At 40.9% G+C, this 68462-nt stretch overlaps 1 long non-coding RNA gene across 1 annotated transcript; it reads right to left on the bottom strand.

The window, feature by feature from the left end:
* Window positions 1–9138: 9138 nt before the first annotated feature.
* LOC116663883 lies at window positions 9139–32603 on the bottom strand. The gene is made up of 3 exons (XR_004320244.1): window positions 32131–32603; window positions 15628–15634; window positions 9139–9148 (listed from the first exon to the last, which is right to left on the bottom strand). It is a non-coding gene; the product is annotated as an uncharacterized LOC116663883 (long non-coding RNA).
* Window positions 32604–68462: the final 35859 nt, after the last annotated feature.

The following is a 68462-nucleotide window of genomic DNA, read 5'->3' as shown; positions in this document are numbered from 1 at the left end:
ACTCCTTAAGGTCAGGTTTTACTGAGAAAGAAGGTCCCTGCCCCATAGAGTGCAGGGTATTGGTAATATACAAGGAGTTACAAAGGCCATTTTATTTTTAGGCCCTCGGACCTTTAGTGGGTGAGAGCTTATTTTAGGTGCCATCAGTCCGTCAACTCCTTGATAGTAACATCAGATTTGTGTTTTTGCCAATCAGAAGGCCAATGAAAACTAGAAATAATAGTTTTGTCCACTCCTGTGTCTAATAACCCTATAAATTGCTTTTCTTGTATTGAAACTGTTAAAAACAGGTCTGTTATCAGTTAATGAATGTGTCCAAAAAGCTTGCTGTCCTGTATGTCCAAAGCCCTTATCTCCTCAATATTTTCAGCAAAATTTTTGAACAGGTAAATAAGGAATCAAAATAATTTGAGCAATTTGAGACTGCTTAGGAATAACATAATAAAAAGAGGCATGAACCATAATTTTAATTTCTCCAGTATAATCATTATCAGTAACACCAGGTAAAACTGTTAACCTTTTTAAGCCCATAGATGATCTCCCTATTAGCAATCCAAAATACCCAGACGGTAAAGGTCCCCAAACTCCAGTAGAGATTAAGTAGGTTTTATTACTGTCATTTATCAATTCATTATCCATAGTCATTAGATCTAAACTTGCGCTCCCGGGGGAAGCGGTGATGAGGTCAGAAATGGTGATATGGAACTTTGGCTGACATTGATTTCCTATATTTGTTTTTGAGGGGCACCTGGGAGGGTGCCCTGCTTTGAAATAGCCTTTAACAATTGCTGCAGAATATGGAAAAAAAATCTTTTGCTGTACTGTCAGCTGCTGTCCCATGGTTACACTGGGGCGCGCCTGATAGGCTGAAAATCCCCGATATAAATTTGTTCTCTTACTTACATGTAGTCATCCCGCTGACGTCATGCTGCTGCTTAGTAAGCTGTTGCCCCATGAATATTATCGGCACGACTGTTAGGCTGAAAAATCCCTGAAAATTTCCCTAGTTCCACTTATGTGTTGCCGAGCCTGATATCATGTCGAGGTCACCATCTGTCGGTGGCGCAATATCATGTACACACAAACACTGTGTGGAGAGAAGCGAAGCAGTTCTCTGTCTACTGAGTCTTAGAAAAGGGTTTATATAGGACATGCACGATGCCTCACATATCATCTAAGTTATAACAATGTTAATAATCTTAAGCTATTTAGATTCCCAGGCTCCAGGTTCCCAGGCTCCTGCTGTAAACACACGATCAAGGACAGATTGCTTGAAAGTTCATCACGAAACTTCATTAAGTAGGCCATCTCTCATCCAGCCGGCTGAGCCTGTCTTAGGTTGTCCCCCTCTGAGGATCTTATCCATCACTGGCTATCCAGCCGTCCATACTGGATACATTAAGTAGGCCATTTCTTCTCCAGCCTGGATTCGTGACATTTCTCATAGCTTGTTTATCAGTTCAGCCCATGGCTTATTCTCTAGAGCCTTCAGATGGGGGCCTACAGATGCTGAATCCCTAACGATCTTATGAACATTTCTAGGATCCAGATGCAAATATAAAAATATTTTATATGTTTTGTATGTTATCTGTTTCATATAACTTCTGTGTAATTTCTAAACCACACCACCCTAGTATTCATTATGTCATCACACTTTGCTTAAGAGCATCCTATTTCTCAAACTAGTATAAATTGTGGAAGTGTCAAGGCATTAACTAAAAGTCTAGTGGGTACCTAATTGACCTGGGTACAAAACAGCTTTAACGAGAACTGGGGAAAACCTAACTGTGACTTTAATACCTTGTTACTTAAAATGCATTTCCATGAACAAGCAGCATCTGCTTCACCTGGAAGTTTGTTAGAAATGCAGAGTCTCAGGCCCCTCCTGCTATTTACTGAATCAGAAGCTACCTTTTAACAAGATCCCCAGGAGATTCCTGTTCACATGAAAGTTGGAGAAGTACTGATTTAACCTTCTTGTCAGTTCATCTACCACTAAACGGAGATATACTTGCCACTTAAATGAGAGCCAGGTAAAGAAAGAAGAAATCTACTGCCCCAGAGAATGGAGCAACTCTGGTTTCTGGTGCCTTGGCTTGCTGAACAGGAACGTAATAGAACTTTCCATTGACAGAGAAAAAACTGAGGTAAAGGGGATGGAACAACAGACCTGAAGTTCATTGTGCTTCTTTGCTACTCATCCGAAAAGCAGGAGCTCCTGCCACCCCTTGAGCTATGCTAAGTAAAAACACAACAAAACAGAACAAAAAATGCAGCTAAATATTTTAAAGAACCAATTTTCTCCAAAAGTGACCCCTAGCCATCTCAAAGACAACCTTTCCCACTCCCACCCTCTACAAGTCTGAGTGACACCAGCTGAATACCCACAATGTCAGAACACACTTCTCAAACTCATTTTATACCAGTGGTATGAATTCAAGAAAATCAAAGTAATCTACCACACATTGGTTTTAACTACAAAATCATAAATTCTCACCTATGCACTTTTCAGTCAGCTACTTTTAGCAGGGACAGAAAGAAGTAAACCACAAAATGGATAATTAGTAAATAATTGTTGCTTTTTGGTGAGATAGCTCAGTAAAGCCCTTCCTATTACTACTGTTAAAACAGCTCTGAAAATATAATAGTTTCCCTAAATAGTGGAGGGTATGTTTTCCAGAAGTAACGATGTGACACCCTCTCAAAGAGGATAAAGATATATAAAATTTCAAAGCTCTATTTTAATCTACACAACTGTAGTAAAATTCTAGCTAGAAGATCATTTATAAAAAATTAGCATGTGCACCTGTCGTATTGTCTTCCCATCAACTCTTCCCTCACTTTTTCTATTAAAAGCCATCCCTTCCCTTTGAGAATGGTCCCTCCTCATTCTGTGTGTTTCTGGCAGAACTTCTGGACACCAAACCTTGACCATACTAGCCACAGAAGTACAAGACCCAACCTGCCAATCAGAACATCCAGTCCCCGCACCCAGACACAAGTATTGGGTGAAGGACAGTTGCATGGTCCAGGAGGACCCAATCAGAGTCCATTCCCAGCATTTTACATCTGTATCCTAAGAAAGAAGCAACGAGTTAGGATGATCCAAGCCTAAAGTTTGCTGAGTCCAGATCAACTCTGTCTCAGAAGCTGGCAAGAAGACCAACACAACTCAGGAAAGAGGCAATGGTGAGAAACCCCAAATCTCGTGGTGCTCTGGCCCATCCCTACTCTTTCTTATAAGTCAGTGTGTGTGTGTGTGTGTGTGTGTGTGTGTGTGTGTGTTTGCTTGAGCTAGTTTTGTTTTATTCACAACACATACTTTCTGATACATAAACAGGAAAATGTGAAAAAGGATTTCAAAATGAAATTCCCTGAAGCTCAGCAAGGTAGCTTGTTACTGTTATGAAACTGTGGTTATGTTATGTGGTTAGTAAACAGAGTCATTTATCATATGTTCTATCATCCTGTGTCTACAAAGCAGGAATCATATTTCCAGAGCATCCTTTTCTCCCTACACTAGGTCAGGCAAGCTCAGGTTTCTGAGTGAATAGATCAAAAGAGAAACATAGAGCAATGTTTCCTTTTAGACAGATCTTCTGCCTGTATCACCTTCTCCTCCTCTACCCTGGTTAACTGGATGGATGATGTGAAATTTCCACTGGACTATTCCCTAAGTAAAAATGTTAGGATGGAGAAATAGCACTTAGGTATTGAATCCGTATTTTGCATATATGTATTATTTTATTTAATAAAACAAATGCCCCCTATGAAGCATTTTCCCTTTTTTACAGAAGAAAACACTGAGACTTTATTAGGTATCTCCTGGAGACCCTTAGACCGTGTGTGGCAGAGCCTGGACACACCCTGACCTGTCTGACCCCCACCTCGTGATTTTCTCCACAGCTCTATATTGCTTCCCAGGGGAAAGGGCAGTAATGTCAGTCATCCTGGTGGTATGTTTATATCAAACCAAATGTCCATATGCTCAAATATTTTAAAAGTGTGATCGGCATCCTCTAAGCTTCAGTGTAAAATAGTTGGCATGTTAGGTAAGTAATCAAAAGGTTGAGCCTGAATTGAGTGAGTCCAAAATGGACAGAAAATAAAGAAAATGCATCCCCTACCCCATTTCAAAAAAAAAAAAGAAAAAAAAAACTGTTGAATACTGAAAGAGAAGGAAGACTAGTGAAGAAAGAGGAAACCGAACAAAAAGAGGATGAGAAAGAGGAAATAACTACCAGTCAAAAAAGAGAACTCAAAACAAGAATCACTCATCAAAGTCCATCCATCTCAAGTTAGCCACACTTGAAACTAGTACATAGAGAGAGAGGAAAAAAAAAAAAAAGATATCTAGCTTAATTTATCTGAAAAGTGAGAGAAGAGATAATAAGGTCTAAAAAATATTGTTGACTCTTAAAAAAAAAAAAAAGACAAGCGAACTTATCTACAGATAAGTAACAGACTCACAAACGTAAAAAACAAACTTAACGGTTACCTGTGGGGAAAGGGGTGGGAAGGGATAAATTGGGAGTTCGTGATTTGTAGATACTAACTATTATATATAAAGTAAATGAGCAAGTTTCTACTGTACAGTACAGGGAACTATATTCAATATCTTGTAGTAACCTATAATGAAAAAGAATATGGAAAAGAATATACGTATGTATATGTATGACTGAAACATTATGTTGTACGCCAGAAACTGACATAACATTGTAAACTGACTATACTTCAAGTAAAAAAAAAAAGTTTCTAAAGAACAAAAATACTGAGCTTTAAGGAGCAGTTAGGAATAGAAAAAATTAGAGCCCCATTATTACCAGAAATAACAACGAACTTCCCATCCTCAAGATTTAAGAAGTAGCAGGGGAATGGAAAAATTGGAAAGTTGATCAAACTTGCTTTTGAAATGGCCCCACAAGTGCTTCACCCCCGTACAAACTCTCAACACCCCAGCAGCCCACCGCTCTCTGCACAGGCTTGTCGTGCAAAGATTTCCTGCCACCCCTCCCTGACCTTCGAAACTTGCCCATCCTGTATCTCTTACCTAAAGGCATATTCTCTGTTTTTCATAACTTCATCTTTTAATCTTATTACAACGACATGGAAAAGTTTCTACAAGACATTGCCTCTCTACAGATACGCAATGAAAATGCAGAGAAAAGAGGCCAGAAAAACACACAATATAATGAGGAAGGAGGGAAATGGTGAGGTGAGATCATGAGATGAGGACAGATTTTCACCTTTTATTCCCTGTATTTCTGTTGATTGTTTATCATTTACTTTAAGCATGTGTTCATAGGTCATTGTTACAAAATGAGTGTGGAAAAAACATGAGAAAAATATAGTTTAACTCATTCTCCCCTTTCTGGGAGACTTTTCAACAGCAGATTTATAAGAATCTTTTAGAGAAGATTCCTAAACACATACAAAGGATTTACAGGAAGGGTCAGTCTCAGATACTCCTGGGGTTGGGTGATAGAATTAGAAGGAGGTGTTTTCTGTAGCTGGGACTTTTTAATGCAACTTTACTCTTAGTGCCTTTATGAGAGAACTGGCAGAATCACAGTCACCATCCCTGCAAGGCCACCGTGCAAAAGAAACATCCCTATGTGTGCCTATTCTGAGTCATAGGGATACAAGCTGAATACAGGGTAGTCACTGGAGGGGAATGGTCAAGTAAAAATCAGAAGACATCCTGCATTTTCTGTAATATTTTAATTTCTATAAAAATATATTTGTATTTGCTTAGTAATTAAAAATAAATATAAAACAAAATAAATTTTGAAACATTTTTTTTTTGGCCAGTATGAATGGGATGGGAAACAGGTGTGCCCTTGCTAGTTGGCTATATCTGAGACCCACCACTCCCTCTAGGGTACTCTTTCCCCTACTACATGCCCAGAAGGTCAATGACCGAATGCCCAGAGGGTCACTGGGCAAAAAGACTTGGGTGGAAGAAAACACATCCTTATCCCATAACCACAGAGCCAGGGTCCTCTGTATTCACATTTTCTCTCTAGATTTGCTGACAACTCTGATTTCAGTGTTAAAGCCTCTTTCGGTTGCAAGTAACAGAGACTAAATAGAATTATCGTATTCAAAAAGAAAAATTTATTTTACCAGGTAACAAGAAGAACAAAACAAAGAAGGCTTGGATTCATGCAAAGTTGGATTTGGCGGCAGTAGCGATTTGTTCTTCTGCCTCTACTCCCCCTTCTTTGGCATGGGCATCATTCCCAAGTCTTTCCCATAGGGAGCCCAAGCTGGCAGCTAGTCACCGCAGGCTTATACCTCTCCCTTACATTACCACCAAGCCACCTCAGTGGAAACAGAACCTGTTCAGCTCCAGAGTAAGTCCTGGTGTTTAGTGTCATAGGTCTGGCTTGAGTCAATCACCCAATTGCAGAGGAAAGGGGAATGGGATGTTCTGATTGGACGGGCCCAGGCCACGTACCTACCAATGGCTGGAGCCTGGGATCAACCCCACCTGAAACACAGGGATTCAGTGGGTGGGGGATGTAGTACAGAGGTACTTATTCAAAGAAAGGGAAAGCATTGTCAGAAGGCAAAAACAAGGGATATCCACCAGTTCCCCTGACAAGTAGCCGCACCAAGTAATCCACATTCATTATCATTACTGCTCTTTTTATGTCTCTAATGTCCGTCTAACATGCTATGACTTTCAGGTCTCAAACATAAGGCTTTTCTCTCCAACTTTGGCGTCTCAGGGAGCCCTCAAAGCATTACTGCCAATGCTGGGAGGAGTTATCTACCAACCCCCTATGATTTGGGCGGAGAAGGAATAATTTTCCAGACAGGGAACATCCATTCAACGTATCTTTTATTTCCTCTATGTATCATACATGCATTTGGCCCAGATCCTGCTGACAATAATTAGCCTAGTTGGGAGACTCTTTGAGAAAAATGATGTTAAGACAGGCTGATAAGGGAAGACTATGAAAGGAAAGAGTCCAAGTCAGCTCAAGGCAGTCAGGACGTGCTTCTAAGAGAAGATGATGGTCTAGTTAAGTCCCTGAGACTATGTAAGAGCTATGCAGAGAGGTAGAAGATGAAGGGGTGGATGGATGCTCTAGGTAGAGGGAAGAGTATGTCCCCAACCACAAAGGTACAGTGAGTCATGGTGTATTTTTGGAATTACAAGTAGGCCAGGTTAACTACAGCTCGGGTTGTGTGTGTGTGGAGGAGGGGAGTGGCCTGAGATGAGGCTGTAAGGAACACGAATGAACTTGTCAGCCATATCAATCTAGATGTTTGCAATTTATTTTGTAAGCAAGCACCGGCTCTTAGAAGCTTTTGGGCAAAAGAAAAACATGACCAAATATGGTTTTGTTTGTTTGTTTAGTCACTCCCTGGAGGACAGATTGCAAAGGATTAAGACTGGAGGTAGTGAGACAAATACAGTCTACTTCAGTGGTCGTGGCAGGTTTGGATAAAGGAGGAATTAAAACAGTGCAGGGTGGAGGAGAGGGAATGGACATACAGGAGATAGAATTGACAGGACAGAAAAAATAAAAGGCGTGAAGGAAAAGAAGAGAGAGGAGAAAAGAGGAGAATTTAGGTGGGTTTCCAGGTTTCTGGCTTGGGTGACTGGTTAATTGGTGCTGTCATTCCAACAGAAACCAACTTTTCAGAGGAAGAGGATAAATATGGTTGGGGACATTCAGCTGGAGATATGTAATGGATACAAGGGTCCCAAGTTCAGGAGAGCCATCAGGCCTGGAAATGGAGATCTCATCAGGGACCAGAGGTAGCTGAAGCCGTGTCTGTGATTGGGTCAGTCAAGAGGAAGGTAGAATATGAAAAGAGAAGTGGGAAGGACAGAACCCTGGACATCACCAACATTTAAAAGTACAATAGATAAAGAAGAGTCAACAAGGAGACAAAAATGAAAGGACCTGACATGGAAGGGAGCTGTGAGGATGTTCACTTCACCAGGAAAGGGAGATTCTTGTTTTCACAGTTACTGGTAATTCTCTTTTGAAAATCTGCCTCCTTCCCCTCCTGACTGACTCCAGCCCTTCTCTGCTAAAGCCACAGATTGGAAATCTCGGATAAGAAAAGGCTTTGCAAAGATATGCAAGAAGGCTGCAGCCTCAACACAACAGCCAGCTTTGGTACTTGAGTATAATTTCCCTCATTTCTGCTCTCCTGTGGGTTGTTAGCAGGTGATTTTTGCTGACTTCTGGATCCTTGGCTGTCTTCCAGACAGCTAAGGTCACAGAGGCATAAAGCACTTTCAAAGTGGCACTTTCAAAGCAAACCTTATCCTTACAAATAATCAGCTGGACTTGAGAAAACTGCTCAATTGCCCGTCAGAAGCAGGAAGGGCTCCTTTACAGGACCCAGAGGGACCATCTTCCCTACTAACCTGAATCTGTTGCCACAAGACGGAATGGATGTTTGTTTTTGGGCTATCTTGATAGATCATAGGTTCAGAAATGCATGTATCATCCACTTGGCACTGGGGAAGGATTTGGACTTGAGCCCAATCCCAGCTCTGTCAGTAGCTATTTGGCCATGAACCCCTCTCTGAGCCTCAGTTTTCTTAGTTGCCAGATGGAGACAGTGATCCTGACCTCAAAACACTGTGTGAAGGTGAAATGAGATCATCAATGTGCACAGAGCCACTGGTTTCATGAGGAAAAGATGGAATGATTATGTAATTGACCTTTCTTTCTTTTTAGTTTATTGTAGTAAAATATATACAACATAGGATTTGTCATGTTTAAGCATACAATTCGGTGGCATTAATTACACGTATTATGTTGTGCAACCATTACCACTATCTATTAAAACTTTTCCGTCACCCCAAATAGAAGCTCCGTACCCGTTAAGCAATTAGCTCCCATTCTCCTCCACCCACTGCCCCTGGTAACCTCTAATCTGCTTTTTGAGCCTACGAATTTGCCTATTCTAGATATTTCATATAAATGGAATCACACACATTTGTCCTTTTGTGTCTGGCTTATTTCACTTAGTATAATGTTTTCAAGGTTTATCTGTCTTGTGACATGCATCAAAACTTCATTTGTTTTTATGGCCAAATAATATTCCATTGTATGCATATACTGTGTTTTGTTTATCCATTTTTCTGTTGATGGACACATGGATTCTTCCATCTCTTTGGCTATTGTGAATGATACTACTATGACGATTGGCGCATATGTATCTGTTTGAGTCCCTGCTTTCAGTTCTTTGGGGAAAATACCTAGGAATGGAATTGTTGAGTCATATGGCAATTCTACGTTAGACTCTTTTGAGGAACCACCATACTGTTTTCCACAACACTGCACTTTTACATTTCCACCAGCAATGCACAAGGGTTCCAATTTCTCCATCCTCACCAACACATGTTATTTTCCATACTTTTGATTATAACCATCCTAATAGGTGTGAAGTAATATCTTCCTGTGATTTAATTATCTCTTAATGTAAGAAAACAATTCAGATAATCAAATCTAAACAATAGTTCAAAGATCATCTGTAAGTACTTTGGTAATATTTGGTTATTATTGGCCATACAAACCAAGGGTGAGTATTTGGTTTTAAAAATGCATTTAAAATAAAGTGGTGTCCCCAGACTGATTCACAAAGGCTTGTCAAGAGAAGATGGTGCTTGCTCTAAGGTTGTTGTCTTTCTGGTTTATGACTTTCTCAGCACATACAGATAATTCACTGCTTTGTTTCAGGAGACTTAATGGCTTTGATCATTGAGAATTGATAAGATGAAGTAATAGCAGTATTAATTGTGGGCACTAATGGACAGAGGATGTGAGGCTGATCTTAAATCTCTAAGGGGCATAAAAATTACCCACCACTAGACTCATAAACATTTGTTGGAAGATGGTCAATTGGTTGTATGTCATACTCTTAAATTTATATGCACTTAGAAAAGAAGAATCTTATCTATTTTAGCTTGTTTAATATTTAAAAAAAAAAACTCTGTAATCGGTATTATTAATGTTCTTATTTTATAAATGAGAAAAAAAGGCTCAGATAAATTAAGTAACTTGCCCAAGTGATTGAAGGGAAATCGTCCCCCTGACATCTGAGCTGCCTTCCTGGAAGACAATGTGAGCTGAAGTGGAGAAGGTGCTGTCCGTGACTTCCTGGGGCTGCAGCAATAAAGTACCCCTGCCGAGAGGCTTAAACACAGAAATTCATTGTCAGTTCTGGCGGCTCCAGGTCTGAGATCGAGGTGTCCGCTGGGTTCAGTCCTTCTGAGGGCTGTGAGGGAGAATGTGTTCTGCGTCCTCTCTCCTAGCTTCTGGTGCCTTGGGCATCCCTTGGCTTATAAATGGCACTCTTTTTTTTTTTTTTTTTTTTTTTTTTGCAGGGGTAAGTAATTAGTTTTACTTATTCATTTAGTTTTTTGATGGAGGTACAGGGGATTGAACCCAGGACCTCATGCATGCTAAGCATGCGCTCTACCACTTGAGCTACACCCTCCCCCTATAAATGGCACTCTTCTTGTGTCTCCACATCGTCTTCTCTCTACGTGTGTCTGTCTGTCTCTGTGTCCAAAGATCCCCTTTTTATGAGGACAAAAATCCTATTGGATTAAAGCCCACCCTAATGACCGCATTTTCACTTCATTACCTCTGTAAAGATCCTAACTCCAAATAAAGTCGCATTCTCAGATACTGGGGGTTAGTGCTTCAACAGATCTTGTTTTGGGGTGTTTGGGGGAAGTTTACAACTCAGATCTTAACATTGAGTTGTCTGAACCTCCAAATGGGCTTGTACACCTGTCTTCACATAACTTTATAATGCCTCAAGGGCCTTAGAATGTATTTTATTTTATTTTATTTTTATTTTGGGGGAGGAGGTAATTAGGTTTATTTATTTATTTTTTAATTTATTTTTAATGGAGGTACTGGGTGTATCAGGACCTCGTGAATGCTAAACACGTGCTCTATCACTGAACTATACCCTCATTTTTTTTTGGTGTGGGGGGAGGAGGTAATTAGGTTTTTTTATTATTATTATTTTTTAATGGAGGCACCGGGGATTGATAGAATATATTATACGTTCAGTAAAAAAAAGTATAAGCTACCTACTTAAGAGTTCTGATGCATACTCTAGGACATCTGTTATTATGATCTTTTCCAATTTTGAACTCTTCAGAAGTTCACAGTGCCTGCGGGCCTGCTTAACTTTGAGCATCGGTTCAAAAGGAAGGTCTTCTTTATTTTTAATTTGCTTCAAGGTTTATTTTTAAAATAAAGTCTCCATTTCCTATGAAATTCACAAAGTTTAGGGTATCTGGAAAAAAATGCCTTGGGTTTTTGGAATATATTTTAGAACCTAAACCTTCATTTACCCTCCCCCAAAAAAAAGAGAGAGAGAGAAAGAGATGTTTCAATTTTTGTTTTGAAAGAAATTAGACTACCTTGTACCACAATTTTTATAGGTCTTTCTTTTTGCTTTTGAAGACGTTGCTAGGTCTTTGATTTTTGCCCAGGTCTCTAGACAAAGCCTAGGGCAGGGGACAGAGAGGATGATGGATGACTGCTGGAAGAGTGAGTGAAGGTCTGAGGACGATGCACTGTGCTTCCCAGTCCCTCCCGTCTTCCTTCAAGGCTGAAGGATCTATTTCCTCAGCCACTGGGAATGTTGGCAGCCAACAGTCCTCAGCTGTCAGGCCTCTTTAGGAATTGCCTGGACTGAGTCACCTTTCCACGCCCAAAGTCACAATCTCTTCCCAGAGCAGCCAGCATCCAGGGACTGGTCCCCAAGGAGGTAGTCACGGCCAGTTATTTTTTTTTTTAATTAAGATATTGTTGATTTACAATATTATATTAGTTTCAGGTGTACAGCATAGTGATTCACAATTTTAAAGGTTATTACTCCATTTAAGTTTATTATAAAATAATGACTATAATCCTTGTGCTGTACAATATATCCTTGTAGCTTACTTGTTTTATATGTAGCAGTTTGTGCTTTTTAATCCCCTATCCCTGTCTTGCCCTTCCTCCTCCCCTCTCCCCACTGGTAACCACCAGTGTGTTCTCTATATCTGTGAGTCTGTTTCTTTTTTGTAACATTCACTAGTTTGTTTTCTTTTTTAGATTCCACATTAAATGATAACATACAGTATTTGTCTTTCTCTGACTTATTTCTCTAAGCACAATACCCTCCAAATCTATCCACGTTGTTGGAAATGGCAAAATTTCATTCTTTTTTTATGGTTGAGTAGTCTTCCTGTGTGTGTGTGTGTGTGTGTGTGTGTGTATGTGTGTGTGTGTGTATACATATAAAACATCTTCTTTATTCATTCATCTCTTAATGAACTTAGGTTGCTTCCACATCTTGAAGGCCAACTTTTTGCTCCAACTCAAGAGGCCCCTGAAGAGCCTCCCCAGTTTTCAGGTTTTTCGTGGGATAAGGCTTTGCTGCATCCGTGTTGTAGCCCATCTCCTCCCTCTGCCCAATTTTGCTTCCGTTCCCTCACCATCACCCCGGCTGTTGATCTTGAGAACATCCCCTAACAAATGTATCATGTGATAATTTCAGTGTATGCTTCTGGATACAGGATCCCAAATATGGAGACTCCAAGAGAGCAACTCTGGGGATACTAATGCAGCAGGATTCTGGGCTGTGGCTACGGTCAGACAGCAGCAAAGATTGTGTGGGAAACTGCTTCCAGAGTAATTTTTTCATCCAGCATCTCAAGGAATAGTCCTGGAACCCAAGTGGGAAAAAAAAAAAAAAGCCCAAGGGGAACTCAATAGCAACCACCCAAACAAAAGAATGAAAGGGGTCTGGGAAAAACTTTAAGTCAGGAAATAAAAGGCCTATTGGCTAAAATGGGGAAAGGATAGCAGTAAGTGTCAGAAAATATTATTTAATATCCAAGTTTAATTGTTTAACATTGTTCATTGTTTAATGTTATTTAATTGTTAAATATTGCCTAATATCCAAGTTGGGATAAGCCACCAGAGGAACGTAAAACTGTATTGAAATTCAGTTCAGCTAAGACCTTGACATTTTCTCAGTGTTGTAAAAGGTTGTCTTGCACTTGATTGTAGTGAACAGGACAAATTAAGATATCTGGGTGAGCCCAGGCTGTGAGAAAAGGCCAGCATTCAGAGGCATGGTTTTGATGGAGAGATGGGTCTTTCTTTATACCTGTAGGCAGTGACAGCTCAACCTGACCTGGGTCAGTGACCAGAATCTGCTCTGCGTGTGTCTGTGTGTCTGTGTGTGTGTATGTGTGCACACCTGTGCGTATGCGTGTTCAGGGTGGGGAGGGGTAATACGTTGTGTGCATTAGGGTAGACTGAGATGGGACTGTCTATTGAAAGGGAAGAGGAGACTATTCCTCCTTGACAAATCATACCCTCTTTAGTCATTGCTTTACTTTGGTTCTCCCCAAAGGCAGAGCCAGAATTTGACTGCAGATAGTTTAATAGAGAAAAGATCCCTGGAAACAGGAATGAGGGAGCAGAGCCAGGAAAGAGGAAATGTCAACGAAAGAGTGCATTACCACCACCTCTGTGGGAAAAGGGGGATTGGTCCTAATGGGGCCTCCTGAGAAGTGTTCCAAGTGCCTCTCAGAATTGTCCACACAAAGAGCAGGTACCTGGAGCATGTATTCACTCACGGGCTCCTCTTCTGCACTGCCTGCGGGCTGCCCCGGCAGGCATGGATTGCCCACAATCCAGGCTGTGCTTGCAGGTGGGGTGAGCAGCAGGTCGGCTTGGGAGAGGCTAAAATGGAGCAGCACAGGGCATCTGCCTGAGCTGGGATCCCTGAGCTCACAGGGAACTCTCTACCTCAGCCGAGGCTGAGATCAGAGTGGGTGGGGGGTTGGGATTTAGGCTGCTAAGGCCCTACTACAGCCAAATAAATGGCCACAGGCCCTAGGAAAAACAGGCACATGTTTTTAAAAGGTATATCTATGCAAATCACTGCTGAGTATTTATAATGCAAATTAAAATCATATTAATAAAGACGTTTTCTGCTTAGTCCCTTTGACTCGGTAATAAGCCATGGTGGTTGCTGGGTTTTAAATAAAGAAGAAGGTGGATGCTTTATATTTGGGGAGTTTGAAGAGGTCAGTAAATAATAGTACCACCTTCTTCCCCTGTGGAGTTGGGAAGCAACTGAGAAACGTGACACAGGAGGATAACAGACAGAGATGAGTGGCAGCTGATGGGAGAACATGAACTTCAGTCTGTCGCCCAAAAGGGCAGGGCTGCTAATGTGCCTACATCGCTGTCTGAACTATGGGACCAAGCACCTGAGCAGAGGCACTTACCTGAAATGACTGCCTTGCACTGGTCTGGCAGAGAGGGAAGAGGATGAATCCCCAGTGGTTGCATCCTTGCAGATTTTAAATAGATTAATGTTACCCGATCAGGGAACTCGCACCATTAACTGCAAGATCCTGGCCATATACCAGTCAGATAACTGAATTGCAATGCAAGCCTGATATTCTGATGAGATTTCCTCCATGTGGAACAACAAGGCAAGGCAAAAGAAGGTTTCTCCCCAACACACTGAAAAGTAAAAGAAACTACAGGAGCAGAGCACACTCAGGGTTCCTCCTATAGTTCTTACTGTCAGTAGCTTTCCATTGGATGTTCCACTGCCCTGGTACCATTTGCTTTGACAATCAAGGGTAAAGTTGTCTTCTGTAAGTCTTGTTCTCCAACCAGAGTGTAAGCCCAGGAGGGGTCTGTGTCATTTCTTTTGTGGGATCCAGAAAAGAATTCTGGGTTAAGAGTCGGGAAACCTAAGTTCTGGAAAATGCAATTCTATTATTGCATGATCTTGTGGATCCATTCCAGGTCCAAATATCAGTTTCAGAACGACTTACACAATTGAATTGAAGAGACACTGATTTGAGAGATGGGGTTAAGTGGCACCTAACAATAAAAATAAGACTTGATATTTACCAACAGGATGCAGTGTACCTAAGAGGGTGAGAAGCTCATGGAAGAAGTGCTGGCTTTGGCCTTGGACAGATTTGGCTTTATATCTATGCCTTCCTGTTGTCATGGGTAAAATTATAATTCCTACCCTGAAGGTTTGTTATAAAGATTTAATAAAATAATGTAAGTAAAATGAATAAGTCCTGCCTCCATAGGCGTTCAATAAGTGGCAGTGATTGCCTTGGTTATTTAAGAAGAGAATTTTAAAATACCATTAAAAGATTCTTGGTTTGAAAATGGGAGCTTCCCAAGGATTATCTTTGAATAGCTAATTAACAACCCTTAAAAATCTCTAGGCATTTCTAGGTAATGGTAGTGGGAGTGGAGTTACAAGTTCATAAAGAAAGCTCTTGGAAGCCTGCATATTAGAAAAGAAAATTACCCATTGTCCCCTCTGCTCCTGTCACCTCTAATCACAGACTGTACCTGGGTTCAACTCCTTCAAGCCCACTCAGTCCTGAAAGAAGAAATGGGAAGAAAACCACAACACTTGACACAGAAATGTATATTGAATGAGCAGACGAATGAAGAAAATAATGAACTGATGGCTGAATAAATTATATTAACAAGAAGAAGTACAAACATTCTTTCTGCCCTGTGGAAATAGCCAGGGATGACAGGTCAACAGGTGACTGTGGAGAACACCCACCTGAAAGCAGACAAATAGGCTTCAGGTTTTCAGGTAGCTTTCCTGATATTCACATGTCTCCTACTAAAAGGCAAAGGGAAAGAAAAGATTGTGGACAGGAAGGATGTCATGGGTACCTAATGGCTGCCTCTTTTACATCCATCATCCCATCTCTTGCCAAAAAAAAAAAAAAAAAAAAAAAAAAAGGCAAGAATTTCACCCCTGCTCAGGGGAATCAGCCTCATCTCTGGGAAGGAGGTGGTGACTGATTAACTTAAGATTATGGATGTGTTCCATTCCTCTTGGCCACAGAGATTAGTCCAGGTATGGGCAAGTTACACAATTTTGGTCAAAGAGATGGTAAATTCCAAGGATTCTGAAGGAGCTAGCTATCCTGGAAGGTATGATTTGAAGATGTGAGGACTCAAAATGCTGCTGCTGCCATTTTGCCACTGGAGCTGCTGGGGCAGGGTGGAGGGTGGCAAGAAACTCTGGAGAACCAGAAGATGATATTCGTCTTGATGAGATTGAAGTATGACCTCAAACCTTGTCCGAAGGCAATCTGTCTGAGGACTTCCAATTATGTGAGCCAATAAATCCCCTTCATTGTCTAAATTAGTTAGAGGAATTCTTCTGTCACTTGAAAAAAAGTCCTGACTAATGCGAAGAATCTTCTTTCCTCCATGCCAGATGGAATGTTGCTAATGGGCTAACTCTGACGTCAAATCCAACTGAAGTCAGTGTGTAAGAGTACCATTTATGGGATTCTGACCTTGAAAATGAACTTCTAAACATTTCAGAAGAACTTGATCAGGATAAACTTAGTTACCAGTAGCAGAGGTTTTACCCTGAGTGGCTTGCGGTGAAATCTTACAAAAATTATTCAAGTTCCAGTGGTTCATTCCTTAATAAGTTCTCCTTAACAAATCACTGAAAACTACGTATGAAGTAATCAGAATTACACATCTGGTATTTCCATCTTTTATATTACACTGAAATTTAGAGACATCTAGATTTGACTGAGAAATTTTTTTAAAGTGCATTTCAAACAACGTTTAATTCTTGAAATTCAAAAGGAGATCCCTAAGTGACCAGAAACAGAAAGTCTTTCTTTCCAAAAATAAGACTGTAAGTTGAAAAGTATAGAAGGAAATAACTTCCAGCTCTGATGATTAAAGACCACATGCATGAGTATTGAGAGAATAAAAACCACACATGTGTTTTTAAGAAAGTACATCTAAATGATCCTACCATGAAGATGCAGAATCTAACAACACCATATTCAAAAAGTGATTGAAAGATAACTAAACAAAAGAGGTTTTTTGGTTTGTTTGATTTTATTTGATTCAGCTATTAAGTCTACATCTGATTATGGTCAAATTGCAAGGTTTGCTGAGCACAAGGGAAATAATCAAACTATAGCTCATCTGCATCAAATTCAGATTATTTTTTACTGTATTTCAGTCTGATAACTTAGATTTGGCTCACAGTTTTCTTCCAAGAAGAGAGCCTTTGAAGTTGAATAAGGATTTCAAAAATACAGGAAATTAAATTATGAGAAATAGAAAATGAAGAGCTATTTCTTGGCTGTAGGTACCTTGAAATATATACTTTAAAGCTGTGAGGGTGGCCCCATGCTTTGTCAATGTGTTATGGAGTGGTCTTTAAAAAGTTCCTTCATCCAAAGTTTGAGATAATTTACTCACAAACTTGGAAAGAAGTAAGGTTAGTATAAGAAGGGGTAGCGTATAAACTGGAATCTTATTTTACTAATAGTGTTTTACTATTAATTTTAATGTTAGTGCCGAATATAAATTTACCTAAAGATACTGTCATTTAAATAATGCCAGTCACCTCTCACCCTAGATTGTGTCAGCAAATAAATCTGAAGCAAATTTTCTTGGTTTAAGCAAGCACTGCTCCTTCATTTTAATGTTTACGTTTGGTTGCATTGATTTTGTTTTTGACCTATCAAAGCAGGTTGCTTCCAATAGTCCCCGACAGGCAGGAGTGGTAGGTTTTGAGGATAAGGTGGACAAAGCTGCCCAGGAAACTAGAGCTTGTGGGCATATGCAGAGACTTACAATTCCTACCCTGTGGGGCTTCTGATTCTCTCAAAGGAATCGAGATTGTCTGCAAGGGGAATCTTGCCAAGAAGGAAGGAACACACTGGCCTGGACTCCTAGGCCCAATATCAGGGTGTCCATTACAGAGAGCTGGTTCCTGGCAAGGAATCTGTGCTATGGGAGCTGCAGCTGAACACGTGAGCATTATCCAGGAGCATTCAAAGAAGCAACAGCCGCAGAAAATGTGAGCTCCATCGGCGGACTTACCAGATTCTCCAGATTCTGTTGGCAAGATGTTTGGAAGCAAGACTGGCCCGGCTGCACTAAGTAATGACCCTTTGGTATTCTCGGTCAAGGCCCGCAAGAGAGAAAGCAGACTTCCTGTACATCTGAGCAAGTAAGGCCCGAGTGATTAACTTGGTTATTAAAGGAAATGTGACCTTATTTGAACCTTGAACATGATAGAGAAAGTAATACTATTTAAAATAATATAATGCTGTGATCTCAGCCGTGCTGGATACTCTACAGCTATCATTCTGCTGGACTCAGACAAATGGCCAAACGGGTATGGCCATATTTGCTTTAGTATCACTATCCCCTCTGTTTTTGTGGCCACGCTACAGTGGTAGACAGATAACCTTCAACTACTAGGTGTAGACTTTGGGGAGAAGTATAGCTCAAGTGGTAAAGTGCATGCTTAGCATGCATAAGGTTCTGGGTTCAATCCCCAGTACCTCCTCCCAATATAAATAAATAAGCCTAATTATCTCCCTCTCATAAAACAAACGGAAAAAAAAGAAGAGCTACATGTAGAGTTGGCCCACGATAATACATCTTATATTTGTTTCTTTTCTGTCTGTAATAAAAACACAATATAGACTGTCTTTCTATTGTAACTTATACCTTAATGTTTCTTCCTCCTAATGTTTTAATATTTTAACTAAAGAAGTTACAGGTTTAACGTTTTTGATCAGATTAAAAAAAACTAAAAATAAAACCAGTGCATGTCCTACTTGCTTGAATTGCCTTATTTAACATCTCTTATCCATTTATATTAGAATTCTCTTAGATAAAAGCTTCTAGAAATTTCTACCTGCAGTATAAAACTATGAATTTTTAAAAGGTAGTATTAATATATTTTTAATTATGAGTTGAAAATATGAAGAAAGGATTAATTAAACTTTATCAACATAATATATAGAATAAATCTATATAACTAATTTACATAGCAACATAAGTATTAACTTAAAAATTCATTTATTTAATAGTTTTCATCAATTTTCTCTGTGGTCTCCTACACCTGTTATTCTATGTTATATTACTAACATCTTCTAGCACTTGAAGTAATTCTTTAAAATGTTTAAACCTTCTTACTTATTAAGTTACTACATTTAATTAATACTTTAGGTAAAATTGCTTCACACAATTTTTATTCCCTCTCAATGTTAAACATTATCTGAAAATGATGCCTCATTTGATAACGTTAGATGATCAGGGTAACAAATTCTATTTTGAAAGGTAATTGGACTTTTTTGTTGTAATTAAATACATTGTTTTCTGATTACCGGTAGTAGTCAAAATATTATTTTTTTGGAAAGAACTATGTTACAGATTTGATTTCAGAAGAGATGACCTCAGCAGTGACAGCAGTGTAATGGTTTGAACTCATACAACTTCATTCCTATTTCATTCCCAGTTTATTAAAATGAAAACCAACTTATCCAAGGGGCTTTATAACTGAGTTGTTATTGTTTTTTACTAGAATATTAATGTGGGGACAAGAAGATATTTAGACAGATAATAAAAAGATACAGTGCTTCAGCAAAATACTGAAGTCATACTTGGCACTTTTTGAGCCAAGCTTGAGATGGGAATGGGTGACTGAGAAAGAAAACTGAAACAGAGGCAAGAGGAAAACAGGAAAGATTCTGCTGAGTGCCAGGGACACTCCACTTTCCCCAACACCGCAGACTCAGGCTCCACACACCCAGTGAGACCTTTAGGGTAGACGGTGGGAAAAGAGAAGTCGTTTTCTCACTCAGCAAATGTTTCCTGAACACACTGTATGCAGCCGGCCCTCTGTGATATCTTGGCAGTACCACCTGTGAGCGAAACAAAGACACTGTCTTTGTGACCTTAGGCCCAGGAGAGGACGTTATGACATGAGTATATAAAGAAGGATAAGGCAAGAAAGTTAAGGATATGTTCAGTCTGCGGGATCAGGGGAGGCTGCCCAGAGGATATGACTTTTCAACTGAGAAGACAACATTCCAAGCAGAGGGAGGGAGACTGAGTCCCAGAAAACCAAGCAGACAGAATCCTGTGATTCTTTGCCAGCATCTGTATCTTTCATTGCATCTTTAAAGGACCTGCCCTCCCCTCCCTTTTCCCTTCCTTTCCCTCCCTCCCTTTCCCTCCCTCCCTTTAGCTCCACTGAAAAATGAAAATGTAAGGCAGTTACATATATAAACAGGGCAAAACTTTAGCTAGAAGAGAATGGGGTTAAGAACCACTGTGAACTCCATTCAACCTGAAAAAGTCAGACAGTTATATAAGGCGGCGGAGAAAAAAGCAGACCCAATTCATCTACCACTCAGAACAAATGGAAGCAAATATGCCCTAATCCCGCCTGTGATGACTCCAGGTATTCGGTGCAGTGGTTCCTCGGTGTGTTCTCTGGTCTCCTTGTTTTCTCCTATTTCTTGAAATTAGGCCTGTTGAAACTTGAGGGAGCGCCCTGCTTAGTTTTGGGAAGTGCACAATTGTTGATGGATGTTACTGACCCATTAAGGAGGAAGGTCTCCTATCCATACAGGTTTTGTCTGGCTCTAGCTCAGCAAATCTTTTAGTCAAAGACTCAGTCTTTTTTCAATAACTACCCTAGCAGGCTCTTTTGCCCTTTACTTGAATGAAGTTTAAGTGTGTATTGTAATTTATGCAACTCACCTAAGATCCAGAAAGACTGCAGAAATACAAAGGTGAAGGCACCAAGTTTCACTCTGAGAAAATTGAACCTTCAGAAGACAGGCTTCTTTGGCTTTTGGCCCTGTTTATTCAAGTATTTCTTTGTCTCTATCTACTGGGGGATAGAAGGCAAGTCTGATCAAGATGTCATTTAAGTGTCTGCCCTGATATTCCGGTGGAAAGTAAAATGACGTCCATCATGAAAACCTGTTATATAGAAAAACCAATGTGCTGGATTTGAGATTTGCTACTTCAGTTGGTGATACACATGTATATAAAGCATTAACTATGACTCTGTCTATATTAATAATATAAGTAATTCCAGAAGAAAAAGATAATTCTCTATGCTTGGGATGTCTCCCTCTTACTTTTTCTAAGCAAAAAATAAATAAATAAAAATAAAAATTTTAAAAAGCCTAAATTTCTTTGCTGAAAGGAGATTGCAAAAAACCTTTTATTGCTTTGCTAAAATGAGAGAACTGGTAATAGAAATAGTTTGCACTTTGGGAGAGGTAGTGATTTACGATATGAAAAGTTAATATTGAACCTCAAAGGGACAGTTAAAAGACTGGATCCACAGATATCTACCTGATGTCATCCTTTGTGTTTTGGGAGCTGGAGCAAACTTTAAACCTGATCAATATCAGCAATTAATTAACATAGTCTTGGAAAACAAGAGTGTCCTCAATGGATCAGAAAAGTTGAAGAACTACTGATTGAGAGCCCTAAGGTTCAGCACTGTGGACTAACCACCAGAGGAAGCCAAAACTTCAGGTTGAGAGCATTCCCAGAAGAGCACCCAGCTGAGGAGCAATGGATTTAAGGAGCAGCATACCCAGAGGGTGGTGAATTGAAAAGATGGAGGAGGAGTTGCTGGGCTCTTTGGAGGGCTGGGGGATTTGCTCGTGGACAAAAATTTGAATGTGGACACTGGTGCTGAAGAGGCAAGATCTGGGGAGTTATACATCCCCATGGGCACTGGAAGCTTCCATACTCAGAGGAGAAACTAAAGGAAGACTTCTCCTGCCAACAAGGCTTTTCCTAACCCCTCACATGTCTCTCCACAACATTAGGTAAAACTGACGTATAAAAGCACCAAATTCAACAGCAACTAAAAAGAATAAACACCTGAGGACATACAGTTAATTGGGTAGGCAAAAGATTTTATAATAAATTAACATCCTCAGAAACATTTGAGAAGCTATCATAGAAAAGAAATTACATTATCTTGGAAATTTTTAAGGTAATAAACAAATATTAGTAGAAGGATTGAATAAACAAAACTAAACTGCAAAGTTTACCTAGGAGAAAATGAAAATTGTTTGCAATAGACTTGAAATGCCATTGTGTCTTTGTATTCAAGGACATGGTGCATTCTTTCCCTTTATTTACATCTTTCATATGTTTCAGTTAAAATTTGTGGTTTTCTTTTAAAAAAAATTAAAAATTAAATAAAAAGAGCTTTCAAGAAAACCACTGTGTCATAAAAGAAGGCTTAAGTCCATTAACCTCAATTGAACAAGAGCAAACTATATTTATTAAAACCAAAGGGGAAAAAAAGGAGAAGAAAAAGAGAATAATTTTATAATTAACCTTTTTTGTGTGCTCTGGATCCCTACTGAAGATATCAGCAGTGACTTCAAATATTTTGACTGCAGCCCACAGAAAGAAGCGTGTATAAACCAATGCATACATACACATATGTGTGCATAAACAAAAGGTTTTATAGAACAACACACTTATCATGGACTATGAACTCTGATAGTTACTGTATTTCGATACTTCTAATAACTCATTTTTAACCTAAATGTACTTCCTACCCCCAATGCAGGTAGCTCTCAGTGTGAGGTATGATATTAAGAAACCTTAATGGAAAGGTCCTTGCTCATCCCTTCCAAAACACTCAATTCTTCATCCTACATGGGGTGAGTTCTGGTGCCCTGGCTTCTTTAAGGTCCCTGGAACTCCTAATCAAACAATTCTGGTCTATTCGACTGTCATCTCTTCATATCCCTTTCCTCTTGGAGGACAGATATTCTGGTTAGATTTTGAGGTATACATGGCTTTTTCTTACATCTGTGAAGACCATACACCTTTACAACATTCATTTATGAGCCAAGGAAGCTGGTCTCTGGATCTTAATGCTCTGCTTTGGGATGGTGAGCTGACCTGAATGTTAAACCCACCCCCTAACATAGGGATGGTTTCCTTCTCCACTCAAGACACAGCTGTCCGTAACCCATCTGTATATGTGCAGATAGAAAGAGGAGGGAGTGGGAAGTGATACAACCCCAGCACACACTAACTCCTACGTTGGCACCTAGGTCTGGGAACCAGCCTTGGCTCTGAGCACATGTGAAAGCCATCCTGCGTGCCCGGGGGGCACTTTGCAGGGAGTGGCTGTTGGATGGCAGCAAATGGGCTGAAGAGCCATTGAAATGTCCACTCACTTATTCATTCACTGAAAATCAGTGACATGCTGGACACTTGGGTTATCACAACTAATGTGCTATGTTCACCTGCTGCCGAGATCCGGGGAAATCCCTGGCGTACCTAGGGATTTTCCCTAAAGACATGTCTCTCAATTCATAATACACTGTAATTTTATTTCCCCCCAATTTTTACTTTCGAAAGCTTCAAACCTACAGAAATACTGAAAAAACAATACAGTGAATACATATCCTTCACCTAGACTTATCAATTGTTAGTACTTTACCAATTTGCTCAACAGTTAGATAGATAGACAGACAGACAGACAAATGGAGACCCAATAGGTACTGTGAAGGTCAGAGTGCTAGTTGCTAAGAATATTCCACATATTCCCAATATCCCCCTGGGAAACCAGGTTCTGAAAATGTTTCATTGCACCAATAATCAAGTTAAGATGTATCTCACTAAAATAATTAATTTTGAAAATAAAGCACAAATGAAGTCACAGTTCATGAACTCACTCACTCTTTTTCTTGGGCAGGTTGGTCTTTAGCTGTGACTGCCACTGCCAGCCCCCATATCTGCTCCTTATGTATGAGCAGTAACAGTAATTACAGTAACAATGACATTACACCTTTATACACCGCTTTTCATCTCAGGTGTATAAGCTATCATCAGCTCATTCATCATCAGAACACTTCTTTCAAGTAAACTCAGTGGCTAATTTTATTATCCTTTTTATAGACTGAGAAGCTGTAAAAAAGTACAATGCCATGTCCAAGGTCAAACATGTTTAGAGATAAAACTCAAGACTACCAAATCTTTCTTCCAAGCTTCCAGGCATCCATCCTCCAGCTGATTAATATTTGGGACATTTAGATCATGGAGCATATTTTATTAGGTTCACATTTATATACTCTAATAAACTTTTTTAGTTTATTGGGATTAAAATTTAAACAGTCAATTTGTTCTTCGATGTGGATAGATCATGTGCTATTTTTAACATTTCTTTTTTTTTGAGGAATTTCTTTGTTTATATTTTTTATTGAAGTGTAGTTGGTTTACAATATTAATTTCAGGTGTACAGCAAAGTGTTTCAATTAAAAAAAAATTTTAAGTGTTTTAATTATAGATATACATGCATATATATTTTCTTTTCAGATTCTTTTCCATTATATTGTTATTACAAGAAATTGAATATAATTCCCTGTGCTATACAGTAGGTCTTTGTTGTTTATCTATTTTACATATAGTAATATGTGCCTGTTAATCCCCAACGCCTAATTTATTTTTAACATTCTTTTTACAATTTATCCTCGAGTTCACTTTATTTTTAATTGGGCACAGAACTTCAGGAACTAATAATATCAGTATAGATAACTAGGAATAAGAGGAAAGAGGCAGAGACAGCTTGAAATTAAAGAAAAGTGTGTTTAAGGGGCTCCGGGCTGAGTCACAGGAAGAATGGCTTCCTCCTCAAAGAGGAATCTCTCCCTCTTCCTTCTTCCCTTCCGTCTGATCTTTCTTTGAGTCACAGAAGGATTCTGTGAACTGCTGGCTTCTTTAGTATATTGGATTTCAAGAGAATTGACTCAGGAAGGAAAGAGCCTCAGCTGGGCAACTCACCTAAGTTCCTGGGGCTTCCGTGTCTCCAGCTGTAAGATGACGAGGCTGGTGAGATGATATCAGGAATCCCCCCGAGTGCAGTCAACCCAACATTCTACCTCCTTTCACCCCTCTTGACATCTGCTTTTAGCTCGTGCTTTAAGGGAGAGGCATGTTCTATACATGTCAGCAAAGATACTTTGCCTGTGTGTCTATTTGAGTATTCCATGAAACCAAATCTTTGTCCAATGGACCATTATTTATTTTATTTTCCCTTGTTTATCTCTCTCATTCTTTCTCTTTTGCCCCTAGCCCATGGAATTTCAGCAGTCTGAGAATCCAGCAAATTTCAAGATGCTTCTCAGATACCTAAATTGTACCTTGAGTGTACCAAATATTTTCAAATAGGGCTTTTTATATGAAATAATAGAGTGAAAATAGGCTAGTTTCCACCTGGCTTACTGTTATCAATTTCACCATGTTCCAGAGTCAGTTTCCCTCCAAAGACAGCAAACACTACAACCAAATTTCCTTCTTTTGGATGAGGATTAACTGCCTTATTCATGTAAGCACTTTTTAGTGATTCTCTAATAGCAGTAAAACAATGGATTTTTTTTCCCAAAAGAGAATTGTAGAAAGCATTATCCTTACAACTAATCCAGGATACAAAATTATAAATGGCTTAACCAAAGTCTCATGCATTTGAATAGTTCTAGTGTTACCGAATCCAAACTTATACTGTTCACTGCATTACACACCAATAAATTAAGAGACGAATTGTTGAGGCAAGGAATAGTGACCTTATTCAGAAAGCCAGCAGACCAAGAAGATGGTGGACTACTGTCCCAAAGAACCATCTTACCCAAGTTAGGATTCAAGTTTCTTTTGTACTAAAAGGGGAGGAGTGTGGCTGGTTGTTGCAAACTTCTTGGTGCAGGAATCCTTTGTTCTTGTAGCTGTCCAGGTAGGTCTGGTCACCATGTTCCTGTAAACCTCCAAATGCTATTCTCTGTTCTACAAATTTTATCTCTATATGAATGGAAAGTTGTATACCTTAAAGGTCGGAGCCTGGAGAATGGGCTATCCTGTATATTTCAGGGTAGAGGCAACATTCTTTTACAAAGGCTCAGTCTCATGACTGAGCAGAGGCAACACAACACAAGGCTGGAGCTAAAGAAATAAATCCAATATGGAGTCAGGTTTGTTCTCTGTTATACCAGAAGCAGATTTTGTTCTGAAGACTCTAAGTAATTTGTCTGGGGTACAAACATATTCCATGTAGGCTGTTAATTACCCCAAATTTTTGCTGTTTCTCTCCTCCCTCACCAAGTGGGCTGGCATTTCTGGGTTCCTTTTGTGAATGAAAATACTGCAATGTGAATGAAAATACTGCAACCTTGTCAGTAAACAAAGAATGCTGAAACCAAGTCATCAGCGGCTGCCGCAACCCCCCAGTGAGGACGGGCCTGCAACCCAGCCTCTGCAGCCACTCACAATGGTGCCCTCTGAGCGGACTCGGAATAAGAAAGGACAGGATACTGGCCCTGGATAGCTAGGTGCTTGTCAAAGGAATGAATTCAGTGAGCCCAAATGTTTGCTTCCTCCCATAAATAGAAAAACACTAAATTCTTTAACTTGAGATGCCTGGCTTTCTTTAGATAACAAGCAATCTTTTATTGTTCCAACTACCTGGTCTTTATTGTAAAGCTCCTATATATCCTAGCTCCTCCCCTACCTCTTCGGAGCAGTCCGTCATAGCCATCTGAGAGGTTGTCATCCCGGCTCGAGTCCTCCCACCAAATAAAACAACTCTTTTAACTTTTAGGCTGTGCATTTATTTCAGTTGACCCTTTCAAGTGCCCTTTTGAAGGGTTATTGTGAAACTTCAGGCTTTTATGTGAAAATCTGCATGGAACACACTTAGTTCATGTTCTAAATCTGCCTAACACAGTACAAGAGTTGTGTTAATAGAATTAATGCTAAAACAATGTTCCCTTCAGTAAATATTAATTATTTTATTTTCTTCTTATTAAATAGTAATAACCACATAGATCATTCCTTACTAATGCTCCACTTTTTTTTTTTTTTTTTTTTGGCCATTCTGGTGTATCTAAAAACTGATTTGGAATCTTTCAACAGTGATGCTTTTGCTGAATTTTGCAAGGGACCTTATTGCTTAGGAATCGATAAAGCGTATTAACCAGGTTTGTGTTTTATGTAAGCCAGGGGCCACGGCTGAAAGGCTTAGGCTTCATACTTTAATCTATTTTAGGATCATATTACCTAACAGGGAGGGCCAACCGTCTCTCATAAAGCCTCACAGCTGTGGGACTGCCTCCAGCCCCACCATGGGACAGTTTAGATTAGAAAATGAAAAAGAATCACATGTCCCATCGAAAGGACAGGGAGAAATTTGACGGCAAGTAAGTGACTGTTTATGAAAGGCAGCGCACTTTTAAGTCAGACAAACCTGTTCTTTGTTCTCAAGTGCTAGATGACCGTGTGCTTCTAAAACAGCGGGTCAAGGTAGTTCCTGGAACCAGAAGAACACACCAGGGTTCCATTTTTTAAATTGCATTGCTAGTCTGTGCCCAGAAATTGACACAACATTGTAAACTGACTATACCTCAATTTAAAAAAAATGCAAAAAAAAAAAATTGCATTACTAAATCAAGGGAAAAAGTAGTGCAGACTTCTCCATACACTGTCCTAGGTTCCCTTTCTCCCTGGTTTATATTACCTGTTACTGTTACAGGGGAAAATAGCCCAGCAACACCCCCAGGAACCCCCCACTGTTTTTCTTTCAGTACAAATGAAGTCAAGGGCGGTTCTGGCAGCCCCCGCGAGGCAGGCAGGCAGAGTGCAGGAGAGCTTCTGTTAATGTTATAAAAGCAGCCCTGAGCCACTGGCTCTGAGGGCAAGATTACTACACAAACCAGGTGGGACTTGTTTTTCTGGGCATGACAGAGCAAGTTGGAATTTCACTTCAGTTTACTAGCCCATTGTATCTGTTGATTTGTTGCATGGAAAATATCTTTGCCTCTCTAACAGTACTTTTACTCAAAGCAGTTTCGTATGAATGTATGTTATTCTCACAGGTGCTATTACCTCTTAAATTTTTTTTAATTATAAATTTATACATATTGTGAAGGAAAAACCGGGCTGGGCTAACAAGATAACTCACAAATCTAAGTATTGGAATACTGATCTGAGTTCTGCTAGACTAACTTGTTAAATCTAGGTTAATTAGTGTTGGTTTGCTGTTCATGTTTTTTGCTAGCCAGCTGGGTTTTCAAAGATACATATCTGGCTTTGGAACGTTGGTTTGCTGCCTCTTGACCTCCACTTTTGTGATGATAATGATGCTAAAGCTGTTCCATGCCTATTGGCCTAATACCCCAAGCTTGTACTTTACCCTGTAAAACCTCATGCGCATGTCTTGGAGGTGCTCAGAGCTTCGGAGCAGAAGCCCCTCTGAGCCCGCTGGCATAATACATCTGAGTACTCCAACCCTCCGGGTGGTGCTTGTTTCTTGACTGGCCTGTCGTTTCCGTAACAGTATTACATAGAAATCATCATGAAATAATTTAGAGAGATGCAAAAAAGGAAAATTAAAATGGCCTCTACTACTCTCACAAAGAAATAACCACCCTTAGATTTTTTTTGGTGGGGAGAGGGAGGAATTCATTCTAATTTATTTAGTCCCCCTGGTTTCCTGTATACACTTTAGCTTCAAAACACCCCTTTGAAGTAACTAGGTTAGGAATTATGTCAGTTTTGCTGACGAGGAGATTGAGGAACAGTGAGATTCCATGACCTGTCCAGAGTTTCACAAAAAGTTAGCATCAAACCCCAAGCTGGCCCAACCTGTGGCTCAAGGTCCCTCCTAAATGCTCTGTGTCACAGGTCAGCTTAACTGCTCCATTGCTTCTGAGGTCAGTGTGGTGTCCCTCAAAGGCAGGGAGGAATCTTGTTTCTCAGTGGATTACAAGTACAGTCATTCCTCGTCACTCGCTGATCCTATACTTGCAAATTTGCCTCCTTGCTAACATTCATTGTAACTCCCAAATCAATACTCCCCGTGCCTTTGTTACCTGTGGACTTGCTCAGAGCAGCAAAGATCTGAGTATCCCTTTACACACTGTTCTCAGCTGAGGTTGAACAAGGTGACATGCTACCTTCTTGGATCAGCTCTCCGACTAGAAACAAGTGTGCTTTTACTGGTCTATTTAGTGCTATGTCTTTCGCATTTTTGCGCTTTGGTCGGTGCTTTTGCTGTTAAAATGGCCCCCACGTGTAGTTCTGAAGAGCTTCTAGTGTTCCTGAACACGGGTTAAGCGCACTTCCTTCAGGCATGAGTTAGTGCTGTTGGCCATGAGTTCAGACATAAAACAAGGCATTGATTGGTGTAACCGAAGGTACATCGGAACTTAATTATGTACTACACCTAGGACCAGTGGTTCAGTATTTGCTAATTAAATGTTTGCAGAGTCTTTAAAGAACATTAACTACCACAAACGAGTAGAATCATATCATTATTGTGACTTAGTTACTGTTGTTATTGCCTAATAATAAATGCTGTGGCTTCTCAGAGAATTTCAGCTTACTTTTGAGACTTTATAAAGAGGGTCTGACCTTAAGTTCATGCTTCTTCCTGCTGCAGATGCTCGGGGGTCCTCCATATTACCTTCAGCACCCTCAAGAGCACTTCTGGCCCCTGCCAGCAATTAATCATTGTTTCAAACCCAGATGTCTGTTACCGGAATCTCTCCTGTCTCAGGAAGCACCAAGACAGTCCATTTACAAGTTAGGGCCAGGGCCAGCTTGCTTCTGGCTTTGCATTGAGATCATTACTGTTGGAGTCCTGAGGGCCTGCCCATTAATCCTACTTTCACCTTTGCTCCTTTTGGGACATCTAGGGTCACCCATTCAGAATCTCTGCTGTTCTGCTTTGACACCCTAGAATGCCTTAGGTGGATATGCAGATTAAACCTCAAGGACTAGCATTGTTCTTTGAGTGACAAATGTTTCCTCTCTTTAAAGACTCACTGTCAGAAAATATGCATATAACTTGTGCAAAAGTCTCTGAATTTCAGTACATTAAGCACAAATAAATCAGAACAAATATATATTTGCTTACTCTTTAAGGAAACCTTAGTTTCAAATGGAAGAACTCACCTGAAACAACGTCTAATGAAAGCCAGAGAATATTCAGAGAAACAGCTTTTTCCCCCCCAGGAAATACTACAGCTTATATTTTCTGAGAAATTCCAAATGGGACTGGTGAACAGGCATCTAACATATAATAAAGTAATTCAATTGATTGTAAATATATGTTTTGTTTTTACTTCATCTGAATTACAGTTTTATGATAGGAAAAATAATATTGTCAACGAAAATAACCATCACAGGTGAAAGATAATTTCTTATTCAATTAGTCTAAAAACAACAGGGACTTCCTGTATAGCAGAGGGAACTATACTCAATATCCTGTAATAAACCATAATGGAAAAAAATATGAAAAAGAATATGTATATATGTATAACTAAATCACTTTGCTATATACCAGAAACTAACGTAATATTGTAAATCAACTCTACTTTTTTCAATTAAAAAAAATAAATAATCTTTAAAAAGAACAAATTAATTTGGAAATAAATTTTAGTCATCTTGATATATATATTATGAAGACAATTATTTATGCTTAAAGATACACACTTTTATTATAACTGTCAATACTAAAATTATCATATCCCTGTTGCAAAATGCAAAAGGTATAAAAATTGAACACTTTCAGGAATCCAAGTTATTATAGTTGACAGACTCTAACCACCACTGTGATGAAGCCAAGAAAATGTAGCTCAAACAAGGGAATCATGAGTTGTTAATATATGTGGGTATCAATTGCAACCATATTCAGAAATATGCATATGAAAACTACACACACTGAATTTTTTTTTTTTTAAGCCCACAAAATTGACAAAAATTGAAGACATCCTCTGCTGGGAAGTCTATGAAGAATTAGCCTTCTCATACATTGCTGGTAGGAGCGCGATGGAGTTAGCTGGAAACATCTGACAAGTCACAGTTGTGTTTACTACCTGCTCCAGAAATCTCAGTTCCGGGAAGCAGTTATACATATGTGCCAGCACACAAAGGAAATGTCATACGTTCAAGGTTACTCACGGCAGCAATGCTTGACAAAGCAAATACATGCATCTAATAAGGGAATGCTTAAACATTAAGGTGCCTCAGCATAATAAAACACTATGCCACTGTGGAAAAGAGCAATGCTACAACATGGATGAACCCTGAAAACATTATGTTTCGTGAAAGAAATCAATCACAAAGGATTACATATTGTATGATTCCATTTGTACAAAATGTCCAGAATAGATATCTATAGAGACAGAAAATAGATTAGTGGTTGCCTTGGGCAAGGAGACACAGTGGGAAGGTTGGTGGGTGACAGCTAAGGGGTACAGGGTTAATTGGGGGAGGTAATAAAAATGTTATAAAATGGACTGCAATGATGGATTCACAACTCTCTGAGTATATTAAAAGTATTGAATCTTACACTTCAAATGGGTGGATTGTGTGGTATGCGTACCAATAAACTGATGTTTTAAAATGAACAAAGATGTTCTCTATACATTGATAGAGAAAGCTCTGTAGGATATATTAAATAAAAGAGCAAAGTGCAGAGCAGTCAAGTTATACAATATTTTGAGTAGGAAAAGGGGAAAATAAAAATGTGTCCCTTTTGCTTGTACGTAGAAAAATGCTGGGAAGATACACATGAAATTAATTAAGTTCTCACTCGGAAGAGGAGTGGTAGAGAAGGTTTAGACCAAGACAAAAAGTCCATGAATTTCTTGGCTGTGGATATTAATTTGAGATGATTTGTTTTGCCAACATAGACACCCAGTACCATAGTTTAATCTTGGGGCAATATTTTGAATGCAGACACATAGCACATTATTTTTCCCAGGCATCACCCCAACAGTGTGCCTGTCTGTTCTTGTACAAAGTCTGCTTGCATTTGGGCTCATCAACATGGTGATAAAAGTCACAGCCAGGCATATGCAAAGAGACACACTGAGCTGAATTCACTGAGCACATGTTCCTGAGCTCCAAGGAGGGTGGCCCTCTGCCTTCATCCTGGGCCTGTGTGCCAGGAAGCCCCTCACAACAGCACAGCAAGAATGCCCCACAGCCAAGGACTGTCATCCCTGTGTCTGCAGATGTGACCAGGAAGGGGACGAGGGCAAGTGACACAGGGAAGGGATTCACCTGCAGACGGCACTTGGAAGACGGAGCAGCAGCTGTTGAGTCTGCTTCATGCTGCACTCAGTTGTAATTCACGGATTTTAAAATATTAATACAATTTCAGCTCTTTCAACTGATGCAAATCCATCTCCACGGTGCAGACATTAAAATCTGGCCCTGGCGGGGGTTGAGGGTATACAACTCAAGTGTAGACTGCATACTTAACATGCATGACATCCTGGGTTCAATCCTCAGCACCTCCTCTAAAAATAAATAAATAAATAAACCTAATTACCTCTGCCCCCTCCCAAAAAAAATTAAAAAAGAACATCTGACCCTGTCCATCGTTGTGTCAATAGCTGGTGGGAGACATGGCACTGCCTCAGATACACCAGCCAGAGAGGGTAACTCCCTCGTGTACTGGTTCTTGAGCAACTGCCCAGGATTTAGAGCAATCTAGAACAATCACTCTTAGGCCATAACTCAGCAAGTTGTCCAACTTCTCCACTATACTGGGATCAGAGAAAAACAAATTCAAAAGAAATTATTCTCATAAAAATGGTGGTGAAGGACTGACAGGTAGTGTGTTCTTCCCTAAGACAAACTGTTAATAGTAATAACATCCTTTATAAGGAAAAAAATACAGCATAAGTGCCAGAAAATTAAATCTATAAAATCAACCCTCATATAAAAGTCACTTGTATCCTGTTTTAACTCCAGTAGGGGAGGAAAAGGAGGCCCTAAAACAAAGACCTCATTGTCATTTTTAACTTATTTGTTCTGTTTTATCCAAACTGTACCACGGGGTCTGAGAAAAATGCACCATTCTTAGATTAGGGAATATTAGCATTAATTCTGTCTTTACGTCTTGAATGTTACTGTGTCCAAAACATTTTCTTGCTGAAGTTCACCCCAAATGTCATAATATTGCCCATGATCAGGATCTTGCAAAATAATTTAGGGTGATACATCTATTACAGACAAAATTGATATGGAAAAACATTAAATTAAAAAGGAACATTTTTTAAAATATGATTTTGTTATGCTTAGAAGAAAAACTAGAAGGAAGATACAAAAATATATATCAAAGTCTTAATAGTGATTACCTTTAGGGAGTAAGACTAGCATAGCTTTTATTTCAGTTATCTGCATTCTATACTCAGCATAATTTTTTCTATCATCCTGAGAAATAATAGCGATTCTATTTCAGAAAATAGGTAAGAAAGCTAAAAAAAAAAAAAAAGAAAGAAAGAAAAAGTAGGCTGATAGATATAGATATCCAGTAAATTGAGACGAAATCATGATTTCTAATACAAACGGTCTCAATACAAAACTGAATTTCCCTTTCGATTCCTCTACGTCAAAATGTGTAGTCATGCATGGAAAAAACTATACAGCTACGCAAAGCACAATGACTGATTTCTTGTTGTTATTTATTAGGAGTGGTTTCGAGAATTCAATTCACTTGCATTCTGATATACAACTAATATAACTGACAGCTGAGCAATTCTCAAAATTAAAAGCAATCAAACAAAAAAATCAAAGAGCATTTCTCAGAAATGTTTTCTTCACATTGCCTCATGCAGCAAAGTTCCTTAGTGTTTTAAATTTCCTAGTTGCATATTAAAATTTCAGTATTTGGTATTCCAGACTATCCATATTCTAATTATTTTCTCAGGTAAAAGAAACAGAGTTTATCTGAAGATTATTTTTCACTAACAGTAGCCCCAGTTTTGTCTCCTTGGTTAATATTCTTATTCTACAGTCACCTCCTAGGGTTCTAGAAGAATAGATGCTTAAAAGAAAGAAATTTTTTATGGCTTCAGGGGAAAATGTTTACTAAAATTAAAATTACCTTTGGAGTGGCTGTGGCTTAAATGCAGTGAGAATATATATCTGATTATTTATGTTTGGCTTGAGAAGCAACAGTGCCACATTCTTCTTTGCCCTATAAACTAGAGTTTGTTTGTTCACAGGCACCATTAGGTCCTTGGTTTGCTCTGCAGCTGTTGGGCACCCACTTTATGCCTGGCTCTGGGAAAAGAGTTGTGAGCAAAACTCTCCAGGGTTCCCTGTCTTTGAAGCAGACCATCCACAGACTCTCAAGTCCAACTCCTTTCTTTGAAACTGCTGGGACATAGACTCTGAGTCAGCACCAGGTGCCCAGCCTTCAAGTCAAGGGCTGGGAGGCAGGTGAGGGGATCCTCTCTGATGCTTCTGGAGCCCAAGCACTGGCTATGGGAGAAGCTCTGCTTTGGGGAGAAGGGGCCCTGCGTACGTTGGGACTGATTTGCTAGTTTATCTCCATTTATCTGAGCACATGCAAGAATCCCAAGGAGGAGATTTGAAGAGGACAGGTACCAGCCCCACACTCACCCTCTAACTGCTACCAGTGACTTCTCCGCTACTGCCTTTCCTGGTGTTTAACTTTGCTTCTGCTGAATCAAAGGCTTTAAGAGGGCCAAGACTGTGCCTCACGTTCCTTTATATTCCCCTAAAGAGCTTACTCAGTACACAGCTTTCAAGTAGCAAAGGTACAAAGAATGTTTGTCTATATGATTTTCCTTCTTTCAGGAAGATAAAAGCCATGTGCCAAGCATGATTAGCCAATTGTATGAGCCAAGGGGCAGAGTTGTACAGATAAGTCTAAACAGACTTAGATCGCAGCCCTATTGGATTTGACTGCCTGCACATTGAATTGTACTTGACCTCCACTCTGCTCCTCTCTCATTACCTGTGCCCCCACCACCACCACCCACCATCTCACCAGGACTAAGAAAATAGTACAGGCTGAATTTCCACGTTAGAGCCTTTATAACCAACTTATTGTACTCTTAAATATATAACATTTAAGAAAACATTATTTCTCTTTAAACAAATTTCTTAACCCTTCCTTGAGTGATGAAAATAATTTCTCTTGGTTAAAGCAGCAAAAACCTTCAAGAAAGTAATCAAAAAATTTCATGCAAGTAATAACTTATAACCTATAAGCAATGTCTTCCCTATTAAGAACAAAATCATTTGGTGTAGCAAAAGGATTTCCAAAGTTATATTCGTGTTGTCAGGCAACAAAATGAAGTAACATTTTAATAAGTAAATCACTTTAAGATATAGCAGAATGATTATCTAAGTTTAGAAAAGGGAAACCCTACCATAAATCTCCTAGAAAAGAACATAGGAAAAACACTTTCTGGCATAAATTGTAGCAATGTTTTCCTAGGTCAGTCTACCAAGGCAATAGAAATAAAAGCACAAATAAACTAATGGGACCTAATTAAACTTTTAAGCTTTTGCATAGCAAAAGAAACCATAAACAAAAGAAAAAACAACCTATGGACCAGAGAAAATATTTGCAAATGATGTATGGAACAAGGGCTTAAATTCCAGAATATATAAACAGCTCACACAACTCGAACAAACAACCCAATCAGAAAATAGGCAGAAGACCTAAACAAACATTTCTCCAAGGAAGACATGCAGATGGCCAATAGGCACATGAAAAGATGTTCAACATCACATCTTTTCCTTAACAGAGAAATGCAAATCAAAACTACAATGAGGTATCACCTCACATGGGTCAGAATAGCCACATTAAAAGGTCCATATACAATAAATGCTGGAGAGGGTGTGGAGAAAAGGTAACCCTCCTACGTTGTTGGTGGGAACGTAATTTGGTGCTGCCACTATGGAAAACAGTACAGAGATTTCTTGAAAAACTAAAAATAGAGTTACCATATGATCCATCAATCCCACTCTTGGGCATATATCTGGAGAAAACTTCAACTTGAAAAGATACATGTACCTTAATGTTCATAGCAGCACTATTTACAATAGCCAAGACATAGAAGCAACCTAAATGTCCACTGACAGATGATTGCATAAAGAAGTTGTGGTATATCTATCCAATGGAGTACTACTCAGCCATAAAAATGAATGAAATAATGGCATTTGCAGCAATGTGGTTGGACCTAGAGATTATCATACTAAGTGAAGTAAGTCAGACAGAGAAAGACAAATATTATATGATATTACTTATACATGTTATCTAAAAAATGATGCAAATGAATTTATTTACAAAACAGAAATAGACTGACAGACATAGAAAACAAACTATAGTTGCCAAAGGGGGAAGGGAAGAGAGGGATAAATTAAAAGTGTAGAATTAGCAGATACAAAATACTATATACAGAATAGATGAACAAGGTCCTACTGTATGGCACAGGGAACTATATTCAATAGCTTGAAATAACTTAAAATGAAAAGATTACATATATATGTGTATAGTTGAATCACTATGCTGCACACCAGAAACTAACACAACACTGTAAATCAACTTTACTTCAAATAAAAAAAAAAAGGTGAGGATTTTGGGTCATTTTGACAAGTTACTCAGTTTTTCTGGATGTCTCCCATGTCTACATGTTATTAAACTTTGTTTGGCTTTCTCCTGTTAAAAAAAAAAATGAAAAAGAAAAAGAAAGCAATAGGAAACTCTGAACTGTGTGGCAGAGAATTTTTCTATAGACAGCAATTTGCCAACAACTTCAAGAGGGAACTACTCAAAGATGTACTGACGATGTGCATAGCTTTCATTTCCATGGCTTGGTAACCTGGCTTCCGTTGAGGTGCTTGATACAACTGAGTAGGGGAGGCTTTTGTGAGCCCTTGAACCTAGGATGCATGCTAGCCAACTTCATTAGGCCATAGGACCATCCTGCCGGACACCCAAATCTCAGCTCATGCCCAGAGGGGAAGGTATAGCTCAGTACTAGAGTACCTGCTTAGCATGCACGAGGTCCTGGGTTCAATCCCCAGCACCTCCAGTAAACAAACAAACAAATAAATAAATAAATCTACCTTCCTCCCCCAAAAATAATTAATTAATTAATTAAAAAATCGCAGGTCACGCCCAAGGCTCTTGGAATTAGGGTTCAGACTGGACCCAATTCTGTACCTCTGAGAGATCCCCACTGCAAAGGCCAAGTGCCTTCCTGCTGAAGTATTCTGCAACCAAGTGGTAGGTCATTTCTGAAAGGATCAAACCTGTCAGGTTAAGGGGAACTTTGGTCCAATAACTACGCCCAGGGCCACACCTTCCCTCCCAGAGCTGCTTGTGTATCCCAAGCTCCCCATGTACCAAGGGCAAGCAGAGGCAGATGCTACGCTGAGTTCTCTGTCAACACGTTGAGTCACCCCTCGGGGTATCAACTGAAAGATATATGCTTGGCAGCAGACAGGCTGGGGTTTTCGTGGGACCCAGTGGAATACCAGCCCACTCCAGTCTTTAAATACTACCTAGAAAATTAGAAAAATATAAAAGAAAAGGAGGAGTTACATTTCTGTCTAAGTGCCACTCAGAAATGGGAAGTTTACTGTATTTTAGTCACCAGAGTTAAAATAAGCCATTAATCAACCTCTTTCTGAGAATTCTCTTTCTAAATCTTCTTGTCTTAAAGAATTATGGTAGCTCACAGCAAAAAAAAAGTGACAATGAGTATATGTATGTTCATGTATAACTGAAAAACTGTGCTCTACACTGGAATTTGACACAACATTGTAAAATGACTATAACGCAATAAAAATGTTACAAAATAAAAGAATTATGACTCTAAAGCAAATACAGGGCAACGATAGAGTGAGTCTCTGAATGACTAGAGGTTTTGTGTGTGTGTGTTTGTTTTGCTTTTTTTTTTTTAACAAGACCCCAAACAACTGGTGTTCAGAACTTTCCAAGTAACTCCCTTCAAAAGCAATATTAGGACAATTCTTTCCAGAAGGCACATGGCACTAAGTTCAAAAGAAAGGACTGAGATGGGAACCTTTCCTTCCTGAGGCCAAAAAAGATAAGCAGCAGGAAAGATTATTTGAGGGGAGGAGGGAGCTTGGGGGAAAGACCGTTTCACACTTATTCCTGGCAGCCGGCACAGAAACCCATCCTAATGAGATTAACATTCTTGAAAATGATCTCTGAAGCATGGACCCCAGGCGGTCTTCCCTTTGACATCAAGTCTAGGAACTGTTTGTTGAGTTCCTGTTTTTAATCTTTGTCAGAATTTCCTCAGCAAGAAAAACCTAAGGCCTCTGACAACTTAAGAGATGATTTCAAAAGCTGAGGTCCACCTTCAGTGTTTCAGGTGCCCACGGGAGGCTCTCTGGGCCTGATTACCGGGCATCACAGGGACAGGGTACCCTCCCTCGAGCTCAGCAGCTCACGCCACCACCTTTCAGTGCCCCGTGTGACAGACCATGGCAGGGAGCCAAGGGCCACCTCCAGGGGACTATCTGCTCCCTGAGGCCAACGCCCAAACCTGTTTGCCCCACTGCCAGACACTCACCCCCACTACAGGGCCTGGCACAAAGGCTGTGCTCAGTAAATATTTGGTGAGTGGCAGACAAAGGAATGATCATCAGCTCTTGGGAAACCTGGAACCCCTTCTGAGGCTTCTGGTTCAGGATCTATACTGCCTTTGCCAGACGTCCCACAGAGGGACAATTTTCAGGGAGAGGAAGTCTCTCTAGAGTCATCAAAAGGCAGTTTAGTGGGGTGGGTATAGCTCAGTAGTAGTGCGCATGCTTAGCATGCATGAGGTCCTCTGTTCAATCTCCAGTACCTCCATCAAAAAAACACAGAACAGAAACAACAAAACAAAAACAAAAAAGCCTAGTTACCTCGCCCCCCAAAAAACAAGCTTAAAAAAAGGCAGTTTATCATTACAAGCTTTTGTCAAGGAATGCCTGAAATTTGCCCACTATACAACTCAGAGAAGAAAACACAACATTTAGTGCATATCAAAGGGCAGCTAAAAAAATGGCTTTTCCTTTGTCAGATTGCTAAGTAAGTATCCTTTGAATTTATCCTCAGAGCAAAGTTCTGTTTGTACTGTAAATATTGACTCTAGGAACAATGTGCACAGCAGGATGTAGGACCAAAGAATACTGTGCACAATGGGACTTTGGTGGAAAAACAGAGGATGCGTCCAGGTAAAGTTTGAATGTCATAGCAAATTCACAGGTAACAGAGTATTTCCTTTATCCTCTAGACAAATTGACATTTGGGGAAAGGATGGCGGTGTTTGGGATGAGCAATGCTGCTTTTTAATCCTTAAAGAAAGTGCCTTGAACTTGGACTGATTCCAGGTTGCTTGTAGCTATCACCGACTGACTAGTGGTTGGAGGGCCTCATAAAATATCCCACAGATACACGGAGCCCCTCCTGTCACCCAGGAGACAAGGTTCTTAAACCCTAAATGTCGGAAGGGAGGCTGCCTATTTAAGTATGTGTGAACACAGCCCTAAATAAGAGGGAAAATAGAAAAAGGAGAAGAGGATAACAGGAAATATGAAAGCAAGAAAAAAACAAAGAAAGGAGAAAGAATGAGGAGCACTTAGAATGGGAAAGAGTTTATTATGGGGAAGTGGAGGAGGCCTATGAAGGAAAACCTCAGCTGCTGAAGTTGAATTAGCTCAAAGAAAGGATGTAGCCCAGAGATGGAGTGCTCAGAAAATGTTATAGTCAGTGTTTGGTACTTCATGCTGGATGATCAAGCTGAAGTCCAAGCCCTGATATTGGCTCAGATAAACGTGTAATCTGTACCAGATCAGGAGTACCCCACACCTGATCTAGATAGGAAGTGGAGGTCAAATTCATGGAAAGAAGCAAGGGATATATCTTCTAAAAAAGACAGAGACCCGGATATATCTTTTGCAAAAGACAGGTTGAGCCCAGTACCAAGACTCAGAATCATAAACCCTGTGACACTGCCAGGTATGAGCCAAAGAGTGGACAGTGAGAAGACCCATGCCCCAAGGTCTGGGGGAGCTCAGAGAGGAGCCAGCAGGCAACTCAACCTTGATGTTGAGCCAACTTCTTCCAAGGTAGGCACTGTCATTAAGCCGTAGGTGTGATGGAACACACCCAAAGTCTCACGGAGGCAGAGAAGTACAGAGACCTCCAGCAGATAGAGACACAAAGTGATGCTGAGTTGGACAGACATGGTTTCCAGTCCCTGCTCTGGCAGTGTCCACCTGTGTGAGCTTGTCCAGTTCACCTACCCTCCAAGTCTCCCCTTCCTCACCTGAGCAATGGAATTCTTTGGGGCTTACATTCAGCCTGCATGCACAAGAACAGTAACCACTCTGGTTATCTATACGCAGTGTTCACTGACTGGTCAGCACTCAAATCATACAGATTGTTAAGTATTTGGAATTATCGCCCTGGGTGTCATAATGCCTATTTTGAAAACTGCAATATGTACAGAGCATGCTGTACGTTGCCCAACACACAATAGGTACTTAAATGAATAATGAATAGTAGCTGTTATTATTTCATTAAAATAGTTATCACCATTGCTAACTGTTGTAGACTGAATTGTGTCCCCTCCTCAATTTCATATGTTGAAGCCCTAACCCCCCAAGGTGACTATTTGGAGACAAAGCCTTCAAGAAAGCAATTAAGGTTAAATGAGGTCATAAGGATGAGGCCCTCATCTGATGAGACTGGTGCCCTGACAGGAAGGGGAAGAGACACCAGCAAGTTCTCTCACACAGGGGAAAGGCCAAGTCCACAGGAGGGCACAGTGAGAAAGCAGCCATCTACCTGCAAGCCAGGAAGAGAGGTCTCACCAGGGACCAACCCTGCCGGCACCTCATCTTGGACTTCCAGCCTCCAGAACTATGAGAAAATCAATGTCTGTCATTTATCCATTCAGTCTATCACATTTTGTTACAGCAAGCCACGCTGACTCATACACAGACTGACTGACTCCCATTTGTAGACAAAGACGAACGCCTGGTAGATGCTGCAAACAAAATAATCAACTCATTTGTGCCCTGCAGTTTAGAACTGGAAATATTCTGAATGAGATTTGATTTGATTGTGTCTAACCTAAGGAAGGATGGAGTGTGACTTCTAACCTAGGGATGAAAAGCTGGACAATCCTTCTGCAGGGAATTCCACATGGATCCGAAAATCTAGGAGGGAGCTCACGACCTCACATAATCCACATAATGACCATTCCTTTCTCCTTGGGAACAATAAGGGTGCACTTTTACTGGGCTGCAAATCTTGTTTTGTTTTTGCAGGGCTCCAAATAATGAGTCAGAATACACTTATATACAGAATATCTCCAGAAAGATATACAAGAAACTGGTAATAGTAATTATTCAGAGGGGGAATTGAAGACAGAGATGGACTTTTGTTTTTTATTTTATTTTATTTTTTTTACAGTATCTTTATACTTTTCTTTATGCTTTGAGGGAAGTATTTTAGCACTTTAAAAAATACTGTTTTACAGTTATTTCTTTTTATATCCCTTGAATTTTGACCATGTCCAGAAATAACATTGTATTTAAAATGAAGAACAAGAAGAAGCTTTATTTTGGAATTAAAGAGAAAACAGGGCTTCCAAAAAGTGACACAGCAATTTTAACAAGGGTTCACATTTTTCACATTTGGGGATTCTGACCCACTGGTGGGAAATATTTTTTAGAAGAGCAATAGAGTTGAGAAGAAGAGAAACACAGCTTCCTGTCTGCTCCATGGGTGACCTGCTTTCCGCCCCTGCTCAGACTCCACAGACCTTCACCTTGCCCTGCTCATCCTTCAAACATTCTCACGCCATCTTCACTGACTTGACAAATTCCATCCAACGAGTCAGCCCTCCTTTGCATTTGCATATCTCCAGGGAAGGCTTGTGCTGAATCCACACATTCTCTGCTCTAAGACAGACAACTGTATACTTGGAAAAGGAGGGTCTGTGATTAACCAGAAAAATCCTCAGGTCAAAGACAACGTCCAGCTTTCTGGCTATTTGATCTGCTGTGAGAGGTGGGCAGACTGGTCTGTGGGGAAGGGACGAGTGCTTAGAAACTCCTCTTTTCAGAAGTTTAGACAGTGTTTGGCCTCGATCCTGACACTTGTCAGAAGCGCCTGTATTATTAAACTATTGCAAGTGGAAGTGGCGCACATTAGTAAACGGTGTTCCACCGGCTGCAACTGTTAAAGACTTGGCAAAATTTTCCACAGGCAACAAATGGAAATGTGCACAGTTGGGAGCACACAGTGTCCAGGCACCGTGTTCCCAGTCAAAGGCAGCGGTTTTGTTCTGCACAATTCAGCCTGAATGAGGCGACAGGCTAAGGTACCAACTGTCCTACTTACAATGAGGAGGGGACAGGCCTGCTCCTGGAAAGAGAAAGGCCTTCCTGACCCAGGACCAGCCACGCTTGTCCCAGTTCCCTTCACATAATGTCCCTGTTAAGAAATATTCATGAGAAAATTCCTTGTCTCTATTTTTTTTTTTCCGGTTTTATTGAGAAGTAATTGACATCTATCCCTATATAAGGTTGAGGCGTACAGTATGATGGTTTGATTTACATACATTGTGACATGATGACCACAGTAGGTTCAGCCAATATCCATCTTCTCCTATAAATACAATAAAAAGAAAGGAGAAAAGAAAGGAAAGAAAATTTTCTCCTTGTGATGAGAACCCTTAGTTTTAACATTTGACGTATAAAAATAGAACTGTGGACCACAGAGAACAAAACAACAACATAAACTCAAACGTCAGTTGTGGGGAAATATTTCTAGAGTTAATTTCAGATGCCTTTAAAGTGGGAAAACACACTTTCATTTTTACTGAAAGGGAGACAGAATGAAACCAGAATTCTATAAGACTGACTTTGAAATTAAAATATGGTATAGCTTCATTAATTTGGAATAAATTGTGCTAATCTAATTTTTTAGAAATCCAATTAGAAATGTTAAAGAAATAGTTTTGGGGGAGGAGGGTTGCTTTTGAATATATCCAAGTTTAGTAAGTAAAGGTTTTCTAAATAATTTGTTCAAGCTTAAGAAAATATAGCTTCTTTATTTTGCTATTGAGTGGTTTGATTTTCCTTAAGACCTCCATCTATTGGGTAGACATCTATTAGGTTGTCTTTTTATTATTGCGTGGTAAGTGCTCTTTACATGTTCTAGATACAAGTTATTTATCAGATATATAACTTACAAAAATTTCTCCCATTCTATGGATTTTTATAATTTTGATGGTCTCTGATTCTGGACTTTTTAATCTTCTGACTGCTCTGCCTCTTTTCAACTCCAGTAAAAATTATACTCAGATAATTTTGGATATCGAAGAAAACCTCAGAAATAATCTAATTCAATTCCATCACTCTTCAGTTTAGGAAACGGAAGATCAGAAAGATTAAGTCACGTGTTTCACAGCTAGTTGGAATTAATATGTTAACTAAGATCTACAGCAGAATGAGAATTAATATGTTAGTTACCAGTCAGGATTCTTTGGGTTACAAATATCAGGGGGAAAAAAAATCATCCCAAACTGGTTACTGGCAGAACATTAGCAACTAACATTGATTTGCTATTACCAGAATTTTCTTACTGTGTAACACCAAGTATTCATATATTAGTGATGATAATGGTGGGGAGAAGAGAAGGTAAGTTACTGGGCAGATAATCCCAAAGTGGAGCAAAAAACAGAATTCACTGGGCTGCATGAGAGGGGAGCATGACATTGGCAACAAGACAAATTAAATGTGGCAGAGGTGGGATCTGGCACCATCCTTGGAAGGAGCTAAAGACATGAGTCCTATAGGGGGTCAGGGCAGAAGTGGGGCAAGGTGAGCTCAAACTTTATCAGTGGTCAGGGGTGAGAGCTGTCTTAATCCATTCGGGCTGCCATAATAGACTACCATAGACTAGTTTATAAACCACCGAAATTTACTTCTCACAGTTCTGGAAGTTGGGGAATCCAAGATCAAGGTGCTGGCAGATTTCAGTGTCTAGTGAGAATCCACTTCCTGATTCACAGATGGCTGTCTTCTCACTTTGTCCTCACAGATGGAAGTGGGGGGGGGGGGCCTCTGGGGTCTTTTTCATAAGGGCACTAATCCTATTCATGAGGGCCCTGCCCTTGTGTCCTTGTGTTCCAAAGGCCAACTTCCAAATACCATCACATTGGAAATTAGGTTTCAACATGTGAATTTTGATGAAGACAAAAACATTCAAGTCCAGAGCAAGGACCAAAGCAACAGATGAAAGTCATACTGGGGTTGAGAGTCTGATACCTAATGAAGATTAGAGACCAGTGAGTCTTGTGGTCCAACAGAAGCTTGTAGTCAGTCCCCTGCTGATTTTGTTTATCAGAAATAACTTCAGATCTTCTTATCAGCCCCATCCATAAGGTGGCACTAAGTTTTAAAAGATTCGAGACCCTGGTAGTGTTGGTGGCATCACCCAATCAGGAACTCCCAGTCCTCCTTCCAGACCAAATTCAGATCAGCTAACAAGATCCTTGAGATCTCTTTTGGTGGTATGATTCTAATCATTTTGTAGGAGCACACTAATTATTTCAAAGTCTGTGACAGTTCTCCAGAAACAATACATGTGATGAGACCACTTCATCCCCTGTCTCATCAGCATCTTTCCCCTCTAGAACCAGCATCTCTCGGTGGTTTCTGGCAGCTGTGTATCTTGCTTGATATCTTCGACAGGCACTCAGTAAAACCAAGAGAAGTAAAGCAAGGTCTTCACCCTGTCCATGTGAGAAAGTAAAGAGGGAAGAACACCACCTTGGCTCTTGAATGTTTCCAAAAAAGAGATGGTTTAATGTTAAAAACAAAACAAAACACAGAGAATTTTGTATCAGGTTGAAAGGAAGAATGTTGAAACTAATGATCAAAATTATGGAAATGTAGGTAGAGAATGTTCCAGGAAATAAATCACTATGGATGAGAAAGAAGGAAATAAGAGCAGTAAAAGAACAAAGTCTTCTCACTGAATAAAGTACGAACATTTGTATGCACCAAAAGAGTGACAGGAAACCAGAACATGTCATTCTGAAATCAGGAGATGTTTGTTTAATTAATATTGGTCAATGCCCTGAATCACTTTACTTCCTGTTGGTTTAATTATAAAAAATGAAACAGAATACAAAATGTTCTAAAGACTATGCAATTCAAATTAAGTATTTATCTAGGCAGTAAACCTCTTAATTAGTGGCTTTCAAACAATTTTAACCCTGACCCAGATAAGAAAGATATTTAACATCAAAATCTGGTGTACACACACACACACACATTCTCTCACTAATAAAAGTTTCACATTATCTTTACTACAGGCAATGCATCCTGGTATTTTCTTTCTAGTCTATTTGATTTTATTCTATTTCTCATTTTTTTTTTAATGCTGTGAGAGACCCACTATATTTATTTCATCATTCACTATGGGCTGCAGCTTACATTTTGAAACATATTCATTAAATGGCCTGATAAGAAATGTCCTAATTTTTAAGGCAACACCTGCTGCTGCTGCTTTTGAGAAATCTCAGATCTGGGTTACCATGGAAGCTTTCTTCAGCTCAAGCCCACAGCCAGAGTTCCTGGAATGTGAGCTAGACTTCCCAGCTATGTTTCCAGTGGTTTTCTCCTGTCTCTTAGGGAGATATCGTTCCCATCCCTCCTCCAAACTGCCTGGGAAACCAGTGCTCTTCGCAAAACAGAACAGCATCCTCAGGATAACTGCTCCCTCTCTTCACCCATCTTCCCTGGGACAACAAGGATGGGGTCTGTCTCCACTTGTGGTCACAGCTGGCCTTAGCTCTGGCTCCACTCCACCAGACTCTCTCTTCTAGTTTCACTGCTAAGCCTGGCAATCCTGCTCGGGTACCTCTTCCATCACGCAGAAGTGCTACTGCAAATCCGACTCCTGGGGCACTGCCCACCATGTCTCTGAGATTATTACTGGTGTGCAGAAGACCCCTCCATCTGAGGGTCGGTTCCTGATCTCCAGCCAAACAGGACTGTGCTGATCTAACTGCACTGAAATGGAGATGCCATCCTTAGAGGAAGCTATTCAGCATGGGTGGGAGGGGGGTGGCCTCCATTCAAAGAGCTGAGATTAGAGACTCATCTCCTTGGAAGTCTTCCCTGTGACTCAAAGCAGGACATTGACCAGAGACTTCACCCTAACTTAGGGCCCCCTCTGTTTCCCCAAGACACTCTCCCCAGTATTTTTTGTGTGGCATTCTCTCTCTTCCAGGAAGGGTGGGTATTGACCTAAATGCAAGAGATATATTGAGTATCCTCGAGACCATCTTCACAGACCCTGGGCCAAAGAGCATAAGCCCTGATATGTCATGAGTCGTGAGCATTTAAAACAAATATGGATCTGAGTATGAAATGGTGGCCATAGGTTACAAAACTATATTCAAATTGCTATATAAAAACTCATTCACAAGTAAAATCATCTTTCCTTACAAGGACATTGTTGAGGGGTTCAGTGTGCTGTTGAACTTCCAGCACAAAGTAGGAAGTTTTGGTATTATGGACATGTAAAGGGAGTATTTTAGTGTTTTTAGTATACAACCCTCTATATGGTGAGTACTCAGAAGGATAGTTATTGGTTAAATACAGGAAATTTTAAGAACATTAATTTAGTTTATAGACTAAAAAGACTTAGTTAGAGGGACTCTAGGATTAATCTAATCTGCTACCGTTGCTATTTGCATTCCACTTTCCTGCATTAGTTAGGAATGCATTTGGCTACAAATAAAAGAAAAGTATGACTGCCTTGGCTTAAACAAATAAGAATGTATTTTTCTCACACAGCTAAGTGTCTGGAGGTAAGCAGCTCAGTGATGTCAGACCTGATTCTCCCTGACTCTCCTGGCCTTTTCCTCATGGTTTCAAGATGGTTTCTGCAGCTCTTAACGTCACTATCTGCATTCGAGGCATAATAAAGGGGTAAGGTGGCCTCCAGTCACATCGCTCTTTTCTTATTAGGAAATCAAAAGCTTAATGGAAATCAAAAGCTTATTAGGAAATCAAAACCAAAATGTCCCCAAAGGGAATTTCTCTAAGGTCTAAGGTTCTCTAAGGTTAGAACTAGGTCATTTATTTACTTACCAATAAAATTGAGGTGTAGTTAAAAAGGGAAAAATTAGAGAATGGATATTAAATAGGCAATTGCAAGTGATGGCCAAATTTCCACAACCAGAGACCGTTTATCCTTGTGTGAACATCTTTAGGGCACGAGGACAGCCTGTCCCACTTTTAGCAGTTCTAGAATGCTCTTTTTATTTTGAACCAGAACCTGCCTCCCTGTGACTTATCCCTACAACCTCTGGTTCCACCCTGTGGGGCTATATAGATAGATTGGAACATTTTTTTCTTGGTGACAGAGCAATATTTACAGATACCTGTCATTTCTCCTCTAATTCTCTTCCTATCTACATGAAGCATCTCTAGCTGGGTGGGTCCTCATGTGACATAACTTAAGCATTTTCACCTCTCTTCCATTTTCTTTCCTCTGGGTTTGTTTCAGTGTGTTGACGTTCCTACTGGCTTTGCTGCCCCAGATAACATCATTGATTAAAGGCTGAGCAAAACCAGAGAAGTCAGAAGATGGTGTCCATCATTGCACATTACCATCAAGGCAGCATGGCTTGCATTGTCATCTATGCACTTCCTGGTAATTCAACCAACTAGAGACTATAAATCTCTTCCATCTTTAATTTTCCTTTACTTATGAACTTGGTCGAGGGATCCTAGAGCAGAATTCATATTTACCAGTAGTATATTTTGTGGTGTTTGATTTGACTTTTATTTCTAGTTTATTGAGTTCTTTTCAGATTTCACTTATCCAGGGCATCAGTCATTCCTCCCAGAATGACATTCTCTGCAAATAAGATAAATTTACATTATTTGTAACTTCATATAAATCCCTATTAAGTATTTTCAACAAGAAAGTCAGGGTAAACTCAACCTACCCCCAGTGACTTCTCCCTAAGGTGTAGCTGAAACATTTATTTAGGGTCCTTCAACACATGAATTCACGTCATGATCATTCAGCCCACATTTTACCTTGAGTCCTAAGGATGTAATGAGATCTTCTTTCTACTCTTTTGCAAAAATTCTGTCTCCTAATCAAATAACTTAGAAACCTGAAGTTAGTGGGAGGACTTTTCTCAATGAGTTCATTTTAGTTCGTAGGCAGCACTGATTCCCCTTCTGAAGTTCTTCAAGTTAACCTTTGCATAATCTAGTCTAGAACTTTTTATGATCGTGTTGACGTTATTATACTGGAAATACAGCACAAAATTTGGAGCTGAATCACAGTAACTGTTATGAAATTGCACATTGAACCCAGGGTTACCACAAATGTGAAAATTATGTGTAATTAAAGTTATCTTTGAAAATCCATTAAACGACTCACAAAGTATAGTATGCCTGGCATGTCGTGCACAGTCTTGTACAGAAATCCTTCTCCTATCATCAAAGATTGAGAACCACTGAGACAGGATAAAGAAAGTTACAAAGGAAGCCCATTATGGAACATTTAAAACATTTTCTCAAATTCATCTCTAACAGTAAATGAGGGAACTGTGGAAAATTCTAAATTATCCCTGCTTGTTAGTAAAATTTAATTTGTGTTGTTTTAATATGAACCCTTTATAATATTAATACATTGTAATTGGTTTTTCCCTGTTGGTATGAAGATTGAAAGTTATTATTTATGAAAGTACCTAGCGCAGGGTCTGACACCTAGTGGATTTGAATCTAAATCTTTCTAGATTAAATATAGATAGATACACTATTCTTTGAAAGTTTGGAGAAAAGATTTTGACCACCGATACCTTATTTTTCCAAAGCAGTTCTTCTCTTTCATGACCTTGGGCATTAATCCTGTAATTCCTTAGCGGAAGCTGATCCTTGTGATTCGTTCTTACAATAATGAAATTGTGGAGTTGAAGGGCAAACTTCATTTTAAAATGGCCCTTCGTTGGCATGACTGACTTTATCATTTATCAGCTATGTGACCTTGGACAAAGTTAGCATATTTGAACAGATTTCCCTATCTTCAGAAAAGGTTACTGATAATTGCATCAATGACTTAGGTCACATATGTAAAGCACCCAGCTCAGAGCAGGTCCATGTGTCTATGTTACACATCAAAGTCACATTTCAGGAAAAGACAGTTTATTTCAAAACGACTTATAAAGGGAAATTATTTCTATAAGAATTAATGTAAAAAGTCTATCTAGGTTACCCCAAAGCCAGCATTCAGTTCTTTTTATCCATTAACATTGCCTCCAACCACATTAAATAACAGTTTAAAATGAATTACATATACGATTAAATATAATAAAATGTTTTGTGTAATCATTTTTTTCCTTTAGAATGTTGGCTTTGGGTGCATTAGTTTCCCAGAGCTGCTGGGAACCAGGTACCAAAGTACCAGTGTAACCAAAGTAACCAAGTACCAAAAACTGGGAAGCTTAAAACAGAAATTTGTCGTCTCAGTTCTGAAAGTTATGGGTCTGAAATGACGATGTGGGCAAAGCCATGCTCTCTTTGACAACTCGAGGGGAGAATCTTTCCTTGCCTTTCCTAGATTCTGGTTTTTGCCAGTAATCCGTGGCACTCCTTGACTTTAGAGGCATCACTCTAGTCACCTGGCTATCTTCTTTCTGTGTGTCTTCACGCTGTCTTCCCTCTCTATGTGTCTGTCTTGGTACCCAAATTTCTCCTTCTTATAACAACAACGGTCATTTTGGACTAAAGCCCAACCATAATGACTGCATTATAAATTAATTACCTATGTCAAGATCCTTTTTCCAAATAAAGTCACATTCTGAGGTGCTGGGATTAGGATTTCAACATATCTTTCTTGGAGGGACCATTCAACTCATAACAATAGACCTGAGCAAAGAATTATGGGGCCCTACTAGCTGTTTGAGCAAAGGTGATGGCCAAAGACGCTAACTTTGAGAGGTGGGCATTGGGCAGAACGGGAGGAGGGAAAGGAAAGATTTTCCGTATCCCCTTCGGTTAACTTGATATTTGTAGACGTACATGGAGATGCACAGAAAGAATGAAAAGTTTGCTTAAGACCTAAAGTCTTGCCATTTTTAGCCCTTTCATAGTAAAAAAGGCTTCAAGTGTCCACTGCTTGTCATTATGAATCTTAGTGTTCAGAATAAGTAACAAGAAGGAAGACTTTACTCTCTCTTAGCCCAGGTCACAGCATAATTTAGCACCGACTTGAATGCATCCAGCACCAACTAGCAGAGGAAATGGATAATAATACATACCAGTCTGACACCTAATGAGCACCTATGCCAACACTCAATAAGTATTAGTTATTGTTCTCCATCCCGTTGACTGTCAAATCCCGCAAAGCTAATTTTATGCAACTTGCTTTAGCAATGAAGAACACCACCTGGACAGAATACTCACAGTGTCTCAGAAGGAGGATTTCAAGGAAGACTATTCACAGGATTGGGTGTTGATGCTCAAGTGATATAAGGCTGATTTTTCTATACAGAGAACCAATTGATATTGGGCACAGTCTATGACATAATGGTTTAGGTTTGGTGGGCACAGGAAGGTAAGGGTTTAGATGAGTAAGCTGTCATCTGATAGGTAAGCTCTTCACAGGTGGGTAATCCATTTCCTGATAAGAGAGCTGTTTCCCAGATACTTATTATTTTCCTAGATACATTAGTTTGCAAGAATCTTCTAAAGCAAGTAGCTAAATTATGCATTTGTTTTCTCTTATCTTCCTGGGAAAATTTCCAGAACATATTAAAACAAGTGTCATCAGTTCTCACCTCCCTCATATTCTTGGACACAGCCAGAAATGATTTTACTTGAGGAATCTAAATCCAGTGATCATTAAGGAGTAAGATGATTGGTATAGTTTAGAGCACAATTTTCAGTAGATGAAAGGATCTGCCTTTTTCTGTGATAGAAAGACTGCAGACATACCTATACGCCCTTTATAAGACATATCCCATAAACCTGTGGTCATAGTAGGTGCTAAGCACATCATGGTCACAGCTCTCTGGGTAGGCCAGAGAACCTTTGGCTGTTTTATGACCCTGATTTTACCCATAACCTCCATTTTCCATTACGAATGCTTTTGATCGCCAGGGAATAAATGTGTGAGATCTTGAATGAACTAATAACTGAATGAAGAAAACCCATCTCTGCAGTTATAAACAGAGCTCAAAATACATAACCTTCAAAGAAGCATTTCTTACAAAGCTCAGCACATTGGCCAGAAAGTCAATATACTCCTCATCTGCTGTCAAGGTCTACTGCACACCATGTAAATGAAATGAGTTAGGAAATATTGATATGATGGCGCTGAAAGAGATCTCCATTATCAGTACTGGACATCAGAACTGAAGTATACGGGAAGCAGGGCTAACAGACAGGTGTGAAGCTGCCAACTGGGGGAATTTTTCTCTAAATAAACGGAACTATGCTGAAACAGCAACTTTCTCCCTGATAGCAGATCAGCATTTCTTCGGCTCTGACTGCCATATTTTCTGCAATAGCAATCACTGGTTTGATGGCATCAGCATCATTTCTGGTCCTTGTTTTGAGACAAGTTATATTCCACTGGAAAATTTCTAGCATGGGAATGTATTTTGGTATAATGTTTTGTTGCCATCAATACCAAGAATAAAGACCAAAGAAAACCAAAGTCTTCTTCTAGAGAATCTTAGCAGTATTGCTCGCAGCTTTAAGCAGATCTCTTTTAAGAAAGCAGCCTAACGTGAATATTCATGACCCTAACCTTGATGATTGCTAGCCAAGAAGCATATTTGCAATTGCACAAGGGGTAGCCTCTATATAAAACTTGAACAGGCTAGCTTGAGAGCTGGTGGGAGGAAGAGAATTGGTAGCAACTGCCCCGACAATAAATTTACACACCCTCAAGTTCTCAGATCCCATATTTACTTTGAGACGATTTCCTAACTCAACAGATATCTCCAGTCCTCTCCCTGATCACCTGGATAGTACCACAACCTGTGTTTCTCAACTCACTTGGCTGATTTCACATACTTGGAGCAGATTTATTCTACTCTTGACTGATAAAATTTTGTTCTTCTGAGGGTCAGGATGTCACAGGAGGTAGCTGAGGGTGGTGGGAAACAGACTGGGCTCCCCTGACTCTGCTCTCCTAAACTGGATTTAAACTCTGATCTGATGCCAAACTCCATGTTTCCTATACTGCTTATTCATTTAATAACATTTCAGAACTTTTCATAGACCAGAGACCTTAGAGAAAATAGATGGAATAATTAAAATAGATAACTTGAAGAGAGTTTAATAAAAAGACTACTTAAAAGGTTCAGGGATGGTGTAAGGAAACCACAAGGAATAACTAGTGATGTACTTGATGCAGGAATACAGATGTGGGGCATGAGAAGGGCTGTGTCCCGGGTCTCGGTTGAGCCCCTGGGACGTGCCCCGCCAAGTGTGGGTCCTTGGCTTCACGCAGGAAAGAATTCAGGAGCTAGCCACCGTTGAGTGAAGGTAGGTTTATCCAGAGAGATACACTGAAAGGCAAGAGAAAGGCCACAAAGTGTGGGGATTGGGTGCTCAGATTAAAAGTAGGTACACATTCCATAGACAGAATGCGGGCCGCCTCTGAAGAGGGAGAGAGAAGGGGGCAGCCGCGAGGTGCCACGTTGCTGGTTTTTATGGGCTTGGTGGCTTCATATGCTAATAAGTGGAAGGACCAGTCTAAGGGGAAGGGGCTGGCATTCCCAGGAAGTTGGCCATTTTCCATTTTTGACCTTTTGTGGCTAGCCTTGGGATTGCCATGGTGCCTGTGGGCATGTTATTCACCATGTTACTATATTACAATGGGCGTATAATGAAGCTCAAGTTCTACTAGAAGTTGAATCTCTCATCATCTTTAGCCTCAAGGCCTACTGGGGGTTGAATCTTTCACCATTTTGATTTTAATTGCTGTAGCATTCCTTAAATGGCTGTGCCCTGCCCCCTTCCTGTCTCATTCCCCACTCAGAGATTTTACTCCCATAATCTTACGGGGTTTCAGAGGGGCAAAAGTCCGTATTCTGAAACTGCTTCCAGGCTGAGTAGGGGTGTAGACTGCCAATCAGGGAGTAAAAAATCTCTGAATGCCTAATCTAGGGGACCCAAGGGCAGGACAGCCTTTTATTTTTGCATCCAAGGGCTAAGGGTATGGGCTGGAATTGTTGCAAAGCCATCACCTGATGTGGGGCTGCTGTAACCCACTGTTTCCATTGACTTTTGATGAATTTTCTTGAAGATGAAGCACCTTTGTAAAAACAGCCTGACATTCTTTAACCGTAAAAAAGACTTATAAGGCATGGTTAAACATTTGTAATTACCATTACACGATATTATTATTATTATTATTATTTTTAAACAGGTACCTGAGGTCTTGTATTGCCTCGCAAGCATAGGTCTCTCCTGGTTCTTGTTGGGGCTTATAAGTTACAGGTTTTATTCTGGACAGATGTACCCAACTAGCAATTCCTCATAGCTTAACAGCATTTGGGGTGCTCAGTAGTGCCTGATATGGTCCCTTCCATTTTGGCTGCAGCTGGTCTTCAGGGGACCCCCTCCTTCCAAGTTTTTAGTAAGACAAAGTCCCCTGATTGGACAGGGACTTCAACCTTTTCCTCTATGGGAAAAGGGCAACACTTTATTTCCATATTCTTGGAGAGCCTTTTGAACTTGACTTAAAACTAACAATCTAGGAAACTGATGTGCGAGTTTTCTCATCAAACAGGAAATCTGAAGTTAAAAAGGGGCTTCCATACATCATTTCAAATGGGCTAAGTTTTAAAATTCCCTTAGAGGCCGTCCTTATTCTTAGAACGGCTATAGGAAGGAGGGGGACCCAGGTTTCTGAAGTCTCCTGACATAGCTTAGCAAGTGTTCTCTTTAGAACATGATTTGCTTTTTACACCTTGCCTGAAGATTGGGGCCTCCAGGAAGAGTGGAGGCGATAGTACCCAGAGTGGAGGAAACCTGTTGAGTCACCTTGGCACTGAAGGAGGGTCCATTATCACTCTGTAAGCTTTCTGGTAGCCCAAATTTTGGGATTATTTCTTTGAGCAGAAATTTTGACATTTCTATTGCTTTTTCCATTCTGGTGGGGATAGCTTCTACTCATCCTGTAAAGGTGTCTATGAATACCAACAGGTATTTCCATCCCTTACAAGAAGGCTTCTGGATAAAGCCCATTTGCCAATCTTCTCCTGGATAAGTTCCCTGATGTTGTGTGGGCCGGAGTAGGGGTGTGGGTATAGGGTGACTCCCTGGGTCTTTGCGGGCACAAAGTTCACAGGACCTAGTGACTTCCTTAACCATTTGGGACAGTCCCTTGCCTAGAAACACTTGAGTGATTAGTCTGAGCATGGAGTCCTGCCCTAGGTGGGTGGACTCGTGGAGATGCTTCATTATTTTCCATTGTTTGTCCCCAGGAATGAGAAGCTTACTATCTTTTGTCAGCCACCCTGAGAGATTCTTCTCTAGCCCCCTCTGTTTAGCCCATTCGACCTCTTCAGGTGTATAGGATGCCACCTTTGGGAGAGACTGGTCCTCAGGTGGGAGAACTGCAGCTTGTGAGACCGGCTGTTCTCTGGCTGCAGCTTCCACAGCCTTCTCTGCGAGGGCATCCCCCTGTATAAGGGAAGAATCGCCCTTTTGGTGATCCCTGCAGTGCATGACTGCAACCTCTTTTGGAAGCTGGACTGCTTCTAGGAGTTTTAGAATTTTTGCCTGGAATTTAATGAGTAAATCCCTTCCCGACAAGGGGATGGGGCACTCAGGCATGAGCAAAAACTGATATGCAAAGGTAAAATATTTTAGCAGGCAGCTAAGGGGGGCTGTAAATCGCTTGGTTTGGGGCTTTCTGTCAATCCCTGTTACTACACAGGGTTGGGAGGACAAGGGTCCAGGGAAATCAGTCAGCACAGAGTAGGCGGCTCCATTATCTAATAAGAAAACAACTTTTCTACCTGCCACATCAAGGGTTACCCGAGACTCCTCCAGAGAAATGACCAGGTGTCCTGTGGGAGCCATGGAGGGTCCCGGGCCCTGTCGGTCTTCAGTCATCTCGGCCATCACAGGTTTGGGAGCCCCAAGGCCCCTTCGGGACTGGGGGTAGTCCTGCTTCCAGTGGCCTTTTTGTTTGCATATCAGGCAGGGTCCCCTTGGACCGTCCCCATACATGGGGCATTCATTTTTCCAGTGGCCCTCCTGGCTGCACTTAAAACAGGTCCCTTTTTGGAAAGACAGTGGCTCTGATCCAGGCATCCTGGATCCTGTCCTTGCCATGGGTATTCTTGAAGGAGGGTAACCCTGAGGTGGCGCAGGGGTTAGGGCAGCCGCTAGGAACTGTGCCTTTCGCTGCTGTCCCTGGATCCTTCTTACCTCTCCAACCCTGTCTTTGTTGTTAAATACTCCAAATGCCAGATCCACGAGCTGATTCCTGGGGGCCTGGGGTCCCAGAGCTGCCTTTTGTATTTGTCCCCTGATGTCTGGTGCCAACTGAGTGATGAGGTGGGTATTTACCAGGGCTTCCCCCTCAGGGGCTTCGGGGTTAATATTAGCGTACTTTTTAAATGCCTCCACTAAGCAGCCCTGGAAGAGGGCTGGATTCTCATCTTTTCCCTGTATTACCTCCCTGACTTTGTCATCGTTGATGGGTTTAACAACACATTTTTTCATCCCCTCTATGAGGCAAGTTACCATGTGGTTTCTACGTTCAAGCCCTCTACGTCCCTGTTGGTAGTACCAGTGGGGTCTTGGTCAGGGATTGCTAACACCCCACCCCCAAGTAAGGTAGATTTTGTGTCCCTGGTTGCAGGCAGCCAGTTCATCAGCATTCACCTGGGCTGCACTGAGGATCCAGCTTTTTTCCTCAGAAGTGCAGCAGGTTGAAAGGAGGACCTGTAGATCCCTTCAGGTAAGCTCATAGGCCATTGTCAACCTGGTAAATTCCTCCATGAACCTACTGGGGTCCTCAGAGAAACGTCCAAATTTCTCCTTGCAAGTAGCCAAATCAGTCATAGAAAAGGGGACTTGAACTCTGATTGTTCCTCCATCTCCAGCTGGCACTTCCCTTAAGGGGCAGAGTTTGGTAGTAGGGGGTTGGTAGGTGGCCCCACTTCGAGTAGTACTGGCAGGACTTTCCTCCAGTGAGGGAGATGGTGGAGAAGACTGTTTCCCCTCAGAGTTGGGGGAAATAGGAACTTCTGGCTGTGGACCTTGGGGAGCTGGACTCATAAGGGGGTCATCTAGAATATCAAGCTCCTGTGGGAGGAGATGCTTAGAGGGGATGCGGGCCAGGAATATCCGGCAGGAGTTCCTTAGGCCTGCGTTTTGGTATAGAGTCAGGGACATTTGGACATATGGGATTTCCCCCCACACACTCATTTACCTCCTCTTTAACAAAATAGGCCTAGCTACAAGGTGGCATTGTAATTTAACGATCCAGGCTTTGTCCAGACGTCTTGGCCCCCTAGTTTGTATTGGAGTCATGCAGTATTACAAAGGAAAATTAATTCCTGTTTCTTCAAACTATCCTTTTAAAACTTTTTCCAATTTACTAATATGCATCCTAACGGGGAGTCCTTTGGGGTACTTGTAGTTGTCCCCATTTTGGTAAGAATGTCCTATCCGTGAGCCTGAGGTGGCTCCCTTGGACTAGTTAAGGAAAGGAGCAAGGGCCAGAGGGAGAAAAGGTGACTAGAGTCCCAGGGTCTAAATCCTTTAGAGGAAAGGAGACCTAGGTCCTGAATCAACTAAGCAAATTATGTTTTGTGAAAGAGAAACAAATGGCGTTGAAAGGTGGAAACCTAGAACAAAGCAGGAATGCTGTAGCCACAACGCCTCTTAGACCAGAGACCCGCAGGCCCACCGAGGGAGCGCCCGCCTGCGGCTCCCACTCAGGGGCACTGTGACCTGCACTTGTGGAGAGCGCTCGCCGGCAACTCTCGCTCAGGGGTGCTTAGACCCGCGACCCCAAAGGGTGCTAAAACCTGCGACCCCACCAAGGGGTGCGAAAACCTATGACCCCACCGAGGGGTGCAAAAACCCGTGACCCGTGAACAGAGCACTAGCCGGTTACTCCTGTTCAGGGGTGCAAAACCCACAATCCGCAAAGGGAGTGCTCGCCTGCGACTCCCGCCAATGGATGCAATGAGGCCATATGCCCCGAGGGCACTCGGGGAGGGCTGGGCCGCACATTTTTAAAGGAGAACTCCCAGAGTCCCCCAGTTTGGGCCCCATTTTGCAGTTCTGGCATCCCGGAACCAGACCAGCACTGTGTAGAGAGATGGAATTGGTCTCAAAGAGCCACAGAGGGGAAGCTCACCCAATCAGGTTGCCAATTACTTGCCACGTGGTCTTAATTTGGATGTCCGAGTGGTCACCTTGGTGGATCTTCTCAAGTCCAAAGAGATTGATAGAGGAGGGAATGAGAAAAGATCAAGGAGAGAAAAGCCTTGGGCTTGGTGGGTTCCTTCACAGCTACAGAGCTGGTCTCTGCCAGATCCTGCAGGCAGCGTCAGCCGCCACCTAAGGGCTACTTGAATCTGCACGGCATGGGAGAAACCCCCTGCCACCTTCCAAAGAGAGGGGAGCCGCAGCCCAATAGGCGGATCGAGATTATGTCCTTTGAGCCCTGTTTCTTTATATAAATGCCCCACACGTTGGGCGCCAGAGATGATGCAGGAAAACAGGTGTGAGGCATGAGAAAGGCTGTGTCCTGGGTCTCGGTTGAGCCCCTGGGACGTGCCCCGCCAAGTGTGGGTCCTTGGCTTCACGCAGGAAAGAATTCAAGAGCGAGCCACAGTTGAGTGAAGGTAGGTTTATCCAGAGAGATACACTGAAAGGCAAGAGAAAGGCCACAAAGTGTGGGGATTGGGAGCTCAGGTTAAAAGTAGGTACACATTCCATAGACAGAATGCGTGCCAGTCTCTGAAGAGGGAGAGAGAGGGGGCGGCTGCGAGGCACTACGTTGCTGGTTTTTATGGGCTTGGTAGCCTTATATGCTAATAAGTGGAAGGACCAGTCTAAGGGGAAGGGGCTGAGATTCCCAGGAATTTGGCCATGGTCCACTCTTTGACCTTTTGTGGCTAGCCTTGGGACTGCCATGGTGCCTGTGGGCATGTTATTCACCATGTTACTATATTACAATGGGCGTATAATGAAGCTCAAGTTCTACTAGAAGTTGAATCTCTCACCATCTTTAGCCTCAAGGCTACTGGGGGTTGAATCTTTCACCATTTTGATGTTGATTGCTGTAGCATTCCTTAAATGGCTGTGCCCTACCCCCTTCCTGTCTCAGTTTTGGGGAAAAGCTTTGATAAGCAAAACTGAAGTAAGGGCAGCAAGGTGTGTGACTTTCTTCTGATTGATTGGTGCTCAGGTAACAGAGTGATGCTTCAGGAATCTTATGCTCAGCCTGAAGTTGCCATCTTCCCCGTGGATGGGGGTCGTAGTTCCTGCAGAAGAACTCAAAGATACTGTTATGTATATTCCTTGAGGAGGAACCAGGACCCTGCCTCAAGGCTGCGCTATTGTTTCTTGACTGTTCTGCCCTTGCCTCTGAATATCCCTCCTTCTCTGGTTAGCAATTGTTTGAATCTGCCTTTTGGAACTCAGGGAAGATCAAGGAGGCTGAATGAAGCCTATTTCATACAAACAAGAAACGGGGGCAGGGGGCACGGAAAATGACTTGTACTAGGGTCCCGCTTTGCTTCACTCTCTCCTTGTTTGGCAGACAGCCACCTTCTCACTGTGCCTTATGTGGCCTTTTCTCTGTGAGTCCATTCCCTGGTGTCTCTTCCTCTTCTGTGTGTTGCATGTGTCCTAATCACCTCTTCTTGGTTTTGTTTTGTTTTTTTTGGGGGGGGTAAGGTAATTAGGTTTTATTTTATTTATTTTTAGAGGAGGTACTGGAGATTGAACCCAGGATCCTGTGCATGTTAAGCATGCCCTCTACCACTTGAGATATGCCCTCCCCCCAATCACCTCTTCTTATAAGGATACTAGTCAGACCGGTATTGTTACTGAAAAATTGGCCTCTGCACCCCGAAAAGTGAATTCAAACTTTGAGACAGAGTTTGAGGAACAAAGAAAAAAGCAACTTTATCGCTTTGCCTGGTAAAGGGGAATCACAGCAGGCTGTGAATCCACCTCGGGGTTGGGGTCTTGAGGTTTTATAGAAAAACTGGATGGAACAGAAAAGGTTATAATCAGGGCATTTTACAGGGTGTTACAGTCTCTTCATCTTGCTAAGAACTTGCTGTTGTTACAGAGGAACTGAGGAGAGACTGCCCATGTTCTTAAGGTTCAGTCCATGACCTTCTTTCAGGACTTCTAGGGTAAAAAAGGATTAAGTTATTCTAAGAAAAGAGTGCATAGGGAGGGGCACCTGATAGTCATAAGATCAGTTTAGCTAAAAAGTATGAGCCTGAACAACTCAACAGTCGTCTTGTTAGTTTTCTACTCTGTCAGTATAGGGCCCTCTCTAATGGCCTCATTTTCACTTATTATCTCTATAAAGGCCCTTTTGAAGTGGGAGTAAAGGGGGCAGGGCACAACCATTGAAGGAATGATGCAGCATTTGAGGACAAACTGGTTAGAACCAAGATGGTGGAAGATTCGACTGACAGGAAACCTTGAGCCTCATGGCAACCCATGGGTGCCATGACAGTTCCTAGGCTGACCACAAAAGGTCCAAAAGGGGGGGGGGGCGTTTCCTGGAAATCCCTGCCCCTTACCCAAAGTAGTTAGAATAATCCTTCTACTCACTAGCATGTGAAATTACCGATGCCATAAAACCTAAAAACTCTGCACCTCATGGTCACTCCCTCTCTTGCCTTCTGAGACACCCCACACTCTGTCTATGGAGTGTGTGTCTACTTTTACTTTAAACACCCTGCACCTCTCAGCTTCTGTCCCTCTCACCCTTTTGAGATGGCCCACATTCTGTGTACAGAGTGTGTATCTCCTGAGACGTTTCCTCTTCTTAGTGAGACAGACCCCACTGTGTCTGTGGAGTGTGTCTCTCTCTAAATAAACCTGCTTTCACTTGACCATGCCTTGCTCTTGAATTCTTTCCTGCGTGAGGCAAGAACCTGTTCTCCCACAACAATTTCTCCAATTACAGTCACATTTTGAGGTACTAGGTTAGGCCTTTGATGTATGAATTTGGGGGAGACACAACTCAGCCCATAATCATGGAGATTATATTTGATTTCCTCTCTCCTGGTACTGTTGAGAGGATATATATAAAGAATACGGTAAAGAGCTAAACTATACAACCATAAACCTCGAAGCACTAGGAACCGAGAACATCATACTTCATAGGGAAGTACTTTTCCCCTGTGACCAGAGGCCTGTATGAGCAGTGATTTGCTCTCTGTCATGATACTTGATGTAAAGATGGATTGATGTCGCTTCCTCTCACAAGGACACCAGTTGTATTGGATCAGGGCCCTACCCCAATGGCTACATTTTAACATTATTGCCTCTTCTAAGACGTTATCTCCAAATATGGTTACGTTCTAGGTACTCGGGTTTGGGATTTTAAAATATGGATTTGTTGAGGAAAGGGGGTCACAATTCAGCCCATTAACAGGTTAAGGCAGGATGCTGTGACAGGGGAGGACCACTTCCGACATCACACGGGGGGAGAGATGAGGCCCAAGAGGAGGCTGAGTAGAAGGGTCTGTGGCTTAGGGAACCTGTGGGACCCCAGCAAGGCCTCAGGTAGGAAGAGGCTGAAGAATCCTTGGCTCTTCTCCTTGTGGGGAGTGAGTGCTGGGATGTGGTTTAAATTCCAGGCCTGGAATGTGTGCCGAAGGCGCCCTCAGCTGCCTGGAGGGGTTGCGCTTGTTGTGCTGGTTTGCATGTCTGTCTTTCTCAACTCTGGGGGTCCTGGGGTCAAGGACTGTCATCCACTCATCTTGGCGTCCCAAGGGTCTAGGGACCTGAAACAGTGAAGGAACACAGCAAAGCTTGTTAAAGAGATTAATAAGTCTCTCCTAATGGAGACCAAGAATGAATTAATACCTCGCTTTCGAACCACCTGTGACTGGGATGATCAGCCTGTCAGTTCTATGTTCATTTTTACCTTGGTCTCAAACTCTGGTTCCAATCCATCACCCCTACACAGTGTGTGTGTGTGCACACACACACACACACAGTACAGTCCTCTAGCTAGATCAAGAAAAGGTGGCACAATCTCCACAAAGGAAGTACACACCTGTTTGTCTAAAGGCAGATTCAGTCAGTTCTTCACCAGCTCATGAGCCTTTGTTTATGAGAACTGTTAATAACCATGGGTTAAACTTTTACTTGAAAAACAAAGTTCTTACTCTGCCCTTTCTTCCTACCTCCCTTAACCCTGCCTTATCTCAACGCCTCTGGCAGGAGGGAAAGGTGGCCCACGGGCAGTGAAAGTGGTTATCTTGTCTACTCTCAGGATCTAACGTGTGTGTAGGTCACGCATTACGTTTTTTTAGGCAATACTTCCTACCTTGCTGTGTTAGCTAATAACACAGCTCAATTTTTCAAGCCAGTGGAGTCTCTTCTGTAACCCATACTGGATAAAATGGTGTAGCCAAAAAACGTCAAAAGTCTTAAGGCTGGAATATAGATACGAGCCCTGTTTAATCCAAATGTCTAGGATAACAGAATGACCTAAGAGAAAATGCTGTCTAGATGAAGTGAGCAGGAGGCCGGACAGTTGTCTGATTGTATACACCTGGCCTGGTGTTTCCTCTGAAGTCTACACTCTGGAGGCTGACAGTCAGTCCACCTTTGTATCAGGTAGCTGTGATGGAGAGAAAATTAGGGGAAAGGTACTATTATGTCACAGCGCAGGGTAATCTTCTCAGTTCCTAATGCTGAGATCTTTACAATTGTATAGCTTAGAGCTTTACAGTATTCCTAATGTATGTCCGCTCAGCAAATGCCAAGAAACAGGAAAGCAAATCATCTCCGTGATTAATTGGCTGAATTGTATCCCCACCTCCATTCCTGTGTTGAAGTCCTAACTCCTAGTACCCAAAGAGTAAGTGTATTCAGGGCCTTTTATAGAGGTAATTAAATTAAAATGAAGCCATCAGTGTGGGCCCTAGTACCATCTGACTATTGTCTTTACATGAAAAAGAGATTAGGACACACAACAGAAGAGAAAGAAGTGGCCAGGAGTTCCAGCTCACAGAGAAAAAGCTGGGGGAGGACCAAGGAGAAGGTGGCTGGCCATCTGGCAGCCAAGGAGAGGGGCCTCAGGAGAAACCGAATCTGCCAGCATCTTGCCCTTGAACTTCTAGACTCCAGAACTATGAGAAAATAAGCTTGTGTTGTTTAAGTCACCCAGTCTGTGCTGTTTTGTTATGGCAGCCCTAACAAACCGATACATCCCATTTTACAGGAAGTGATTTGTCCAAGGTCCCAGCTCAAATTAGACTTGGACCAAGAACCTTAGGTTTTTCTTTTTCTTTTTTTTTTTTTTATCTTGTCTTCATTCTATTATTACATTCTGTCTTTCAATATGAAAAAAGAAATGTAGACATTTTACATAGCATTTTTAAAGTAACGTCAAATGTTTTCTCTTTATTATTATAAATGTATGCATGTTCGTGGTAGAAAATTTAACTTTTGACTAACAAAGAGAACTTAAAAGAAGAAAATATAAATCACCAATAATCTCATCAACCCCAGGGAACAGCCACTCTTCATGTGCTGGGGGCTACCCTTCCGTGCCGGTAGGAAATCCTAGTAATTCATGGACAGAAAATGGTCCCCCTCTGAATGGTCCCCAGCATTTCAGAAGGTTTTCCTAAGTATTTACAGCTCCTGTGCCCAGAAGCAAATATCCTCATGCTTGTTCTTTCCTCCTTACCCCACCTCCCTGATACCCTTTGTAAGGCCTCTTCTCAGTTGGCACAACTTCCCACCAACCAGCCTCCCAACTGCTGCTCCTACCAGTCTGGTAATTGGTGGGGAGAGGGGACAGCTCTCTGCTCTGTCATGTAGCTTTGCTCCAAACAGGCACTCAGACCCTTCCCCAAACCCCCTAAACACAGAGATCAGTTTACAACTTTTAACAAAAAGGACGGAAGAAAAGTACAACACAGAGAATGATGGATAATTCCTGTTCACATTCAGACCCACCTAAAAACAGCTGTCAGCTTTGAAGGATTTGATGAGAAGGCAGGCATTGGGACTTTGGAATGGGGCGAGGGGAGGAATTGGGGGTTCCAATAATATAGTAAGAGGGGGTGGGGCATAAACTGAAGTGGGAAAAAATACCACCTGTGTTTTCACTAACTTCTAACTAAATTACCCTAACCATTCAAATATGAACGTGGACCGTAAACCAAAGCAGGGTTAGCAATACCCGTACCTCTGTCACTAACAGAAATCACAGATCTCTTCATAGCAAATTAAAGTTGTTGCAGATACACCAGATGTCCTTTACCCTCATCACTCTGAAAGGACAGTCGCAATTAGACCCACTGCAAGGTCATGTGATCTAATGAATTAAAAGGTCTGTGTATTTCTTTATCACCAATTTGCTTTTTAAAGTGTATCCATAACTGTATGTTAATACAGTCCATTTCTTCTGTGATTCTACATATTTTATTCTATGCATTAAAAAAAAAAAACTTTTCTGAGATGCTGTTTTAGGCTTACTTAGACAGTAGGGTCCTGGTGCAAAAAAGGGTTAGGCCCCCACTGTAGAGAGTAGTAGTGAGTGCCCGTGTTCACACTGGGAGGAATGTGGGCATTGCCTTTCAGGGCTGTTCCTAGAAGATACGGAACTGAGGCCCTGGATAGTGGGAGATGGAGGATAGTTGGGAAATAGCACCGAGTCTAAATATGCTCCTGCCGCAGCCTCCTGGCCTGGGGTTGAAGCCCCTGATGAGAGAAGTGAGAGCCAGGAGCAGATGAAATAACTTCCAGGACAGATCTTTTGAGATCCTGAGCATGGGCTGGGATGCTTTGCATCCCAGGTGGTAGCGAGTGACACAGTTCTGGGAAGAGGGCCATTCCTCCAACATCTGTACGGCCCCAGGCAGCACAAGGACCTAGGCAGAGTCCAGGTTGGAGCAGAGGTCTGGCTCTTTCCCACACCTTCTTGGGCAGTGGGCGTTGAGAAGTGAGAAGAAGGACATGGCAGACTCTATGGTAACTGCCACTGGGAGTGTGGCTCATGGCCTCAGGTTAAGGTGCCAATTGGGACTCACAGAAATAACTGGATTATAAGTGGGATTCAAGTTTTTGCATGAGTGTTGATGATATGTCACATCCATTGTTCTTTTGGCACAAGTGCAAATGGCAAAATTTGTCTCACTTGTCTCACGGGTGGGGAAAGCTCGTGTCAGTACTGGGGGGATCTTTGAAAGCCCACCTTTCCAAATCTGACGCATCTGGTCCCCCAAGATTTATTTTATTTTATTTTTGGGGGGGAAGAGAAAAGCTAAGAATGGGTGGATGGTGAGTAGACTGGTGATGAGCATGCTTTTAGGGAGGGAATGAATGAGGGCAGGAAGAGAGGGGAAACTATATATACTTAAAGCGCTAGAAGAAAATTATGCTGAGATACCCGACTAACAGTTACTTGTGGCAACAGTTAGGCCAATTAATGAAGTTATTTTTGTTTTTTGGAGAGTAGAGGAAGTAATTAATTTTGTTTGTTTGTTTGTTTGTTTGTTTATTTTGGGGGGAGATACTGGGGACTGAACCCAGGACCTTGTGCATGTTAAGCATGTGCTCTACCACTTGAGCTATACCCTCCCCCAGTTAATTAAATAAAAAAAAATAACAAAAGGGACTAAGCCCTTTGGCTCAACCCCTCACTGGGGACCCCAAAGCCTTTTATACAAAAATGGATATAATGGCCCCGGGATAAAAAGAAAAGTTTCTGGGACTCCTTGTAAGAATAAGACTTACGGATGAGGTCTTATTGGAGGCTAAAATTAAAGACATAAGACTTGATAAAATTGAGATGAAAGTTTATAAACATTGGTATATTTGAATGGACTTTATTTAAGATAGTTACAGCTCTTTTGCCTAATTGTATCGTGGAATAGACATTATGTCTCACCGGGGAATGCCTCCCCTGCCTGGTATTATAAGACAGAGTATATAAATCTGCCCCTTAAGAGATGTTAATTAAACATAAACACACACAACAAAAATAGAGTTACCTAAAGCCCACACAATTAGAGCTAAAAATTAGGAGCTAACATTCAGGGGCTAATAAAAACAATAATGGAGATTTTTTTGCCCCCTAGGGTAAAACTGATCAGGGTCTAACTTGCACACTCAGAAAGAAGGCCTTTGTTGAATGCCCTGTACAATTTGAAAACATGATAAATTGAACCCTAAAGTTCTAGAATATGGCATGATTTTCAGTTTAGTCAGAAATCTCACAGATACAAAAAGTTTTTTTGAGAAAACGTAGTTGAGCAAATCAATCTTTTGATATCATTCAGGCATCAGAACAGTTCTTTGGGGAATTAAGAGCAATTGTCTTTGTCTTGCAAATCTCTACAAATCAGAAATGTAAATACAGCTCACAACGACTTGAGACTGAGCCTAAGTAGCGCAATCAGGCAGAACCTGAAACCAAGAAAAAAAAAAAAAGGTGGGGAGAAGAGGCTTTTTTAAACTAAAACTGCTGGAAAGGCTCTCTCACCCAAAATTTAACTCACAGCCTCCTTAAGTGTTTATCAATGACAAACACAAATCTTCTTCTTCTTTTTTTTTTTTTACAATAAATATGTATTTATTAGATAATATCTCAATAAAGCTAGAGGCAGAAATGAACACTGTGTAAATAAGCTATTTGCATAAAACATTATTTTCCAATTATTTTTATGTTTTAAATGAGTTCCTTTTTTTGTACAATAAAAGTGTCATCCACAAATACTTATATATATATATATACATATGACTAATACATATTGTTATATTAGATAAATAGGCTGTTGGGTGTACATTATATATAAAAGCACTGCTTGAAAATTATACTTAATGTTGAAACTCTTTAGATATTATCATTAAATTCAGAAATCAACCTGGAATATTTAAAATATCATATCTATTATTCAGAGTTTCTTAAAGAAAGACTTAATAATAAAGAAGATGTAAAAACATAAAAGAAGAAATACAATGTCATTACAGTTGACCCTTGAACAATGAGGCGGTTAGGGGCACTGACCCTACTCACATATAAATGATATCATATGGTATTTTCTTTCTCTTTCTGTCTTACTTCATTTAGAATGACAATCTCCAGGTCCATCTGTGTTGCTGCAAATGGCATTATTTTATTCTTTTTTATGGCTGAGTAGTATTCCATTGTATAAATATGCCACAACTTCCCTATCCGGTCATCCACCAATGGAAACTTAGGTTGCTTCCATGTCTTGACCATCGCAAACAGTGCTGCTGTAAACATTGGAGTGCATGTATCTTCCTGAACCAAGTTTCCCTCTGGATATATGCCCAGGAGTGGGATTGCTGGAGCATATGGTAAGTCTATTTTTAGTCTTTTGAGGAATCTTCATACTGTCTTCCATAATGGCTTCACCAAACTGCATTCCCACAGGCAGTGTAGGAGGGCTGCCTTTTCTCCATACCGTCCCCAGCATTTATCACTTGTGGACTTTTGAATGATGGCCATTCTGACTGGTGTGAAGTGATATTTCATTGTAGTTTTGATTTGCATTTCTCTGATAATTAGCAACATGGAGCATTTTTTTCATGTCCCTATTGGCCATTTGCATGTCTTCATTGGCGAATTGCTTGCTTAGATCTTCTGCTGATTTTTGGATTGGGTTGTTTGTTTTTTTGTTATAGTTGTATGAGCTGTTTATATATTCTGGAAATTAAGCCCTTGTCAGTCTCATCTTTTGCAAATATTTTCTCCCGTTCTGTAGGTTGTCTTTTTGTTTTGCTTATGGTTTCCTTTGCTATGCAAAAGCTTGTAGGTTTAATTAGGTTCCATTGGTCTGTTTTTCCTTTTATTTCTATTGCTTGGGTAGATTGCCCTAGGAGAACATTGCTAAAATTTATGTCAGATAATGTTTAAGGTCATACACAAATCTTAAAAGTCTTTTCCACAAAAAGTAAAGTCTTTCTGTCATTTGAGCAAATGAATTTAACGTATTCCCACTGTTACTTATAAACTAGTAAGTTTATATTGTAATGCCTGATTCGTGACGTAAGCAGATAGGGTAGGGGGTCCCCAGGGGAAGAGAACCAGACATAGCATCCTTGACATTGGAGAAGCCATTTTGGCCTAAGCCATTTTGTGATCTAAGCCTGGCCACAATGCTTGCTCTTGCAGAAACATAGGTCTCAGTGACGCAGGAAAATGGATGTGGGGCATGAGGAGGGCCGAGTCCCAGTTCTCAGTTGAGCCCCTGGGACATGCCCTGCCAAGTGTGGGTCCTTGGCTTCATGCAGGAAAGAACTCAAGTGTGAGCCACCATTGAGTAAAGGTAGATTTATTTAGAGAGATACATACTGCATAGAGTGTAAGGCAAGAGAAATGAAAGGAAAGAGGTGTGGGAATTTGGTGCTCAGGTTAAAGTAAATGTAGGTACACATTCCATAGACAGAACGTGGGCCATCTCCAAAGGGGAGAGAGAGAAAAGGGCCACTAGGCATGGTGTTGTCACTTTTATGGGCTCAGAAGCTTCACACACCTACAGGTGGGATCAATCCAACTGCCCTGGATTCTTTGGCCTTTTGAAGTTAGCCTTGGGGCTGTCATGATGCCTGCAGGCATGTTATTTGATCAGGCTGTTACAATGGGCATGTAATGAAGATTAAGGTCTACTAGAAGTTAAACCTCTTAATCCTCAAGGCCAGCTAGAAGGTGAATCCTCCACCATTTTGGGTGCTGTCATTCCTTGAGTAGCTGTGCCCTGCCCCCTTCCCTCCTGTCTCATTAGTAGTTGATCATTTAAAGGGAACAAAAGAAGGTAAAAACAAAAGCTATTGCCAGGCCAATGAAATAACATAACAATATCAGAGATAATAAAGATTCCCAGTCCTGTGTTGAAGGTAAAGATTAGCCTTAAGCACATTCTTGAACTGTTTTGCAAGATCCCAAACCCCTCAAGCCACCAGACTAACTGCAACTTTAAGAAATGGTGATACTCATCTTTTACTGACCCTCCATGACTTCAATCAACCAGAGCCTGGACTCTCAACCTTTGCTCCAACTCTATGCTGAATTCTTCTCTTCTCAAGTCCCCTCATGAATATGCATGCACCCTTAGCTTAAAAGTTCTCCAATTTTGCTGCTCTGGGAGACACCGCTTTGGGAAATATCCCAGCTGTTTTCTTTACTTGTTGCAAATCATAAAATTCTTCCTTCTCCTGCTCTTTGACTTGCTTGTCTTTTGGCTCAACTCCTACCAAGAGGTGAACAGAGTTATGGGTAACAATAAGTAAATTTTAAAGTGAAGCTATGAGCTCTCCAGTTACATCTGTTTATATCTGTGTGACATTGTACAGACGATATGTCTCTACCTTCACATAGGATTATCAAAATCAAATTTATAGAAGAACTCTATTTAATTGATTCAAAAGTAGGTACTTACAAATTAAATATTTCTAAAAGTAATAGAAACCAACCCAAATGAATCTCAAGTTCATGTGATCTGGGAAACAGCC

The sequence above is a fragment of the Camelus ferus genome, chromosome 5, assembly GCF_009834535.1.
Source record: "Camelus ferus isolate YT-003-E chromosome 5, BCGSAC_Cfer_1.0, whole genome shotgun sequence".
Classification (NCBI taxonomy): Eukaryota; Metazoa; Chordata; class Mammalia; order Artiodactyla; family Camelidae; genus Camelus; species Camelus ferus.
The sequence above is the reverse complement of the archived record's forward strand: the minus strand, read 5'-3'. Positions and strand labels throughout refer to the sequence as shown.